We start from the raw sequence: 72089 nt of genomic DNA on the forward strand, positions 1-72089 counted from the left end.
GGTAGAGGGCATATTTGTAAATTAATCTTTATTTTGGCTCATTCATGAGACCATGGATTTGTCTTTTAAGAAATCACTATTTTAATTTCTGCTCTAATAATACATACTTTAGGAGATATAAAATCTGTTTATTGATTTTTATATGCATACTTCAAGAAAATATGTGGACAATTCAATCCTAAAGCTCTTACCAATGCAGCATCTCGTACCAGAGAGATACAATAAATTTGTCTTATATCCATACCCTGACTCTATTGTTGTATAGTTGTTCAAAATCTTAAATGTGCCAGTGCTGGGGCATGTTATTAAGAGATCCAGAAGTCTTGGTTAGGAGAAAAAAAGAATGGCTACAAGCAAAACAGCTGAAGCATGACTGCTCAAGTGAATACATCAGTGTTGTGGGTTAACTCCAGGGAGTAGCTCAGCCCCACATAACCATTTGATCACTTTCCTGGAGAGAATTGGAAGTGCAAAAGCGAGAAAGCTTGTGGGTTAAAATTAAGACAGTTGAATATAAAAAAGCAGAAGCAGTGCACACAAGCAAAACAAAACAAGGAATTCATTCACCATTTCCCACGGGCAGGCAGGTGCTCAGCCATTTCTGGGAAAGGAGGTCTTCATTATGCCATAACCCCCAAACAGCCCTTATTCCTCCTTCTTTCCTCAGCTTTTGATGCTGAGCATGATGCCATATGGTACGTGATATCCCCCTAGTCAGCTGGCGTCAGCAGTCCTGGTTGTGTCCCTCCCCAGCCCTTGTGCCTCCCAGCCTCCTCACTGGCTGGGGAGTGTGAGAAGCAGAGGAGGCAATGGTTAAAGCATGAGTGTGTTATCACACTCTTTTGGCCACAAATCCAAAATGCAGCACCATACAAGCTACTATGAAGAAAATTAACTCTGTTCCAGCCAGAACCAGTACAATCAAGTATTCAGGAACATGTGAGTCTAGAATAAGGGACAGCATATTTATCTGTAGACTCCACTTAAAGTCTCCCCAAAAATATATTCTCATCTCCCCTGATAAAACTAGGTAAGTTTTTTTGTTATTTTATTTCAACAACACATATATAGCACAGAAAAAAACTAAACCCCAATCATCAGGCAAAGGTCTATTTCATGAAAGATGCCACAGAGCCAGTAGAAGGCCTATGTGCAAGGGCTGCCTTGGGGAGTGTTGCCATCACAGCTCTCACTTTAATCTGAACACCTCTGTGGGCTTCACTCTTCTGTAGAGTCTCAGATTTCTCTGTGCCTTGAACCAGCCCAGGTTGGGACCTCTCTCATGAGATATTGCCAAAGATCCAGGTGGAAAGATTGTATGTAGGAAAGGTGACATAACAGCCCTTTGGAAACCTCTCTGGGCTGAGACTCTTATTTTTCAGTGCCCTGAGTTCACTAACAGGTCTTAATTGTTCTGAGCAACTTCATCTGGATCCCCCACTACAGCACCCTCTTCCCATTAGCCTGGGAGCTGCATTGCAGATCAGACCCGAGGCTTGCCCCTTGCCTAAGCTGAATTATATCTATGTATCTGTCTGCACATGCTTTATTTTTAGCTATATATAAACTATAACACTTAACAAATAAAACCAATATCCTAAATTCTTGGTGCTACCAGACGGAAAGTCACTTAAATATATTATAAACCTATTCTTAACTTCACTTAATGACAGCACTAAATCTCAAAACCTAGAAGAGGTTGTTCTGAACCTTTGCAACATTTCAGAGTGACTTTTTGAAGCCTTTTTTTCATTTGAAGGGGAAAAAAAAGAAGAGATTGAATAGACTAAGCAAAGGAAGAATGGCTTATATAGTCCTTTAGATTTGCTAATACAAATAATGTTGCCATGGTAGTCTCCTTTCTTTGTACAGAGACTGCTGTGAAAACTAAAAGGGCAATCAAAGCGCAATTTTTGTTTTGTCGACAATTTTCTATTTTTTTTATTTCTCTTTTTCGTATTGGAAACAAAACTTTGTTTCACTGCATAACTTGATTTCAAAACCCATAATCATTGTTTTGAGACCACACAGAGCATGTTTCAAGAACTTTTTTACAGGAAGTTGGCTACCCAGGCAGAAAACTAGCCAGAAAGCCAGGTAATTGGAGCAGTCTGCCAGGTGGGAAGCAGGGTAGCTGGACAGACATGACAACCATGAAGTCCAGTGAGATGGGCAGGCTGGCCTTTCACCCACCATGATGCCAGTTGGCGTGAAAGAGGTAGAAGAGAAACCTCTCTGCCTGCCTGATTTCCATAAAAAAATGCAGAAGAACCAGTTTGTTTCCAAGGAAAATATAATTTTTGGTGAACCAGAACCCTCAGATGGGAAATTGTTTTGAAATTTGTTCAGCCAGGAGCCCAGGTAGGACCAGAGGAGGTGTGAGGGCTGGTCCGGGGTCCCTCTAGGAAGATCAGGGCAACGGGGCACAGGGCTGAGCAGAGGCACATCTATAGTGTAGCCCAACCCAGAAGTGGTTGTCCCCTCTAAGGCTTACAGAGAGCTCACAGGAAAAAAAAGAGAATGCATGAGTGGGGTTTCCAGGTAAGGCTGGAAATGGCAGCTAAAGCCAGTTAATGCACTCACAATCATTATATCCAGATAAAGGTTAATTGTCGTTTGTGAAATCACATATGAATTCCAGAATGGGGTGACTTGTTTGCATATTTTTATCATCTGTATCTATTATGCATTATACATCAAAGTCAGATAGGAAGAGAAAGGATTTAGAAAGCTAAAATATAATGTGGAGTTTGGTAAACCCAATAATAATAAACATATTATCTCTGCAACTAAAAATGCAGAGTGCACTGTTTGTGTACAACCCATATTTTCAATCCACAAAACAACGTTACATAATGGTGTACATTTCAGACTATAAACTGTAAAATTGAATTTTAAAATCCATAAAAAAAAGTCTATCTTTGAAGACAACTCGGTGCTGTAGCATATCTTTCTAATAGTGAACTAGTCTCTCTAAGAGAGTACTTACTTATATGCATAATATTAAGTTGCCAAAGATGATGAGTGTACTTAGGGCATTTTGTTGACTTCAGTTATTCTAAATACCATTAAGAATATGGGCTACATTTCCAAGTATTATAAACTGTCACGAAGAAGTATTATGTGAGTCACCAGACTTAACAATTCCAATGCAAACTAACTTCTTACTGAAGTCAGCAGGGTATAAATGGATGTTTACATTGACTTAACTTTACCTCCATCTGTTTCACTGAACAAGAACTAATATAAGTGTACGCTTGAAACCGGGTGTTTCATTGAATCAAAGGCTGGAAAGTTCCTTTGACTTCAGTGTGAATAACTGGAATTTTGATTTGCAGTGAAATTTGCTTCACAAAAAGTAGTTGTAAGCACCTTATTACAGAGATGCAGCAGGATTCTCTTCCTTCCCTCTGTCTCCTTCTATTTTTTTTTTTCCAAGCAAAGTTTAATTTTACTTTTTTAGATCTTTAGCCTGTTCTCATTTAAATCTGCCATCTATCTTGCGGAAGAAAAAATGTGGAAGCTCTACATATGCAAACTTTACCTTCACAGGTATGCAAGACTCAATTGGAATGTACTGCATTTCTTTCATCTATGTATTATTATTGACACCAGAGTAAAAAATGAAAGAATGCAGAAAGGCAATGTTAAGGGAGAAGACACAGCCTCCACATTATCACATAATTCAAGGAGTTGCACACACATCACTTAAGACTTTTAACTGCTGGTACTGGAGTCCCTTCCAATGAGCCAGCAGGATCCCCCTCTGACTCCATGCTCACACACACACACTCCTAGGTGTGCTTCCTCTTGATTCAGGCTCAAATCTAGGTTTCCTGCAGCAGAGTCTCTGGTGTCAGATTTTATAAAAACAAATAATTTAATAGTGTGGTACAGCAGTAGGTCATCTTGAGCTGAGTGTCTCCAGAGAGGGACCAAGAACAAAGAAATCCCTGGGTAAATATACCATTGCAATTTATCCACCCATTCTTCAAGTGCCCTTCATACACCTTCTGCTGACATTTGTAGCCTCCTTAACTTTGGTTTGCACTTCTTCTGCATCTGCTCCATGGCACAACATGGGAAACTAAAGAAGTTCTAGATTTGGAATAAACATTGCTTAGCAACAACTAAAGCATCAATGTGTTATCAACATCCTTCTCATACTAAAGACAAAACACAGCACTCTACCAGTTATTAGGAAAAATGCTAAGAAAATTTACTGTATTGCAGCTGAAAGCATATCTAGGTGAAAGTCCCCAGCTTATGGCCTAAGGTTTCAACAAATGTAGTTGCTCATACTAAGCAAGTAGAGCTAAGCAATCAGCATACTAAATCACACAATATTATAACAGTAAGTGACTCATTCTGTTTAAACCTTATTTATTTAAGGCAAACAACTAATATCTCTCAACAGGCAAAGCACTGGGAAATAGAGTTTTATTTAGTAAGGATTTTTAAACTGGCTATGTATATGTTTCCTATAATGACTGAGTAGAAATAGCTGTCTGTAAATGTCTGGCTGGTGGAATTCCCTCCACCATGATTATCTAGACAATGCAGTGCTTTTTATTGCATTGTATTTTTTATCCATGTCTTAAAGAACTTAGTGCCTGATTTACAGGGTTATGGAGGAACCTATAGATAGGAAATTTCCACATGCACCTATCTGGCTGATACCTTCTGATATCCCACTAACTGCTTATCTGAATCTCTTAGAATCTAAATACTGAGGAAAAAAATCTAACTGCTCCAGATCTGGGTAATCCTACAGTAATTTCCACTCTAAGCAGTGTGATAAGTGACAGACTTGCCAGGTCAGGTGGCAAGGTGGGATTCCTACAGCTATTAAGTTAGCTACAGTTACACATCAGTCCCATGAATGACACTCCTACAGATGGCCTTCCTACTGTCCCATTTCTGCTTCCTGGAAATCATCTCACTTCAGTGCTTGGTTAAACAGAATTACCGCTCTATTGGGTGTAGGTGGCAAAGGCTTTTGCAGAAGGGGGTCTGCTCTGTGAGAAGAAGGGGAGGGACTGCCAGTTCCCATCGGCTGCAGTGGGCCCACTACAGGACCATTTTCCCGTTTCTCTGGTAAAACATATTTATGAAAGGGCAAAAAATGCTGGACAGGTGAAGGGGGAAGGGGGGGGGGAGTGAGAAACTACAGTGTGAACACCCAAGTCAGAGAAGAAGGAGGAGGAGGTGCTCCAGGCACTGGAGCTGGTATTTCCCTGCAGGCTGTGAAGAGGACCATGGTAAAGCAGGTATTTCCTTGCAGCCCATGAAGGGACTCCACTCTGGAGCAGATGGATATTTCCTGAAGGAACTGCGGTGTGGGTAGAGCCCATTCTGGAAGAAATTTTTTTTTTCCTGAAGGACTTCAGCTGGTGGGAGAAACCACACTGGAAATAGGGAAAGTGTGAGAGGAAAGGAGTGTCAGAGAGAAAATATGTGTTAACTCACCCCCACACACATTCTCTGTGCTGTTCAGGGGCAGGGTAGAGGAGTTTGGAGTGAAAAACTGAAGTTGAGTTTTAAAACATTGTTTTAATGTTTGTCTTAGTTTCTCATAACTCAAATCCATTTTAATTGACAATAAATTAAAGTATTGTTTGGCCCACAACATAACTGCTAAGCAATCTTCCTGGTTTTGTTCCCTTGTCCCACTGAGAAGGGGGAGTGTGCAGCTGGGTAGATATTTGGCCCTTCACCAGAACTAACTCACCGTAACCAGGAAAATGACATTTAGTTCATGTCCTCTCTCTAGGAGAAGGAAAAAGGCTTCAACAGAGACTTGGTGGCATAATTTGGATCCTCTTTGTTTTCTGTGTTTGTAAATAGTGCCTCTTCGGATTTTAGTGTTGCAAAATTAAATACATCTTCCTACTTTTTAAGAAAGACCAAACCTTTGTACAGTAAATCACTTGGACTCCTACCTACAAAATTTTCCAAAAAATTTCACTTTCTACGAGTCTGATATAAAGACCACTCACACTTTATTTGGTAGGCCCTGAATAAAACTCCAAATTCCAGAACAGTTTTAAGAAAATGCAATTTCGAAATTTTCATTAGTAATGGATTATTTATAGAAACAACTTACTTGTGAATATAACTTTATATAAAAGATAATGCTCTATAGGGAAATCAATCACTTTTTCTCTGTCCTTAGTTAATGTTTTGTAAACAAAAAAAAAGTCTGAGTTTCTATCAATGAGAATGAATTATCATTTTGTAAGTCTTGAACTTCTTCTTGATTATTGGATGGATTTCAAAAACTCTGAAAATCCCTGGTTTCCATCAAAACTACAGGTTTCCATTGCCACTGGATGTATGTCCACATGAAAGATGTTACTCATTTATTACTTCACATTTTTCTGCCATATTTTATTTTTATGAAGAGGGTGAATAACAAAGCCTATACAAAAAGCAGAAGGGTAAGGTAGTTTTTCATTTGTGTACAAAGCTGTCAAAAAAAAGAGGAAATGCTAGTTTATCTCATAGTCTTTTCAATCTTATCTGACACATTGCCTCAGATGCTGTAGTTTTAAGATACAGTGAGAAAGAGTAAGAAATTAAACAATCCAAAGAAAAAGAGACACTGTTCTATTTAATGTGTAAATGGTGATGCATCATAGAGTGCAACAGGCACTTGAAAAAAATTAATAAAGCTGATATAAATAAGTGGTTAGTTTAATAAGTCTAAAGGTTAAATAATCCATGTATAAAGCAACCTGATTGAATTCATGCCACAGGGAGATCTTATTTCTCTGCTTTTTTGTAATTTTTGTAATTGATGCTTTTTCTAGATTTCCAGAGTTTTTTCATTATGAATATTCATAGTTCGCCACAAATGCATGCAAATACATTGTAGATGGTTTATCCTTAATGTCTACCCTAAGATTACATTAAGAGAAAAATTGTACCTCACCAACCTGTTTGTCCTCCCTGTTGATATGACAAGCTCTGTGAACAAGGAGCAAGCAGTGGATGTTGTTTCATCAAGGCCTTTGACATGCTAATCCAGAGTAACCTCAGAGTTAATAGAAATTGGTCAAATAGAAACTCAGTAAGTGAACAACTAAGTGGAAGTGAGTCAAAAATTGGCTTTCCCATTGGGATCAAAGGGTAATATCAGCATTACAAATTCCAACTGGCAGCTGGTTATTGGTGATATCTCTCAGAAATCAAAACTGTGACTTTTTAAAGTCTGGACAATAGGATCAGGCAGATTTGCAGGGCAGAGGTTGATATGTTGGAGGACAAGGCTGATATTAAGAGAGACATGACAAATGGGACTAGACAAATGGGTTGATGAGAGTATCAAGTAGTTCAGAAGAGGTAAATGCAATGTTATGCACCTGGGGAGAAATAACTTCATGTACCAGTACCTGCTGCAGACTGGCTGACTGGAAAGTAGCTTTGTGGAAAATGACCTAAGTCTTTTTCCACAGGGGTGGGGGTTCTGATGGGCAGACTGTGACACGGGGACATGTTTTACTCAAATATCAACTGCAGTCATAGAATCATAGAATATTCTGAGTTGCAAGGGACCCACAAGGTTCATTGAGTCCAAACCCTGGCCCTGCACAGGACAGCCCCAGAATCCCACCACATACCTGAGAGCATCATCCAAACCTTCTTGAACTCTGTCAGGCTTGGTGCTGTGACCACTTTCCTAGGGAGCCTGTTCCACTGCTCAACCACTCTTAGGGTGAAGAATCTTCTACAACTGGAAGTTGCTGATGGTTGGAGGAGTAGAGCAGGGTAGGACTCTTCTCAAAAGGGTACAGTGAAATGATGACAGGGAGCAGACAGAAGCTGAACATGGGATATTCCTAATTCAAAAGTAAGGAAAATGGTTTTCAGAGAGGTCTCCACCCTTTGAGGTAATCGAAAGGCTTGAGAAACCTGCTCAGTTTGGACCTGCTTTGAAGAGTGGGTTGGACTTAACAGCCTCTGGAGGACCTTTCTGGCCTGAATTACTCTGTGACTCTATATCTAGACATCTAGGAGTGCAACTGGCTGTTCAGAAGTCTGATCAGTGAGTGCCTAAATTACTGAATTTTTCTTTTCACTGTTACAATTGAGATCTGTGTTATTTCTACCTGAAGTCAAGGGAAACTAGTTAATTCGACATACAATACCAGGACTGAAAGTCTACAATACAAGAACTTAGATACATAAAGTGTACAAAACAAACACAAAGTAAATTTTACTAGACTAAAGTCCTAGTTTCACATAGGACTTTGCTTCATATGAGAATTGAGAAGCAGTAAAGATTCAGGTTGTAGAGTATACTTTTAATTCCTCATTTCTTTTGGACAGGAAAGAGCCAGTGGGATTTATTTTATATGCAACTGAGACTTCCAGGGGGTTACATGTATATTCATGCAGCCAAATGCAACCATTCTAGGATTCTATGATTTTTGGATAAAAGAAACTATAATTTGTGCCTTCTTCAAAACATTACTTGAGAATTTATTTACAAATGCTTAGAAAGTATAGTCCATTGTGGTTCACATATAAACTCAAAGGTGTTTGCATACCTCTTAGTTTTGAAAAACCAACAGTACTGCTGGAAGTCATTCATCCCAGGAGTGCACAAGACGACTTCAGAACATCTGTGTGAATAAGAAGGACTTCTGCTGCAATTGATTTGAAAAATTTCTCATATTGCCAAGAATCCAAACCGGTCACAAGCTAATCACTATGACTACATATTCATGTCTCTGGAAACTAAAATACAGAAGTCTGTTTTGCATTGGACTCTCCTGCATAGTCAGGCCACACACAGCAGTAACTCAGAGTAAAAAATTTGGGAGGGCTCCTGGGCCTAATGTTTACAGACTTGAATCGTTAAATAGCATCAGTCCGACAGCTGCATCGATAAAATACCAACTCATTTGCATATGTACAGAGTGCAATTTCAAAGTGCTTGATAAGCCAGTCAAATAATTAAAAAATAAAACTTTCTAGGCATTTGTCATCAATACGTATCAGTTTCACAATCATGCTGCCTCCTGGTGCCAACACCATTTGAAAAGAAAATGTTGCTGCAGCAATAAGTTTTAATTCATTGTCTCCTATTGAAAAGTATTGCTGAAGAAAACAGGATGCGAATCAAACAATTTTGATCTTTGCACGTTGGGCTGTTGTACTTTTTCCTCCACTTGTAGAAACACTGTCATCCTTTTACTCATATGAAATATTTTGATTCAATTGTTTTTCTTCTGAGTGAGAATTATTTTTGTACTTTACATGGAGAATACATGAGGTGGTGTCTTCACTTCACAAATTCATAGTAGCAGCAGCACTGCACCATCACAAACAGCAAGGAAATGATGCTGGTTTGTATCTTAAAAATAAAGTTTGAACAAAATTTAAAAACAAAGAAAAAGGAACAAATGATGACAGGAATCCCTGTCATAGAAAAAAAATCCCCAAAAAACAACCCACACAAAATACATCCTGATGTGACAATAAAAGAGACATTGTTTGAAAAAAATTTGTTGATGTTACAAATATATTCACTGTGAATGGATGGGTGTTAAAAGCAGAAGTATTAAGAATCTCTGAATTTTGCCTTTTCTCTTGAGTTTAATATTTCTTTTTAGAATCTCACCTTTTTAATGCTCTCCAAGAGAAATCATATGAGCAGGTCCCTACTGCCTTCAGATTTACTCAGACAGTTTATTATTTATAGCCATATTTTCTCCAGGAAGACTTTATGATCTGACATTTCTGCATGGACAAAATGTTAATTTCTATTTTCAAGGTTTCCCTGCTTTCTTTTGCCTAAATTTCTCTTCTTCCTACTTTATTCTTTCTAGTTTGACCTGATAAAAAACCCACTGGACAAAAATGTTTTTCCAATTTATTTATTTGATTCTGGTTCATGACTTTTTTTCCTTCAACCTCTTTACTCTTTCTTGTCTGATCTAATTTTCTCAAGGTCTCCATCCTTTTTTTTTCCTTTATCTGATAATCTTCCTCTTTTCTGTTATCCCTGTGATCTTAATATTTGTTTCCTTCATCTCATGATTTCATTACCTTTCATTACCTTACATCACCTTTCATCACCTTTCATTACCTTTCATTACCTTTCATTACCTTTCATCTGATCTTCACCACTGTTTCAAACTTCAACGACACTTTAAAACCTGTCTTCTTCTGAGCATGCTGTTCTTCTGCTCCTTTCCTCTTTTCCTTATTTGATCCCTCATTCATCTTCAAACAAATAATTGTGAAATTCTGCCATTTACATAAATGAATGAGGCAAGAATTTTTTGTAGGATGGCTCTTCAGCTGGAGGTTTGCTATCTGGACCCATCACAGAGTTGTTGACACTGGGAAAATCTCTTCAGCTCCTGGTGCCTCTGCCCATTTTCTTCTGCTCACTGCCAGGAATAACAGTTCCTGTCTTTTTAATATGACTTCAATGGGAATAGAAGATGTAGAATTATAACACAGTCAGACACCACAGTAATAGGGTTATGTAGAAATCTTAGATTGATGAGATGTTTGTGTCATTTTAGGCACATTTTGTATAGTTTCAGGTCAACAAAGTGACACACTACGGAGCAAAAGACTGCAAAGGACATACTGCTGCATTCCAGGGCGTGCAAACAATGGCTGCTCATTCCTCTTCACCTTTTCCAGGTTATTAATAATACCAAAGATTTATTTCCAACTCGTAAAGGACCTCAGCACAATCATTAATTATCCCAACCATGTTAGATGTGGAGATGACCCTACAAAAAGATTTACTTTAAGATAGGCTACAGCTTGTTCTTCCATCTGTATTTCACAGGAATTAGAGATTAAGATTCATTATAGCTCAAGAAACAAGAGCAGTTTTACCTTTTGTTTTAAATTACTGAGACAAACCAATTATACCTGTGTATTATTTTTGGTTTTGTTCACCATCCTCTTCATAGTGCAAAGAAGGAAAAGTTTTGAAAACTTTGAAATTTGATTCTGCGACTTTATGAAGCTCCAACCCCAAAGATATCAGTCTCATTTCAGGCAACATACTTCTATAATAACAATCTATAATGTGTTTAAGACATCTTTTTCTCTTCTCCAATATATTTCTGTTGTTTCCTCTCTTATTTCATCACATCACATTGTAGAAACCTTTTTTTTCCAACTGATTTAATTTTCATTTCACAAATAAAATTTGATAGTCCTAGAAGATGAAGAAAAAGAAAGAGGAAAAAGGAAAGCAGTAATTAAACACTTCTTCAGTAATTAAACATTTCCTCAGTGTTACTCATAGAGGTGGTTGAATTATTATTTTCTGCTTTGTTTTGTTCTAAAAATCTAAACAAACTTCGGAAATTTACCTGCAACTTTTCCTGAGGGAAATCTGTCTTTTTTGCTCTTCATAGATGCTGACACAGTAAGTTTGATGTTTAATGAAGAGGTATTTTTAGCCACCTAGGAAGAAGAAAAAAAAGATAAGTCATCAAGATATAGGCAAGTTGTAGGTTATTAAACCTCGGGGAATCAGATAGTGCACCAGACTGCACAAAACTATTTGATAGGGAGTCATGGTTTTCAATGACACGGTCTCATACCTGCCAAGTTTGGAGTAAATGGTGAGGAAGAAAGAGGATGTAAGAGATTGCAGCACTGTTCTGGGGAGTTGGTGGTGGTGGTGTGGCTGTTTCCAAGAGTGAAGGAGTTTTCCCATCAAAGTCTGGGCAGTGCACTGAACTCTGTGCCCCTATAGGGAGCTAATCAGAGTAACAAAGGGAATGAAATGAACCCTTTGTAAGTACTTAGTGTGGAAAGATCATTAGAAACCACAGATAGTAAGAACAGGACAAGGAAATACTGAAACAATTAAAGGTTCATTGAATCTGATTTTTGTTTCTAAATACAGAGATCAACTGGAGAAAATCAGAACTTCTTTACAGCATCTCTTTAGCAATGCAGGTTATTATGAAGAAGGCAACTCTATGATACTTGCAAGTTCTGTAGCACTTTCTGTGGAATTTTTTCCCACTTGGTGCAGGTAGAGCTTGAAGTTGAAAGTGCATTTGGTAAAATGAAATTTAGTGCACACTAGATAAGTGCAACAACAGAGAGGTGCATTTTTAATCAAAGAGCCCCAAAAAAGTAATTAAACCTTAAGTAAGTAAGTAGACATGTGATAGTTGTGTTTCTAGTTCTGCAAGACACTTAAAAGGGAACCCTGTATTAGGTGAGATCTCCTTTAAGGGTGACAGTTCCATAGTTATTACAGAAAACTGTACTCATAAAAAGAACACATAAAATGGAAATGCTTTGTACTGTCTTCAAATGTAAATAAACAGTGAGAAAGCTATCAAGACATGTTACTTATATCAAAAGCACAGGCCAAATCTAATAGATGATTATGTATAAATATATGGTATAGACAGTTTAGACTCCCAGACTGGGATGTTTAACACAATCTGGAAAAGGGGACTTTATTCTTTATTTTTATTTTTACTCTGTCAGAAAGTACCTTATAGAAGATCTTTTAGGTTTGTAGCTTATTGTTATTGGATATCTTCTTCTAGCCATGTGTGCTCGTTTAAAGGTAAACCAGCAGGGGAAATGAACTCAACTCAAAAGAGAGATTATAAATCAGAATAACAATTTAATAAAATAATACAATAAGTACAATTATACAAACAATTGGTTTTAACCCACAAAACCCAAATATATAACCCAGCACCTTGGGGCAAGAACAGAGTGGTGTTCTTTGGGCCCCCTGAGTCCAAAGGAAAAGGAGAGGGGAAAACCTGTTGGTGAGAGTGCTGTTGCAGTCTGGTCAAGAGTGGTGATTGCAGTCTGGTTGAAAAGTGGTGATTGCAGTCCAGTCGAGAGTGGTGGTCTGAAGTCTGGTTGAGAGCGGTGATCTGCAGTCTTCCTCTGGATCCCATGAGTGGTTCCAAAAGGTCCCAAGACTCCAAGATTATATATCTTCCAGTTCAGGCAGGTACCTCCCTCAGGGTGGGGGGTTCCTTAATGGGTGTGAGGACAAGAGCAACTCCTATCTCGAAGGCCTCTTAGCACCTAGTTTATAGCCTGAGGAGTCAGGCTCTATGGGTAGATGGTGTAAATGGTTCATTGATAACAGTTTCTGGGAAATGGCATGGAAGGCTATAGAATACACAGTTTTGGGTTACCCCCATCCAGTGATGAACTGGCCTCAGCTGTCCTAACTAGGACACCATGATATAATCAATATAATAACATGTAAAATGAAACTTAGTTTATTCAGGATGTCTTTAAGTAGTTGCAAGTGAAATAAAGGTTTTACACATCGTCTTCTTTCCCAATTCAACACTTCAGTTAAAAATAAAGTTTTAAAGGTAGAATGCACAGAAGTACCTTCTGTGAAAGTGCAGAATGATTCCAGATAGGTATAGTTGTTAATTGTGAACATTTTCTTCAGTAGAAAAAATTTGTGAAAAAGTCTTCAAAGGAACTTTTCTATAGCAAAATATTAATGCCAAATACTGGATACCTGCAAAACCATTGAAGATAAAATAAGAATAAAATAATAACAATGTAATAGGTATCTGGTGATCATTGACACTTCCATTGAAAAAAGTGTATACCTTTGATGAAGAAAGAATGATAAATACATCTGCCTGTTATAGGAAGTAGTGTCATGGTGATTTGAAGTAATTTACCACAGAAAACAACAGAATACTAGAAGAAAGGAAATCAACTGTAATTGATTCTGTTATTCTTCAGACAGTTATAAAAAACCAACAGCCCTATAACTTGTGGTATAAAGTGAAATCGTTTTGACACAACAATAATGGAGAGAATCATCTAGCAGAGTCTCAAAAGTATTTGAACAATGACGGGAAAATTTAAATAGTGAAGTCACACACAATGATTGTATTTGTACATTAATAGAATCATAGAATCATAAAATGGTTTGTGTTGGAAGGCACCTTGTGTTGGTTTTGGCTGGTGTAGAGTTAATTTTCTTCATAGTGGTTGATATGGTGCTGTGATTTAGATTTTTCGTACAACACAGGGTTAATAATATAGAGTTGTTTTTGTTATTGTTGAGCAGGGCTTACACAGAGCCAAGGCCTTTTCTGCTTTTCACACTGCCATGCTGGTGAGGAAGCTGGGAGTGCACAGAAGGCTGAGAGGAAACACAGCTGGGATAAGTGACCCCAACTGACCAAAGGGATATTCTAGACAATATGATATCATGCTCACTATATAAAGTGGGGGGAATAAGGAGGAAGGGGGGGACATTTGGAGTGTTGGAATTTGTCTTCCCAAGTAACTATTACGTGTGATGGGGCCCTGCTTTCCTGGGAATGGCTGAACATCTACCTGCCCATGGGAAGCAGTGAATTAATTCCTTGTTTTGCTTGCTTGTGAGAGCAGCTTTTCTTTCCATATTAAACTGTTTTTATCTCAACCCATGACTTTTCTGGCCTTTACCCTTCCAATTCTCCCCCCAATCCCCTGCTGGGGGAGAGAGCAAGTGTCTGTGTGGTGCTTGGTTGCTGGCTGTGGTTGAACCACTACAGACCTTTAAAGATCATTTGGTCCAACCTCCCCTGCAACGAATGGAGTCATTGTCCACTAGATCAGGTTTCTCAGAGCCCTGTCCAGCCTAACCTGGAATGTTTCCAGGGGCAGGGCATGTACCACATATCTGGGCAATCTCTTCCAGTGTTTTGCCATTCTCATTGTAAAAAAACTTCTTCCTTATATCTAATCTAAATCTACCATCTTTCAGTATAAAACCATTACCCTTGTCCTACCATAACAGACCTTGTTAAAAAGTCTATCCTCATCTTTCTTATATGCTCCCTTTACATACTGGAAGGCTGAAACAAGATATCCCTGAAGCTCTCTCCTCTCCAGGCTGAACAGCCCAACTGTCTCAGCCTTTCATTGCTTGTAAGTATTTGGAATTTCACTCTATATATATTAAGAGTACATCATATATAAACAATATAAAATACTAATGGGGGACCTGTTGAGATGATTGGACAGTAGGAAATCCATCTGGTCCTCTCCTTCTAAAGATTTCTTCTTGTCACATGTTTTTGTTTGCTTTTACTTTAGTGGGATCCAGGTCTATTTGATTCATACTAAAATATGGTAGTGAAAATACCTCCCTACCCCTACCTCAGGAGTAAAATATGTTGAGCAAATTAATTACTTATTTTCAGATTGTGACTATCTAAGCCATAAATTCTAGCTACTTCATGAAACAATGTGTTTTGAATATAAAAAGACTTGTATAGCACAAGCCTAATAGTTGACAGTGATTTCTTTATGTTTGTTAATAAAGCTTTAAAATGTTCATAATAAAATGTAAAGGAGAAGGCAAATTTTAATTTTCCTACTTCATTTTCATCATCTTTTAGAGGAAAATCTACCATCCCTATAGAACAATTACAGATGGGGGTTTGGGATGGGGAGGGTATATGGTTTTTTTTCCCTTTCACCATGTAGGTTAACACTTATCAGCTCCACTAATTGCATAAAATGGATTTGGTCTCAGAGGAAACTTCACATTACATCTCAGCAGCAATGAGCTGTTTTCTAAGGCAGAGAGTTATCTTGACAAAACAGTTTTAGACACCTGGGAAAGATGGAGGAGGAAGTGCAAAAAACCTCCAGAGACTACCAATGTAATATTGAAATACTAATTTCTTCATTTTTCCTCACACCACTATTTTAGGATCCCTCCAGCAACAGAGGAGCCAGCTGCAATGTCATTGTGCCCTGCAATACTTCAATAACAGAAATATGATGCATATTAAAAGTGTAACACAGAAAGAGTGGTATCTAGGCTAATATAAAGGTTCAAAAAAGAGTGAGTGAAGTTTCAGACTTTATAATTCTTCAATCAGATGTATTTTTGTAGGTATAATTTCAATATCTGGAAACTATGGTGTCAGTTGAGGGAAAAATTTATGCAGAATTGTAAGTGGGATAGTTCAGTTTGTAAACTGAAGCATAGATATATGATTGGATTGAAACCTAAGATGTTTTGGTTTTGGTGTGTCCCAAGATTAGTTCTCTCTCTTTCATCACTCATATATACACACAGATGCAAAACCTCAAAAAAGAATTAGTTGTTTCATTCTCTGTCAGAACATGTTTGCAATGTTCTTACAAAAGATGATACACAAACTACATTTAAGTCCTAATAGCTGCATCAAAGGGCTGGAGTTTTCACATTATTGGTACAGTCAGTACCAAAGTGTTTTAAAACTATTTTCATAACTTGAAGTTATGGTAGAAGAAATCAGGAAGATTATACAAGTAATACAATCAGGAGATTATACAAAAAAGATTGTATAGATCTTCTATTAAGAGTAACATGGCTTAAACAGACAGTCATACCTTATCTGTGATAAATCCTGCAACAGAGGTTTTTATGAAAAATCAAGGCAGTGGGAAAAATGGAGGGATGTAAAGCTAGATCAGAAGTAAGGAAATTGTGAAAGAAAAATATTGTGATCTGTGCAATATCAAAGCATAAAAATTACTAAACTCTTAATAAAACTGGGGTACTATGTACACGAAGTTCTAGTGCAGTTAAGACCCAGTGTGTGATCACTACATAAACATCTAATAAGATGAAGGACTTAACCTTCTGCAAAGATGAAAAGGCCATGAGAAGATATTTAGGTAACCTAAATCTCCCCCTCTACAGTCTTGTCATTTGACATACACCACCTTTCATAATAATTAATTAGGCTAAGATGATGATGATCACATTTTTGGTCTTTGTATGTACACAAGTGACAGGATACCAACTACAGACAATCCTAATGAGTCTCCACATATACATATCTATATTTTTACACAAGATGAGCAATAATTGACTTCAGAACCCTGGGACAACTGATCAAGGGATCTGGAGCATAAATTGTGTTCTCTTCTATCCTGACAGTTGCAGGGAATGATGGGGTATCCTGGGCTGCATTAGGAAGAACATTGCAAGCAGGTTGAGGCAGGTGATCCTGCCCCTCTGCTGAACCCTAATGAGGCTGCATCTGGAGTGCTGTGTCCAGTTCTGGGCTCCTCAGTACGAGAGAGACATGGAACTCCTGGAGTGGGTGGTGAAGGGACTAGAGCACCTCTCTTACAAGGAAAGGCTGAGGGAGCTGGGCCTGTTCAGCCTCAAGAAGAGACAACTGAGAGGGGACCTCAACAGTGTATCTCCAGAGATTTATAGTAAAAGGCAAGTGAATTGAGTAAATATCTATTTAACTACTAAAGAAGTTCCAATCACATAAATACATGCAAAAGACGAATTACTGATTTTTGTCAACAAATTAACAATTAAGTGAAGGAACAATGAAATGGATATTAAAATAATTCTGGTTTCAGTAGAATGAGCACATATCCTATTACAGTGTTAAAATTACTCCTTCCATTAGTAATTTTTTAAAAAACACTTTTTAATAATAATAATAATTGAGTGCATTTCCTTATTCATCAGGAAAGTTCATCTTGAAAAATAATACAAATATTTTGATACATACAGAAATTTTGCATCTATGTTCCTTAGACCTACATTGGTCTGTAATAAAAGACCTAATGCCTGCGCTGCACACTCTTGATTGTCCCTGTTCTGAAATGAGAGATTATGTCTTACAAAATCATTGAACAGTGTTTGTTTAGTAAGGAGAGTTTATTGAGCTAAGATCACAAGGCGGTTGTTACAACTTTAAACCATACAGCTAAAACAACATTATTACTTCATAGTAGTCATTACTTTAGTTCTTGGCATCAGTTAAGTTTGAAATACTCATTAGGAACTGTTCATTGAGTTAGGCTTGTCTTTTTTTTATGAAGTGTTTACAAACCAGTAACTTCTTTCCAAATAAAGTTTATCCTCATCAATCTTCCGTTAATGGCAATTGTACACATATTGTATATTAGTTTACGGATTGTTAATCTCAAGAAAGTGAATACTTCCCCTGCTGGTCAATATTTGAAATCTGTTAATGGAACTCTGTGACAGATGACTTGCTATAGACATGGTTTCTGTACTCTGATTAGATAGAAAATTAGGATCAGTGCCTGGTGGTCAATATTTCAAGAGCAGCATGCAGGAGGTGTTACAATTTAAGACATAGAGAAAACTGAGCTTTGCAAACTGCATCATTCAGCAATATTTCTAGCCTTCCTTTGCACAAGTAGTGTTATGGCTACTTATGTATGATGTAGTGAAAAGGTATCTTTCAAGCCTATGTTTTTTCTGGTTTTTCTTTCTGGGCAGTAGGAACTCCGCAAATGGAAGGCAAGGACATCCTAAAAAAACACCTGGAGTATCTCTGGGCTCATTTATGCTCTTATGCATCCCCCTGAGAGCACACAACAAATTTTAAATCACATCAGTAGCAAGCCCAGGTTCAACCTTCATTAAAATTGGCTACATTCAAAAGAGGGTACTGGAGGATGTTCTGAGATGGACCCTTCACCCTTGTCTCAACTTCACAAAACACCAGTTATTTTCAGTCTTCTTTTTGTTTTGATTTCCACAAGAAGGGTCATGGTTTATGAGGGAAAAAAATCAGCCTATGGAAGAATTCAATCCTTTTACAAGATTCTTTAGTAAAAGATACAGAAGACAAGGAAAAAAAGAAAACAGAAAAACAAAAGCAAAAAACCCCAAACAAACAAAAACTGAAAACAAACACCAGAAAACAACCTCTAGCTTGAAATCTAAGCTATATGCACTAGACATCATGTAAAAATTATCTTTGTTTTGTAGATATCCTTTTAAATTAGCAAATCAAGTCTCTGTTCTCTTAGCTGTTTATATAGATTTTATTTTAAAAAAAACCAAAACAAGCTTCGTAAAACTTTTGTGATAGCCCAAGAGAGGGAACAGGCTTAGCTGAAATGATGAATTACCATTTTATCAGTTGGTGAAGGCAATCTAAGCTGCTTTACATCAATTTACACAGCCCTAAATTTTCAATTCTAACTCACCATTTTATATTACAAGAAAAGCCGTGATGAGGACATAAGAAATGTGCATGTTAGAGTACAGGTCTTGTCAGCTTCTTTGGTTCACCCTTCTTCCACAATTACTAAATTAGAGATGTCAGAGAGTAAATATTAGTCTATTCCTTTTATTCATTACATATGGAGCTGTGGACTATGCTTTTGCCTTTTTCAGTCTGCTGTTACTGCGCCTGCTTTCCACAACTGCCTTATAGCAGTAAGTTCTAGGAGTTCACTACCTGATCTGTAAATAATTCCTTTTAACTGCTTGAGTAGCAACTCTTACGGGTTTTATTGAATGTCTGCTATCTCTAATTTGGTGCGCATTTTTTTCTGGTTTCATCTGAATCACCATTTTCTTGATTTTTATAAGCCTCAATGACATTAATTCCAGTAATTTGGGAATCTCTATGTAATAAAGTTTCTTCACTCCTTGATCATCTTCATGACCCTCCTCTAATTTTTTTGCTACATTGCTTATCATTCAGACCAGAACTGCCTATAGAACTTGTGACATGGGTGCACAAGGCTTTTATAGAGCAACGAAATGACACTCTGTCTTAATCTCAAATCTTCCTGATGGGTCTTTCATCCATGTGTAAAATGTTTGTTGCTATTTCCAGAAGCTTCATGAGGATAATATAAACATGCTCTCTGACCTTCAAGAGAAAACAGTGTCATACAACACAGAAAGAAACAATAATTGTCTCTGGAAAAATACAGGTGTGGGGGCACAGAATAAACTTCCAAATCTGTCTATTAAACCAGTGTAATTGGTTTAATAATTAATGAACATACAGGAACTTTAATTTAAAGAAAACAAAATTAACAGTAACACCATCTCAAGGCAAGAGTAAACTGTTAAAAGATTTGTTCCTTGGAAATGTGCAACTGCCTTGTTATTGACAATATTGATCTTTCGTGGCAAAGTGATAAGGTTGGACAGTTAAAAAAAGTGCTCCTTACGTAAATGAAAATTCTAATGAGAATATCTTGTCATTTTTTAGTATATTTACACTATTTTCAGCAGCGTCATAGAAAAGAGCATGGATTCTGTCAAATAGTTTCATGTATTATTTTATTCTATTGTCATCATTTTAAGGGAAATAATAGCCACAAAAATATCTGAATCTTGAATGCAGGTAGTTTCTGCTCCTGTAGTTGTTTTGTAGAAGTCCTTTCAAAGCTCAGAGTAGAGGGACCAAGATGGTGTTACCCAGGATGGTGAAGAACCTAATGGTAGTGACACACTACAGCTTGTGCAGGTGGGAAGGGCAGCCTGATGTTGCTGGGAGCCAAGCACAACATGAAGATATATGAATCTGTTGCAGCTTACTCTGAGGGCTGTGCAGACCTTCCCTTCAGGAAGAAAAAGCTTAGCTATGTAACTAGGATTTAATATTTCCCTTTCAAACTTGAGCTTCAATAGTAATCTCTAATAGAAAGCACTTGTCTGGGCTAAAAATGGACTAGATGTTACAACAGAATATGATATATGGCTTTACATGGAAGTTAAACTTAAGCAGTAGTTCGCATCAAGAATATGGTAGCCCACATCCTTAAATTGCAAATGACCAGGACAGTAGTAGTTACCTCTTTTACATCTTGTATAGTATACTGGTAAAGCTCACCACACTGATAAAACACTTCAGCAATTACACCAACAATGTTCCACACTAGCTAATTTTACCAATATATTTTCTCAACAAGAGTATGACTACTGTTAAGCAAAAATAATTTCAGTGTGTAGAAGCAAGGATTCAGACTTCTACCATTTTTAAGGAAGTGGATAAAGAAAAGGGTTAGATAGTGGATAATTAGTATTAATTTCAATTCTTAAATATATTTCTTACAAATTTTTCTACAGCTGAACACATACAGCAGGCAAAGAACAGCTATTTAAAATTTTGAAGACTAGTTCTGGGCAGACTAATAATTGATACAGTAGATTCTTTGAGTGTGGTTTGAAAGAGTACAGCGGCTTTTAACAAACATGCTTTATGGGATTTCTAGGAAATTTTATGGAAGGAGACCGCAGTTAACGTTTTATTGGAGAAGCTCATAAATTTCCCCAACTGCAGCTTAGAGTACCTCAAAAAACTAAAATTTTACAGCAAAGACAGCAGATCTTGCTCAAGTGCTTAAAATCTCTTCTCAATAGCTAATCAAACCTTATTGAATTTTAAAAAGACAGATCTTACATAGCAAATTGCTGACTCTTTCTTCAGTTTTTGTAAATTTTAATCTACAAAATTTATAAATATATTCCTGGGAATATAACTGAAATCCAACAGGCATATCATTGCAGATTAATGTTTATCCATTACAGAAAACAATTAAAATCTGAGCAAAAAATTAGGGCTTCCTTGTGAAACTGTAGGATTTATATGAATTGTAGATTATAGTCAAGAATAACCTGAAAGATCCTGAATTGTGAAAATAGCAGCACACTCTACAGTATTTCTATTATTTGAGTTGGAACATAAGGACATTACTGCTGGAATATAGACACGTTATTCCTCTGCAGCTTTCAAGCACAGTGTGACCTGCATGGATGGATCTTTTCAAAGTGTTGCTGAGCAAGCATTCACACACAAAGTTTCTCACAAATTGCCTGCCTCTCTACTCAAGGTCATGCTCTATTAAGACGTTGATACTAAAACAAGCTTCCCAGGAGGTTTGCCCTGAACTGTTAACTGCAGGTAGCCAGGCTGCTGTAACATCAGCCTGTGTCCTGACAGATTCCTTACAGAGGAATTTAGCATTACAGAGTGTGGTATGGATCTGTTGTAAGCACTATTATTAAGCCAGGACTTGTTAAGATTGCACGGTGGTCTCTTTCACCTAATGGATTAGAGAACTAGAATGTGATATGACCTCATATAATCTCAAGTTTCTGCTAATTTTACTCAGCAATGTGCTGTTTTATTACCAGTATATATTTTGCATCGTACCACATGTCAGTATTGGACTGATTTACAATTGCTTTAAAAAAAAAACATGTTTACAATAAATTGACAACTCCCTTCCAAAATATTGCTGGTTTTGGCTAAAGTTATTTGTATAATTTTTGCCTGATAGTTAGAATATTTTCAAGCCATAAGTATTTGGGTTTGGGTTGGTTTTGGTTTTTTCATTTTCAAATTACTGACTTGTGTCAGATTTTCCAGCATAGGGAATAAAAAATACTCAATGCTCTCGCTTCTTGATCAATTACAATTGTTTAACATGTTCTGCTAGTGTTCTGATAAGAACTTCACATTGCCACCTTGCGCAATCCTTCTGAAATATTGAACCTACTACTTGGTCAGAACTTGTTATAACAGAAGTCAGTGGCTGAACTGTCTTAAAAAACACCTTTTCACTTTCTTATAAATGATGTCCACAAGGTTGCAGTTCATATTGGAAAGATAGAGTTTGAAGAACTGCATAACTGCTGCCTTTATACTCTTTTGTGAAAGTCCATATAGATCTTCTTTCTCTGAATTCACACTGGCAGTTTCCATAAATTTTCTCGATAAGTTTTAGACTAATTCTTCCTTTAAACGTTTTTTTTTTTTTTGTGCCTGTGGTTATTTTATGTTACTTATTTTATTTCATTTGGTTTGCTTTGCTTTTATTTTTTAAGCCCTACCTTGCTGAGTTGGACTGTTTAAAATAAACTTTAAAAGGATGTAGCTATGAGTAAGCCACTCTCATACATTCTCTGCTAGGAAATGATCTGCTGTATTTAAGTTTGAAATAATTCATATTATGTTCATATCATAAATTTCTGATTTTTTAAAACAAGAATACCTTGCATTTTAGGAGTTGTTTATAGAGCATTTGCATTATTAGTGTCCCATCTGTCACATAGCTAAAAGAGGAGGAAGAAGAATGTGTGCAAATAGCAAATAAACCCAGCATATTCATTTTCTATAACCAAGTCTTGTTAATAATTAATCTTGCTGAATTCCTAACCTATTATGGCTTAAATAGAGTGCAGATTGGACTCTTAATTGAGAGGAGAGAATGGATTAGGAAGAGGCTTACAGAAATTGAAAAAAAAAAAAGAAGGTGGTAATATCTTAAATTCAGCAGTGATTCTTTACTAGGAGGGATGAACAGACAAATATGATTATGCATCACAGAAAGGGATATTTTTAAAGAAGAGCGAAAGAGAATATATTGAAGAATAATAAGTCAAATAAATTGCTGCCCATCACAACTGGCTTCCTGGCCCTCAAACCAAGAGCACATTTGGTGCTATATCATTATCTACTTCAAAGGTTCTACCTGTCACTTAAAGGCATAGGATGTGTGCTGAAAGAAGTATGATTTGCTGAATATGTATCAAGTGATCTGCTGCTGAGGTTTCTAGCCACCTCACATGGCAGTAATGAGGTCATCACTCAGGCATAATTGAGGTCAGTAGATTATTGCTCAAATCAACAATATATTGTGACAAGTAAAAGAACAGATTTAGTTAAATTCCTTGTCAGCACAGATATTGCTTTTTGTCTGTTTAAGGTAGGACAGGAAAATCTTTACAGTAAAAATGTAAGACTGAATGAGGATGTAAGAGCATCCATTTCTGTGTTATGCAAGCCCTGTCATTAATTTACCAATCATCATATTTTACCTTCTGATATACAGAATGTTGCAATATAGTCACAATTACCTAGAGAACTTTTTTTCACAATCATCTGGATGTAGCAGCAGAAAAACATTACTGATGCTTAATGGATATTTAAATAAGTAAGCAGTATACTTACTGCTGCTGTTTAGCTCATATGAAGCTAAGAGAAATATTTTCCCTGTCTGTGATCTATTTTCAGTTAGTAACCTACCCAAATTCTGGCACACCTATAGAAACGATGCATACTTTCAATATTGAAGAGGGAAATTTAGAGGTTGTTTTTAATTTTCCCCCTCTTTTTTACTTGGAGTGCAATTCTTTCTGCTCTACAAATTCAGTCCATTATGTAAATAAAATACTCGTACCAAGCACAACCTGAGAACCACTTTAGATGACAATTTAAACAAGTTGATGAGTGTCAAGAAACTCTTGAAGAAATTACAGGAATATTGTGGTCAGAGCTAAGTTGCATTGAGAATCAGTCTGAAAGAGCTGAAGAAGATCAAGATCATGAAGCCTTCTTTAAAGATAATCTAAAACTAATCAGCACCAGTCCAGATGCAATCTAAACCAGTTACCTTTTCCAACATATTGACAGGAAATCCTCAGACTCTAAATCCCCATTATTTTTAAAAGCACTTCTTCACTGCTAAGGTCTGTGTACCTATTTCACTTTGGCAACATTTCACTTTCCTACTGTTATAGATAAAAATACATTATTCAGGAATACTGTTCCTATGTGACTGCATTCCAGGCCAGAGTGAATCCTACTAGCAGAGGTTAACTAAAAAATCATTAGGCTCTTCATGCATTGAATTTGCCTCAAAGGGAAAAGATTACTTGTGGCTCAACTTTAACAGGCAAAGAAAACAATAAAGTATGCAGTACAAAAACTGTCAAAACTTCAAATTTTTTTTAGCAATCTATTTTAAAAGGATTTAGTTGTACTACTGCAAGTTGCACACTTGCTATTAAATCAAACTGGCTATATCTTTTCAGTAGAAGATAATTTAAGAGGAAACACTCAGAAAGGTCTCTAAGACTTTGTTATTCACAGAATCACCAAATGAGTAAGGTTGGAAGGGACCACAGTTAGTCCCACCTCCCTGCTCAGGCAAGGTCATCTGAAAACAAAAGGCACAAGATTGTGTCCAGATGGTCCTTGAATGTCTCTGATGAGGGAGACTTCACACCCTCTCTGGGCATTCCCGTCTAGTGCATGGTCACACACAATAAAGTTCTTCCTCATATTCAAGTGGAACTTACTGTGTTCCAGTTTCTGCTCCTTGCCTCTTGTCCTATTGCTTAGCACCACCGAGAAGAGCCTGGTTAGTCCTCCTGGCACCCTGGAAATTTTCAAGAACTTTCTGGACACAAGCCTGTGCCGTGTGCTCTCAGATGACTCTGCTTGAACAGGGAGGTTGGACCAGATGACCTACTGTAGTCCCTCACAATGGGACCTATTCTGTGATTCTCTGATAGGAAACAGCACAGATTTTGAGGGTGTCCATGTTAGGCCACAGAAGCACAAGAGTGTTTATGTCCCAGAGCATGATGAGAGCAAAAAGAGGGACACAGTGCTGGAGAAGCTACAGTGGAAGAGTCCAAAAGTGTTGAGAAACCTGAGGGCAGCAGGCTGATGAATGGACTGAGGAGGCAGGAGACTTTACAACAATTTGTGTTCAGAGTGGTTGGAGGCAAAGAGACATTTCTTACCATGTCTTACCTCTGGGATGAAGTCGAAAAAGCTTTCACTCATAGAAAGGGCAGAAGCCTCTAATACCAGATGACTTACAAGGCTTTCATTATGCACCTGAAACTACGTCTTTGAACTAACCTAAGTTATGCAAGACAAAGTGAGTTACAAGAAAAAACTCTGTATCCACTGTTTAGTCAGAGTTGTAATCTGCCCATTAAATCATATTCTCATTATTTTTTTAATGCCTATCCTGTAAGTCTGAAGACCACAATGACAAATTTTGTACGCTTATTTTATGTCATGGGAGATCAAAGTTAAGATTTAAATGAACTTATAATGCCTCTATTCAGTATTTTCTTCTAGAGAACACAGTGTCAAATAAGTTATCGATGATGTGACATGAATAATACAATGCAAGAAACAAGCTCACGAATGGTCCTTAATTCATTTTTATACATTCAGACAGATGCAAAACAGATTGTGTCTGTGTTAAAAATAAGAAAAAAACCCTATATTTTGGGGGTCATCATTAATGAATAATTCAACATGTCTTAAAGAAAACTGAATAGCAAAATTTAATTTGAAATAGATTCTTTTCAAGAGAGACAGGTATTTTATTGTGATATGTCTTCTGTTGCAAGAAACAACTTTTTAATTTACAAGTATGTTTGCTATGACTCCATGTTGAATAGCATTTAGAAGAGTGATGAAACTTCACCAACTTTATCAGTGGATAAACTCTGAATTTGTTAGTGCAGTGGAAAAGGCAGGATATAAACTCTTGCTGCAAATTTAAAGTTTCAAATTTGTACCATTCCTGAACTTACTACTAATTACTACTTACTACTAGGACTAGCTTTTGAGTATATGTATTTATGAGATATATGCATTATTTTAAAGCCTCTAGAATATATTTTGGTGACGGAAATTGCATGAAGAATAGAAAAAATTTGAAAAAAAATGCTTACAAATAACTTGCTTAGGTCCTTTTCCACCTCAGAAAATTTACAAAACTGACTATTTTATGTTCAGCAAAATTTTTCTTTAAAAAAAGTAAGAATTAACCATTTGATTTGATGCAATTTTGTAGCAATTTTGCAATTATTATTAGCATGATTGAATATCCATTTTGCGAACCTAAGTCCCAGTTGTAAATGAGAGAAATAATTAAAACTGATAGCGTCATTTTGTCATATAATGGAAATAAGTCTTATCATTCAGACTAATGAGTGTGGTGAATATATTCAGCCCCACATGGCCTGTGAAACTGGCACAACTGTACATGAAGGGGGAGTTAACAGTACAAACAAATCTACCCACGCTGTCAGTATAGCTGATACAGAATTAGCATCAGTGGTAGATCTAACAGAGAAGGAAAGGCAAAGACTTTGGGAATAAACCAAGAAAACCCATGTAACATTTTCCTCTGTCCTTGGACTGTATTTTTCGGCATTAGGAACCATTTCCAGCAATGTAGGTTTAAGATGGAGCACTGAATCAGCAGCAAGAGAACTTTTCTTCTCCCATCTACTGCATTCTTTCCCATATGCAAGGGAAATAATTAAGGAATAATTTCAGTAGCTTTCACAATTTAATTGCTCTAGCTTGAAATAAGATAAATAGATCGTGTTAGTGAAAAGAGATATAAATAAGAAACCTAGACTGTCTCATTTGAAATGAAATTCATTTTAGAATGGAAAAAATATAAACTTTGTATATGAGGAGGAAATATTCTTGGGTCTGCCTATGTTACATTATACGTTTCTTATTTTGGGGGAATCCAGTAGGTAAAGTAAGTTTCATCTTAGGAACTTATTTTTATTCAGAATTGGCTTTACATTTTTGAGGCATATATTTACAGATGAATGCAATGTCTCATTAGTCAGCATACTAAAACCAGGAAGGTCAAAGAGTAGATATTGAACAAAATTACTATCTGCAAAAATGGATGGAAGTCATGTCAAAAATCAGAATATCACCTGAGGAAACACTCAGAAAGTGTCCTATTATAGGGCTTCACTAAATTAAACCGATACAAAGCTCAAAACTTGTCTGACTTTAGTTCCCACTCACACTGTTAGATCATTATTATTCCTCACATATTTCTGGGAAAGAATGAAAGTCATGTGCTGATATTTTTTTCTTAAGTTCTCTTCTTCATAACAGAGCAATTCTGACACCATTAACTTCTTCCTATGCTGTTATCATCCCTCTTGCCTTTCCAGCATGTGCATCTGCAGAAGAAAAATATAATTTTTTGGCTTAAACTCTTAAACTGTTGAGGAAAACTATATCAGTGTTCATCATTTAGAGCTTTCTTTGACTTTTTATGAACTATGAACAATAATAATTTGACAAATATTGCAACAAAATTGTGTAGCAGCAAATGATATGACTTAGTGGCAGGTCTAAGCTGATTCTTGGTGGGATTTATCAAATATCTGAATGAAGTCACTCTAAACATTGTGAATACTCTCATCCCTTTAAATCTTTCCAGAAACAAAATCTAAAATACAAAGAAATACCAGGAGAACAGCGAACTACAACAAAAGAACATTTCCTTCCCCATAATTGGTAGATCTTTCATATAGTTGTCTCATAGTGTACAATAAGGAACATTACCCGTGTCAATAGGCAGCGTTCAAACAAATTCTTCTGTGTTATCTAAGTGATGCCAAATTAAAAGCAAATACAGCAGTGGCATTAACCATTGATACAACATTATTATATAGAGGAAATATGACTGTCCAATTGAAAACCACATATATACTGAAGCAGGACAAGATGGTATCAGGAAACACAGGACACCCTAGAAATCAAGTACAGGTAGACACTTGAGATTGCCAGATATACATAAAAGCAAAAGGAGAAAGAGGTTTTTATATATAGCTTATAGTAGGGTGGGGCTCTAATTCTCTGATTGATAAATTTCTGGTTTCCATTGAGAAATATTTAACAGAAATGTTACTTGAGTTGTGAATACCATAGAGTTACACATAGAGAAATGCTGAGTAACTCCCATCCAGAGAAGGGATTTGAAAAAGAAATCATACATACTTTCATAAAAACTTGTCTTTTCCATGATTAAGGATAAAATTCTAAGACAAAAAGACCTCAAAAGAGGGCAATGTAATGGCCCTCTTTAAAAAATTAACAAACACAACTTTTTTAATGTGTTTCCAAGCTAATTTCAGAATAATTCATGAAGAAAATTTTGTCAGTATTTATCTCAATAATTACCACCTGGAGTATAAACTGTAATCAAGTACAAATGTACTCTTAAATCCTTTCATTAAACTAAAAAAGAAAAATCTTGGTATCCTTCTCTGGCACATTCTAAACAGAGTCAAATGCTGAAATTGTTGTTAAACAGGAGTGTTCTCTGTCCAACCATGTTGTCATATTCCAACATACAGCCTTGCCACTGACTGTCATTGGCAAATATTAAAGCCTGTCTTGAGTCCAAACACCTTCTGCTCCGTGACCAATGATGCCTACAAAGCCCAAAGCCTATTGAACAGTTTCATAGCTGTCACTCCATTTTCAAGGAAGAGGTTGTTAATAAGGTATGCATGCAGGTAGCTAATCCTGACCTATGGCTCCACCAACAAGATAACTACATGAGAAAAGTCAGAGTGCTACAGATAACAAAAGGAGAGTAATGAATGTACTTGTATATATCCTGAACAATGGTATCACTAACAAGACAGAGATATAAAAACAGGACATGGTCAGTGAACAAAAGTGAACAATAACTAATATTTTTTTTCATCTAAGATAGCTAATATTTTTTTTCATCTAAGATAGCTGAACTAGGTTTAGATGATCTTTCTTCACAGGATCTCTTTTTACTATAACAGCAGCTGAGACACTGTGGCTGCACCTGCATTAGCAAACCATGCTGAACAGAAAGAATGGACCTGCAGACCTGGAAAACTGGTGCCGAGGACCTGATGCTCACACTATATACAGTAGCTTTTCATTTGTATCACTTCTAAGCTAGTCCCATAAAGCGAACATATTTGCAACTGGAGTATCTCTAGGTGAGTCCCTGGAATTTTCATTTTTGGTTTCCAGATATTGGAACACAGAGCTGTATCATACCCTGGGTTCAACTCACTTCCCTTGAAATAAGCAATATGACACCCCCCCAGATTTTTTGGAGGACTACCTGGCCTCCAGCTGCCATTGCAAAACATCCCAGGCTTCCTGTATTATCTGTGTGTCCTTCGTCAGAACTCATGAGGTTCTTTCATGTACCCTCAGGTGTCTCACAATGATACTGAAAACTTTCATAGGAATAACTGAATAAAGACATGGGTCTCTGTAAGTCGAATGGGGAAATAAGGTGGAGAACAATTGAGCCTAGCTCACTCCTTTAACAATTTGTTGCTTTCTAATATTTTATTGCCCTGGATGCATGGCAGTGAATTATTCCTCTAGGGCAGTTCTACCTCTGACTACAATAATCCATAATTTTTACTAGCTGTGAAGAAAAAACTACATAGACTCCTGAGAAAATACTGTGAAGTGATTCAGAAAATGGAAGTGTTTATTGAGAAATTTTAAAAAGTTAAAGTCTCCATACTCTAAGCGTAGTCTGTTTTCCTATTTGGAGGCACATATTCAGATATTAATGAAGGTCTGGCAAAAGCTTTAGCATATGCCTGAATGACAGGGAAAAACTACATATTTCATTACTGAGAAATCTAAGCCTAAATGCAAAACTGCCCCTCCCCTCCTTCACCCTCAAAAAGCTGCCTACATATTTAATAATATGGTCATCATGAATTCAGTACTAAACACATCCCAGCAAATATATATTTAAATTAGTTAATTTTTGTTTAATTATTACCCAGATACGGTTTTCAATTTAATATATTGATGAACATAAACAGCATTAAAAAAATTAGAACCAGTTTTTCATAGTCAAGAATGGAATGTATATTGTATCTAAGGAGTCACGAACCAATTAAACAAAGAGAGAAGAAAACAAATAAGGATTCCATGTAACAAAGGACAGAAATAAAATCTCAATCAGGATAAAATAATGAGCAGAATCACAATTTACTTATACTCATCTCTACCAAGTAAAAGAAAGTTGCCTACTGAGAATATAAATAAGACAAATCAAATACCTCAGGATGTAGCTGCAGAAATTTTATTCTTATCAGATAATGAACTTGGGTTTTGTGATGAAAATGCTAATGAATTCATTTGTAATGTAGATAGAAAAAACAAAGATAAAGCTACTCTGTTGGAAAGAGGGATCCCATTCTTTGTTAATCACAAATTAAAGTGACAGAAAAAAATATAATGAAAAGTCAGATACCTGACAATAACAGAAATCTACAACTTTGAAAACAAATGTTGATAATATCAATACTGATATGCTAAGAGACAAATATAAGGAGTTAACTATTCGAACTTAAACTTAGTTCTCCAACTTAAAAGTAAAGGAATGCATTTAGAATACGATCCTGAAAAATTTTGCAAGAGTAACTTTCTGCACAAATACATATTCGACCTCCTGTGTTTTTTGGTACAAGACAATTTACATAACTACTGCTTCTGTCCAAAATCTCTGCTTGTTCCTCTGAAACCTATCATGGATAACTAGTCATCAGATAAAACTCAGTCAGACTAAAAAGTAGATCTTAGCCTTGTGTTATGAAACCCTCAGTTGCCTTCTGTATCACTGCTGACAGCATCATCAGATTTACAATCAGAGTCATATTTGACCGATTTTCTAACTTGTCACATTGATTCTCTCCCCATTTAATACATCTAAGATACAGCCTTTTCTAACTGTCTATATAATTATAAATGTTATAAAGTTCATATAATTTTACTTTTCACTATGGCAGCATCTTCCATTATGGTCCACATAAGCTGTTGTCATTTTGACAGCTATTCAGAATACTGCAATATAATAATTTTTATAGGTCAAAATAACATTATTTCTCCTGTGGCTGTCTTCCTAATGAGTGGTCTTCTCCATCACATAAACAACTTTGTTGGGCTAGCCTTGTCTAAGGGTCAAAATGTCACCAGATGCTCTTTTACTCACCCTTCTCAACAGGAGAGGGGAAGAAAATGTGATGAGAAAGCTGTTGGCTGAGATAAAGACAGATCACTTTCCTGTTGCCTTCATGGGTGAAAAATACTCATCTTGGGGGAAATTAATTAATTAATTAATTAATTAATTAATTGCAAATTAAAATAGATTTAGATGGTAAGGATGGTAAGGAACAGAGACAAAGTTTAAAACAATACATTTCCCCATCCCTCCTTACCCTTTACTCTTTCACTCCCAATTCCTCTACATTCCTCCTCCTCCTGTGCAGCACAAAGGGAATGAGGAATGGGGGGGTTATGGTAGACCATAACAATTCCTCTCCTTCTCATGCTTTTCCTCTGCTGCAGCATGTGTCCTTCCCACGAGCTGCAATCCTTCATGATGCACCTCATCCAGCATTGGCTCTCCCCTCGGGCTGCAGGGAAAACTCTTCTCCAGCACCTGTGTGTACAGTGGTTTATGACCTTTCTTAAATATGTTTTTGCAGATGTGCCACTGAGTTGGCTGATGGGCTCAGCCCATGTGACCTGTTGGGAGTCTGTTCATGGACACTTTTGTCTGGCACAGGGCAGCCCACGACTTCTCCTCACAGGCCAACCCTTCCTCACTCCCACTATCAACACCTTCAGACCTACAGCCAGTGCAAATGTATCACTTCCCCTTCAAAAACCTTCTCAGCCTATTCTTTGCCCGCTTGGGCTCTTTCACTCAGGGATAGAAGTTTAATTCTCAGTAACATTTTGTTTATATAATGAACTTCCATTTCTAACTGGGTAAATTTTTCATGCATTTTTAGCCTCTTTTGGATAGATAACTTAGGAGAGACCATAGGTTTTTTTAGCTGTAAAATGGCAGCTGCCTGAGATCAAGGAATAGTATTGCTCTCAGTGTAGGACAGTCCTACAGTGTAGGACAAAAAAGTAATCAAAATATATAAAATTTAGGATAACAACAGCAAAAAAAAAAGCATAAAAAGTCTTGTATCTAGTGCACTGGGATGTAAAAAAATAGTTAAATATATTTTGTTTAGCTTTAATATATTCAGTTATATTAACAAATTATACATGTCCTGTTAAACGACAATTAACTGTTCAACCTATGAAAAAAGTTGTAAGAAAATACAGCTGTGCCAACTCACTTGATATTATTTGTAACAAAACCCCTAATATATAATCTTTATTCTTGATATTGGTAGGAGCCTAAATTGTTCTATTTTGTCACAGTAATGTTGCTTAGTATTTTTTGAAGGAACATATTTAGTAATTTCTTTTTTATGGGCAATTTTTTTAGTTTATTGTATTCACAGTCTTTAAAGTCAACTAAGATAAAATGAGTGTCTTCAAAAGTGCTCATTAAGCAAGGACAAGGAATTATTCCTGGTCTAGATCATGAGTGTACTCAGCAAAAAGCACTGTTGTGTAACAACCCAAGGGAAGGGAAAGGGAAAGAGAAAGCAGGGAAAACTCTCCAGGTCACTGGCCAACAAAATAACTGATGCAGATTGCCCCAGTTCATCCTCATCTGTACATACTCTCCATTGCAGAAGTTGTTCCTCTGATAATTTTTTACACCATAACAGTATGGTTTCATCAGGACTGTTTCATTACAGTGATAGTGCTTATGAGGCTGTACTTTTATCAGGCACAGATGTTGAACACATCGATTGGCTGTTTAGCTTTCTACATGTGCATTATCAGCAAATGTTTATTAGCTACCTATAACACTATTTTCTACTGGAATTATCAAGATTTAGGTGTTTCATAGCAAAAGATTATCAACCAAAAACTATGAAGCAAGGGCTGGAAAGGGAAAATTCACATTTCGGTGGCAATCACTTCCTAAACACCCCAGCTTTGCAGATGAGATAATATTTCTTGAATTCTCCAGTGTGAGGCTGTGAGGATAGGAGCACTTTGGAATAAAAAAGTAAAAGGTCCTACCACAGCAGTCTTGAGTTGTGTAAGTGTCAGCTTGCATACAAAATAAAAGGCAGACTGTAGCGTTACAATTGAAAGAAAGCAGACTTAAAAATGTGACCTTTATATAGGCCAAAATGCTGTGTAACATCAAGAATGGTGTGTGCTGGGTACAAAAGTCCCCCTCACTTTCCCTCAAAGCCCACTGCTCTAGTCCTGCACATAACAAGACAGAGTCCAGAAGCCAATCCTTTCATCAGATCCCAGAAAAGGGATCTCAAATACTTTTGCAACAAACCACAACCCACAGTCATAGCTTTCCCTGGAGCTAAATCACTTACTCAAATGTGCCAGTTCATTTGCAGCACAAACAGATAACTTCAAATGTCTCATGGATTAATTTACAGATACAGAAGACAAACGGGCTGCGTGTTGCTGGTTGTCTAGAGAGGAATTAATTTTCTTCCTTATAGTATTGCTGATGACTTCCTTGATACACCTCTGAATGGGATTCTTTAGGTACATAATTGTTAGGCATAAAAATTCATTCAAGTAAGCACATATCTAAAGTAATTTAGCTCAGAATTAACCCTAGAATTAATATAGCCCTGAAATGAATGTAACCCAAGTATGAATGTATTTGATAACTTTTGTTGTTCCTGAATATGGTTATTATGCAGACAGTGGGAATTTTCACAGAATCACAGGATATGTTGAGTTGGAAGAGACCCGCAAGGATCACCGAGTTCAACCCTTAGCCCCACACAGGACCACCCCCAAGAGTCACACGATGTGCTTGAGGGCATCATCCAAATGCTTCTTGAACTCTGTCAGGCTTGGTGCTGTGACCACTTCCCTGGGGATCCTGTTCCAATGCCCAACCACCCTCTGAAGGAAGAACCTTTTTCTAATATCCAACCCAAACCTCCCCTGACACAACTTTATGCCATTTCCTTGCTTTCTGTCACTGGTCATCACAGAGAAGAGATCCGTGCCTGCCCCTCCTCTTCCTCTCACGAGGAATTGTAACTGCAGTGAGGTCCCCCTTCAGTTTCCTCTTCTCCAGGCTGAACAGACCAAGTGCCCTCAGCTGCTCCTCATATGGCTTCCCCCACGGCCTTTCTCTCCATTACCTTGAAGATTTGATGATTAGTTATTATTATTCCAAAGGCGTTTTTTATGTTGCTTCTCTGCTTAGGCACAATTACAGGAATTTTGACCTAGTGCTTAGGAAATATTTGTGTCAGCTGAATTCAGTTCCAATTATTTTCAGAAACTACACATAGAAGTGGTAGCTAAGGGTAAAGTTCATATTCATGAAAATCTCTGATATGTCCTCATGAAGGAATTCTTGAGTATTGAGTACCCACAATTGAGGGTAATTGAGTACCCACAGTTTTACCAATCATTTTTCTTATATTCTTGGCAAATTTAAAGCAGCATTTTAAGTTCACAATCATATGCTTCCTTTTTTAAAAAGAAATATAAAAAAAATTGTTCTTTTTCACCTGTTCACAAATGTTTCTTCAGGCCTTTGAATGTAGTGGCAGATACTTTATTTAAGGAGGATATTTATAGTTATGCAGTCACTTTAAGGAGTGAATAATTATGCATAAAGGGCTTAATTCAAGACAAAGTCTATCATCCTCAAAATAAGTCTGTATTTGCCAAAGTGAAATAAATTGAATGTTCTTGAGTTATTAATCTCAATATAGTCTGGTCTGTTTAGAGTAGCCACAATGCATCCTGATACCTCAACTGGTGATCTATTCCTATGCTTTACTCTCTTATACAGGATTTTATTTTTTTTGTGTGTGTTATTTATTTAGCTGTTTGTATTCTATATGGCTGAGTCCCTCTCATTTGTTCCTAGTGCATACTGGGAGTGCTGGTGTGTCTTTTGCAGGTACCTAGGGGAAACTGTGAAAAGTCCTGGAGAGATGAACTACATTTAAATAGACACATAGCAAAAAGAGAACTTCCAGAGAAGTTTTTAGAAATCTCAAAGTTGCTGTGATAAACAGTGGATAGTAAGGCACTAAAACACAAGTCAGAAACCAAAATGCCTTTGTAGGTTTTGTTGTTAAAAGCTGATAGATTATATTATTTTTAGTTCTTTCTTATAAACACCACAAGAAAGACAAGAATTTCTGAAGTTGATGAGACTAAAATGAAGTGAAATAACTGAGTTTTACTGTAAATTAATTTTACAATAAAAGATTTTGTTCATATTAGATACTGCTTTACCTAATAATATTTCATCTTACATAATACTAATAAAATTTTAAAAACAATAATATATAGTCTTAAGATGTAATAAGTAGGTATAAAGTAACCTAATAATAATGTAATATAATCTTTACATTTTTATAAGTATGTATAAGGCTTCCATAAATCTAGGTCTGCACCTGCTTTAGGTTTTTCTTTTGATTGCTTATAAATGTGAAATAAAACAAAATAATCAAAAGAATTATGTGATTCTCTGCAGTTCAACAAAGGGGAGTCCACATGATGGGGAACCTTGTCCCCTACTTTCAGTGCAGCAGGGGCTACTTCATGCATTCATGCCTTATTTTCTTACCACTGCAATGAAATCTGCTGCCTTGTAAAGGTCATCCCTACTACTGGCAGAGACAAAACCTGAGAAGAACTGGATACAATTATATAAGTTCTGACTACAGCTGGCAAAGGCACATCAGCTGTGGGGGCAGCTGCTTTCAGCACAAGGGCAGAGTTCCTATACTGTTTCTCCCATGAGAGCTGAAAAAAAATATAAAATTATTTAGCTAGAGGAGTGACAGGTTGAAATAATCAATTTTAAACATAATGATGATTATGCATCAAGTGAGCCAGACAGTGTGCTTTGATATCACAACTGTATTCATGCTTTTGACAGAGGAAGACAACAGTTCAGGTCATCTCATATAAGAATGCCATGCCTTATGTATCCACCCCTTCCTTCTTTGCAGTGACATGCTACTGGAACTTGTTCCTTCCTTAGCACAGCCTGGCCTGTGATCAACAAACCGTGGTAATACACATGTTCATGGGTTGGTACTGATTGAGACTAATTAATGGTTCTTCTTACATAGATGTCTGGAATTATAACAAAAGGCTCAAAACCTACAATTAACAGTAGCAAGTAACCTATAATTTTTTCCAACTGCTCTACTAATTCTGATTATTATCCACCGCACATTTAATTTCTTGCCATATTCTTTGACCTCTTCACAGCAGAGATGAAAATTTTATTGTTGAGGTAAGAGAAATATGTGGTTTCTTTAGCACTGGGGACATACCACATTAACTTCTCACAGTCAGTTTGTGGGTACTGCCCCACCAAGACATAGGCTATTAATCATACTTCTTCACCAATTGTGTTGCACAAAATGTGTTTAAATTTAGTGGCCCTAATATTCATAGCTGTCAAATGAAAAATGTATTTTAATCTCAAAGCTAGGACTGCAGAATTCAGCTTAAGACTGGTGTATAACTTCACTTTCAATGTCTATATGAACCATTCTGAAAAAAATTAGTAAGCAGAAAATTTTTTATGTTTCATTTGCAATTATTGTCTCTGTGGACAGCATCCTGCTTTTTCCTGCAAGCATACACAGGGATAAAATCTCCTAAAATTTGAACTAGAGATCTCTAAGTTAAATCTGAACCATGACTGGTTTTGGAAGCTTGGGACTGGCAACCAGACTGGTGTACTGGATTCACTGTCTCATTTCAGGACCGCTTTCTGGTGTTTGAACTCCTGAGACAATTTAAATAGCTTTTTTAAAGCAAAAGACTCCTCTGCTAGATTCCTTAAATATTGCTGTAACAATAACAATAATAGAAGGATGATAAGGGGGAGGAAGCTGAGAGCTGCTGAAGGGAAGGAGCAGAAGTGTTATTTCCATAGCTGACACTTTAAATATGACAGTGCTAATGCACAATATTTCTTGACAAAAAAGTATCACTCAAGGCATTTAAGAAGGCATTTAACGCACAAGTGTGAGGAGCAGTGCTAGAAGGTTCAGCAGATCTTTGCCAATCACTCTGTGAACTATTAGGACTTTATGTTGCCCTTTTTCTGGAATAATGTCCAAGCAGTGAGGGAAGTTCTTTCTCACCCCTAACCACCCCCTTCAGTGCATGTGGCAAGACAAGTCAGGATTCTCCTGTTAATATTTGAAATCTGCAAAATATTCAGAGGACATTGAAAAAATAAACTTACATCTAGTTAAAACAGAAGTAAAAGGGATCAAAGGACCCTTTCAATTTTATGTAGTCAGATAATCTGCATGTCACTCTTCAAAATGTATTACACAAAAAAATAGAAGGTTACACTAGTTCTTCTCACCTGTGAAGGGAGATGAAACAATACCTGACAGTGACATTTGTCCACTAAAGCCCATTCAGTCTTTTAAAATCTTTTCAATAAGGATCAGGGAGTAAGAATTCCTTCCTGTCAATCACAAAATAAAAGTATCCTCTTGCACTGTACCAGAAAGTGCTCCCAGGAGGTTAACTCTAGAGCTCAAAGAAGATATGCAAAGTGTCATCTGAAGACTATGTCCTTATACATCTCAAAATTCTGTCTGTGGTCCTGAGCTTGCCAGAAATCCACAGAAACACACATATAAACTAAATTATAACAGCATAGTACTTTAGTCCTTAGCTAAAGTCTGTAGTCTGCATCACTAAATATTGATCCAGGGAACTATCTCACATATTTTAGACACACAACACAATGGATCCCAGAGTAAAGATCCTCAGACTCTTCCAGTGAAAGAGAAATCTCTTAGATCCAACTGCTGTATTCCTTCCTAACCCAAGGAGCAATGTTGACGAATGAAACCCCTTGCTTGGTATGGTAGTTCGGAGTGTGTCCCCTGGGAGTCTCTTCTTCACCTCCCTGTGTGACTTTGAGCCACTCAGCTTGACCTCATGATGAGCTGGAATCCTGAGCCACAATATAACCCACGCCCTTGGTATGCAGGTTAAATCGTGTACCATATGCAGAATCATTGATGCAGCTCTCAAGAGTGTACTGTGATTTGTCCACAGATTGCCACAAACGTAGGCACTCAGGAGCCAGTAGATTATTTCAGGCTGCCCATATGCATGAAGGAAGTTATCGACAATATGTTACTCAGGCATTACAGACAGGAGACCTTCGTCTTTATATAGTAATGAAATATGAATCATTCTGATTCAGAAATATGGAATCAGAGTCATTCGCCCAAGAAAAATGTCTTTGAATACTTGTGAAAACAACCATTATAATTAGAACTTTAAAAATTGCAGGTGTAATTTTTTTTAATAAAGATGAATATTTCCTTATCCAAATGATTAACTGCCTATACATGTCCTAAATTAAGCACACAAACACTGTTATATCAGCCATATGGTACCTCTTCACACATAATCCTTCCTATCTCTGAGACAACTTTGTGTACATTTCTTTGGAAGCCCAATAAGAATTCAGTTTTTTCCAGTTTATGTAGGAAGAACAACTAAAACTAGAGTTCATTGATGTTAAATGCATCCGTTATGTTAATTGCAGACAATTTTGAATCTGCTGACATGCCTGTCTTTCCTAGTGATTCTTAAATAAGACATGTTCTCCAGCGTGCCACATGAACGCACAGAATAGATCCATTGATGTCAACGGAGATGTACTGAAAGGTGTATGAACAAATGGTTTTGTGATGCAGGCATAATACAGGCAGTTCTGTCTAAAACAACCTAATTTTGAAAAAGAAAGCAAAAACACTTGTGTGAATTACTCAGATTATTCCTTCTCATATACATCTTCTACTCCGTTTCAAATTCTTCACAGTGTTCTGTCACTAACTCAAACACTTGTACATGTCATGAAGATTGTCAGCCTTCTGTCAATATTTGCCAGTTTAAAGAAGATAATCTATCTTTGCTTTGTATTTTGTCTCTTCCTTGGTTTCATGGCTGTAGTTTTCTTCTCCATTTCCTAAGTTTGTTTAATAAACTCACTGGAGGTATTGATAGGACTTTGTGAATGTTCAAGTAAATTATATTAGCTAATTTCTGGTGGTTGTTTTTTTACACAATCATAGTATTTTAACACATTTGACAAGATTTTGCTTAGAAAAAATGTATTTTATATTATCGTTTCAAATTTTCCATTGCTAATGTAAGGTCTGTAAGTTATTGCAACACCAAAATGGCCTTTTTGCAAGTATATATGCCACTCCCAGCTGCTTTTTCAGTATGTATTTTAGCTAGATTGTTTTTCTGTTCTTTGTTAAATTCATGAATCCTGAGAATTCTTTCCTTTTTCTGCATTTGAATTCATTTCACTTAAGAAACCACTCAGGATTGGAGTCTGAAGTACCAGTTTTGCACTACATTTCATCTCACATAAATACCTTCCTCCATATACATACAGATCCTGCCACACTTGCATAAAACCTAAATATTTCAATCCATATCTTAGGACACAAGGGCAATTTAGATATAAAAGGTAAATTCAGTCTGTGAAACACAATACTCTCTCCACTGTATCACCACCTCCAGAAATCAGCTTTCCATTTCCTTGCTGATCCAGAAGATATTTAGACTTTCTATGCAAAGTGAAACAACTTCGACAGGACACTGGAGTCTGGCTGGAGCTGGAGGATTTGGGTGGCCTTTAAATTCTCAACCAGGACACGGATCTGGTGCTGGCAAATGCTCGGGTGACAAAGGGGCCAGTAAGGGTCTGAGTACCAGTAGGTTGAGCACTGATTAGGCTTTCAGGGAAGATGGTCCAAGCAACTATGGGAGGGGTAGGTGAGGGTGTAGATCCTGATAGGAACAGGGCATAGCACATAGTGCACTATCAGGAATGAGACAGACGTTTCTTGGGTCCTGTTAAGCATGAAGGAATTTTATTGGTGAAAATTGTGACACACATAAGATTTTTGGTCATCTGCAATGTTAGATGGTACCTAAAAAAAGGGAGTTGAATACAATTTTAAGAGACATAAACTTAAATAGGAAACAAGTGGTTTTTAACTTTTTAAAATACAAATGGTAATGTGGCCTCAAGTCTCTCTTCTTCTGGTACACAATAGATCAGTAAAACTCATATAGATCAGTAAAACTCATATTTCCAACTTCTGACACTCTTAAAGGATTTCTTGGGTGTTTCACCTGGCCTAATTTCAATCTTACATTTTACTTGACTTTGTGGAAGTGGTAATTTTTGATACCGTTGTCCTTTAAAAGTTTACACATTTCTGGGAAAATTATTATAAATTATAACTAAAGTTATAAAAAACATGAGTGTAATATAAAAAATTTGAAATGAATACACATAAATTATATTCATGTTTTAAGGAGGTTGGAAGCCAGACTATACCATTTCAAAAGGTGTTATATGTTATGGAAATTTTTAAAACTAACCTATTGTACTTAGCAATACTGTGAATGAATATAATGAACTCTCTGATATGCTATGAAAGATATTTGTATGCTCTTGGATAAAGTCGGATATTCAGTAATATGCTACTAACAGTCACTGGTGATATGGTGGATTTATAAAATCTGAGGAGCAAAGATGAGATAGCACTAAAGTAGGCTGTAATTTATACACTACATAAAATCATTAAACAAAGCAGAAATAAGCTTGACAAGATGGAGAAAGTAATCTGTTTGTTTTCTTTGGGAGTTCCAGAACTTTATTCATTTCTTGGTAACAAGCATGTGCACTAGAAAAATAATAGAATACTTTCTATTTCAAATTGTCTTCAAACACTATCAATCACTTGGTCTTTCAGAGAAAAGACAGTAAAGTAGAGAAGACAAAATGTTTTCTTCTGCTGTCAGACTTTACCTTGAATCACAAGCATACACTGCAGAATCTGACGTCTTGTCCACAGTATTAGTGTTCTAGCCCATCACAATGTGTATATATGTAGATTATACATGCATGAATTCTAGAGGCAACTTAACTTGCAATTCAAAAGCATTAACTTCAAATCTGTTAAATAACTGCCTAGCATTTTAAAGAAGTCTGAATAAACTGAGTAGGCTAGAGAAGTCATTTTGAATAAATTATTTTGAATAATTTATCTCTATGGTTTGTCAGTAGCTAAACATTAAGAAAGTTTTAAGACCTGCACCATAGTCTATATATCCTGTGAGTAGAGTGTAATTCCTGTAATATAACATGGTACCAACTTGAAGCAACCCCTGTAAGCAATACTTTGATAATGATTTTTTATAATAATTTTATTATACATTACTAAAAGGACAAAAATTATTAATTCTGCAACTGACCAAAATTAGAAAACTGATAGATATGATCATTGCTATTAAATGACTTTACAACTTGAAACCTGGGTTTTGCCAACAGAACATATTGGAGACAAAATATGTTGTAACTGATAACAAAAGAATATAGAATAGATACTATGCTATAAGAAGCAACAAGAATTATTAGCCGAACTCAGGCTAGCACTGTAATAGTGAAATCAAACATTAGCTTTAGCCATGGGTAGAATACATAATGTGTGAGTAAGTGGAACTATGATATCTCCATATCTTGTATTGATAAACAGAACCAAGGCTACCAAAACACTTCACAACCGTGTTTATTGGCCATAATTCATTAAACATTATTTTATAAAAGTTATGCAATATCGATTAAAGTATTTAAAAGCATTCTACTGCAGTAAAATTCTCTAAAATTTGTCTCTTTATCAAAGATTATTTAATTACGCAAAATATGTAGTATTTTCATCAACAAATTAACTTATATATTAATTTAAAGGAAAATATAAAAATTATATCATTGAGGAACTGGAAGAATAAACTAGAAAATTTCAAGCAAAATTTATTTCTTTTAGCAAAAATTATATTTAACCATTTCATCTCTGAGACTGAAAATTCTTTGCAAAGTTTAAAACAATTTTTTTCCTCCTTAAAATGACTCATATTATCAAAAACTAGTTAAAATATAAAATCATCAAGAGTATTATCACTAGGAGATTATCTTCATTGCCACAGTGATAGCTCTTGGACTACCTATGGGTAGCCATGCTGTCCTCATCTATGGTCATTTCTTTCAGTTTTCTGTGAATATTGCTAAAGAATGCATAGAACTGAGGCTCAACAAAATTCTGTAATGACAATTACATTGTTTTTTCAGGCAATCCGAGCTTATTTTCCAATTCCTTGCTTAAAAAAATTCCTTACAAAAATCAATGTACTCAAGAAATGCATATCATCATGAAAAACTTATCTTCAACATCTCTGGAGATTTAGACACTTTCTTATGTTTCTAATGAACATGCTTCTCTTCTATCCTTCTATTACAAACACCAAACCTCTGTCTTTCAGAAAATTTCTAAGCTGAACTTGTCTTAAATTAGGTTGGAAACACAAATGTAGAAACAATCTTCTCACTACGATTACCTGCCTTAACAAATTTTAAATGCTTGATCCAAGAAGCACACTGACGTGAACATTAAGAGTTTTTCCCAGACTTTCCACATTCTACTCTGTGCATTTCTGCATCAAGGGATGACAGTCCTAAACTACTATAAGAATCCTTTAGAATCAAGCAGTTTAGCAATCTGCAGGCTCACAGAGTGCATATATTTGTTACACATCTTCAGAAATATACAAATTCTTGTAAGAATTCAGTGCCCTATTCAGGCCTCAGGTTCTAGGTATGTTCTCATAGAGAACATATTTTAGCAATTTATAATTGTATTTATGTGTCCTAGAAACAGAAGCAAATTAGGCAGGCAAATGAGTACCCTAGAATTATATATTTTATGTCTACATTATCAAATAGTGGAGAATACCAGTTGCAGATTTGTAGGGCAAAACAACTGATGACCTGCTCTGTTTCCTCTACAGTCCTTTGAAAACTTGTACTTCATATGACTTCTTCTTTGATATGATTGACTGAGGTCACTTTAGTTGTTGGAACAACTATTTAGGTTTCATTCTACACTAGATGAATCGAGTTTGGGTGCTCTGATACTGATCGGTGATATGAAAAAATTACAATAAATGTAATGGATCAAAGTTGAGGATTTTTTGAAAGTGCATTCCTTTTCCACATCGACATGTTGATGTAGAAGTAATCATAGATTCACATTGGTATAAATAGACATATTTTCACTTCTTCAAACACTGGACAATGAACTTGTCTGCTAAAACGTACATAAATATGACAAAAGAGATCAAAGCAATACTTCAGACCGTTAAGAAAAAAATTATAGACTGCATTTTGAAAGAAATACATCTTCAAGGAGATGTTTACATGCTCTAGTTTTTTTCCACAAAAGCAGATGGAGTTTCAAAAGATAAATTTTTTCTTGAGCTAACGCAAGATATATACATACCTGTTGCTAGCTGAAAGTGGGAGGGAATTGCTTTAGCATTACTCTGCAAATAAGTGATCAGCTAAAAGGATTTTTTTAAGTGTAGGCATAAAAATTAGTCATTAATAGTCAGTTGTACATGAGAGAAGTGAATGCAAATAGATAGGATAGGATGTTTTCAATCAGAAACATTATGTAAAAACAGGAAGACATGCAAGACAAAGATTTTTTAGCAAATCCTTCTGAAACAATCCAGCCACAATATTATGCTAGTCACTGAAAAAAACAAACAAGTAAAACCCACCAAACACTAGAGGAAAACTACTTGAGTTAGAAAAGACTCTTGTTACCCATGAGACCAAACAAGAGTCTGAAGTTTTCATCTCTGACCCCAAAACACTGTATACAGAGTTTTTAGTGGATCCTCAGCCTCACCTGTTTCACTCAGTCCATTCATTCCTTTTGGTCTATACTGCATCCTAATGCAGATACAACTTTTCTCTTCCTTCCCTCTTCCCCTTCCTTCTGAAAAAAAAAAAAAAAAAAAAAAACAGGAAAAGAATCTGCCTGAAAAAGAGGTTTCTCCCTATGGAGGTAACAGCAGCTTTAAGGAAGACAGATATGTATTCAAGTTTGTTTATTTAAGATACATTTCCTTAGAAAACAATTTGAATTGTTTTATTTTAAAGAGCCTGACTGGACAGTGGCAGTTTTATCTTCCTCACCAACCTTAGCAAAGCTTTGTTGTGCAGTGGATGTGTGTTGTGTTACTCTGCAGCTCTTCTTCCATGGGGTGGGTAGAACGAGAGCTGCTGCATTGGTCCTTGTCAGACTTTTCAAAACCTTCCTACTCCTCCTGCTTCTCCCAGTAATTTTGTTCAGGAGCTGGAAATATCTCAGATCTCAACATAATTGGTGACACACAGATAAAAAGAGAAATCACTCAAACAGAAGAATATAAGCGATACTAAATGTCTCAGAAAGCATGTGGTATCTGACAAAGTCAGTGTGGAATTACTACACTTACCAAAAACACACAGGAGACTGAGGAGTTTTCTGCCTAGTTTTACATAGAGATTGTTGTTTGCATGTTTGGGCAGTTTTGCTCTGTGGTTGTACGTATAAATTTGCCTAGGAAAGAGATTTCTGTATTGTTTTATTTAGCCTGATTGCTACAAGTCATGATAACCTTAAATATCTTACCATACTCTCTCGCTTGACTGAGCACAAATCACACTTGTACAAATTTATGGAGTGGAACTTGATTTAACTTCTCTGTGTTCATTAGGTTTGAATAATATGAGGATATTTTATGCCCTGCAAATATACAGAGGTAACTTTCATATTAAAGTGTGCCATTTAATCTTTAGATAAATCACATGAAGATAAACTCTACTGTTTTGAGGAAAAGCAACAACCTCTCCAACTTCGCAATAAAATGTAAAATTTGAGGACAAGACTTATTTTCATATGTGTGAACTTCACTGTAATTTTGAATCTTTATTGGAACAAACACATACACCTGAATTTCTTCTGTGGAGACTCTCCCCAGATCTCACTTCTCTCTGCCCTGTTACCATGACCTCTTGCATTCTCCTCCACCTTCTTCACAGAACTTAGGGTCCATTTATACTACAACTTTCAAGATATACCTACCTGCATCTGCGCTACTACTTCATACACTCATTGTATTTAGGACTATTAATGGTGAACAAAAAAAAGACATCATAATACCATGTCTCTTCACACATAATAAAATAGCTTTTTATAATTATTAGTACTATATGTCTGTTGACCAGATTTTTTAATTCAAGATAAAATTCACATCAGAAACTGTTCTGTGTTCAGCAAAATGCAGCCTAGTGAGTCTCTAGCCTGTCTGTGTAACTTAGTGCACTTTAATAAACATTTCTCTGCACAGAAACAAATTCAGTTTGGATTGTCCAAGCAGTAGTGGGTGCAGTAAAATACATTTACAAGGCAGAATTGTTATTTAAACTATGCATCTGTGATTCAGAGTGTGTGTTTAGTAAATCATTTCAGTAAAGAGGTGTTATCTTTGGATGGCACTCTAGAGTTCTGTTGCACTGAACATCACATAATAACAATATGCATACTATTCTTTTTCCTTTTCCCCCTACTCTACAACAAATGTTATTCTTCAGCTCACTGTCATCTGCCTCCAGTCCTTGAAAAAAATCTGTAGCTTCACACAAGTAAAAAAATGAAAGGTGGGTGAAGTTGGACACATGATTTTACATTGCTATCTCTTTTAAAAAAAATTTCATTAATAAATCAAGACTGGATTATCAAGGTATTATTATGTCATTTTTTGTTATGTTTTGTTTTTGTCATGCGTTTCAGAGGAATAATTCCTAATAAACAAACAAGTGATATTTTCTCGAAAGCTATTATTTCCCTTTTCTTCACTAAGCTCATTAAAAAGAGAAGCAGGCCTGTAGAAGTATCTGAAAAGATGCCTTGATGCCCTCATTCAGCAGGTCAGTGCAACAACTTTAAAAGAAATCTTGTTATGTAGCTGCTGTAGTTACAAGACTTTGAGTGGAGATGTTTTTGAAGTTTAGATATTTTAAAAAGAAAGAAAATCATATTCAAGGCTTCCCAAAATGTTGAAGTGTTTCTATGACTTTGCAATGGACTTTGCAAATCCTAAGAAATTAACCTTAAAATAGTCTTTTGCTATTACCCGTAATACTCAATATTTTTTATATATCTACTAAAGATCATTTTGGTTTGAGGTCCAACTCATATAGTGTCTATGTTTGTTTTTATTAAATTTATAATACTATCTCAGAATGGCAATGCACTGCTACATATGTACTTCAAATAAAACGCTTCAAAGAAAAACTTAATCTATTTCTTACCACTGACAAAAATGGAAATCCATCTAGCTGGCTCCAATATAAAATGACTACATTCAGTCAGATGAATAATATTTCAGCTGTTCAGACATGGACTTTTGATGTCACATGGCATGTGTTGTAGGTCAGGATCCTGGGATCTGACACACCAGCTTCTGCTGCCTGACAACCCTCTTTACAAAAAATAGTAGCTGGTATGGATTCACCTTACTCAAACAGAGAAAATAAAAGCATGTAGTAAATCCATGTGTATATTATTAATCTTTTGCAAGTACATGATAAATGCTGTCATGTCATAAAAAAAAGGAACACATCTATCACCTTTAGCTGTTGGTTCTTCAAATAACTGCTGTTAGCAGACTGCTACTGACTTCAGAGGCTGATGATTATGCAGCAAATCTCAGCTGAGGGAAGGAGGGTAGTTGAGGTGTGAGCAATTAGTAAATGTTTTCACAGTCACCAAAGAGGGTGAGAGAAGTTTCTGAAGTTTATACTGCATTATATTACGTTACATTGATGTTTAAATGAGTGCTACCAGTGTTGTTCTTCCAGTGTTATTGTAATTTTTTTCTGGGGGTGTTTTTGAGGGTTTTTTTTAGCAGCCAGTAAAATGTTAACTCTGATTGCCTTTTGGCAAAGTCACAGGTAGATGCGATAAAAGCTGCTTTTCAGCTCTCTGCTAACATTTGATAAATAAGTTAAACCAAACATAAATAACTTAAAACAAGCATAGGCAATTCCTGATCTGAAAGGTTATCATAGAATTCAAAATTTGAGAAATGCCAAAGCATAGATTCAGGATGTTGCCAAATAGATTCTTTTTACACAGACAGGATTTAAACACTGGATTTGACAGTGTTCAAAAAACTGGACATAGCACGTTGTAAACATAAGATTATACCAAACAAGTGCTTCAGCTCTTCTCACTTGAGCATCCCTTGACTGGAAACCCAGGGAAAGTGCTCCTGCTATTATTCCCACCATCAGCCTGAAAGCAAATATTTATTCAAGTGTCCAACTAAGTTACTGTTTTCTAACATATTGTCATCATATAGTAACTTATATTACAGTTTTATGATATATATGTTTTATTCTATGCTTCAGGAAATCCCAGGTGTCTTTGCCCTCAGTCCTCTTCCTCTGAAGAGCAACTGCCAAAGCTTTGAGTTTTGAGTGCTCAAGCATTTTCTTAATTCAGGTCCATTGAAGTGGAAGCAAACTGTGAACACAGAATGATAAGAGGTGTCAGGAATAAAGCAAAAACTGGAATACAAATAGAGAATTTATTGGTTTTTCAGGAAAAATACTGAAAGAAAAAAATCAGCAAGGAGAAGTGCCCACATTGAAAATAGTTCGCCAGAAACAAACAGTCTGGACACCTTAAAAGCAGGAACTTAGAGAGAGCTTGATGTACTGCCTGGGAGGTCAGGAAACAAAGGATGGAGTGGCACAGAGAGGTTGTGGTCATGTTCTATTTAAATCAGTGCAGGCAATGGGAACAAAGTCAAAGGAATGACCCACCCGGTGACCAAAAGCTGAGCTGTGATTCATTACCTTGAAAATACATTTGACTTTTCATGCTCCTGGGTATGCTAATGAAGCAAAACCTGTACATGCTTTACCTGTATGACTAAGGCACTCAATCTCCACCTAATCATGAAATGACATCCACCAAAACTTTATCTTCTCCCCACTCTCAAAGAAAACATTATGAATGTAACTTGAGAGAGGAGGGAGGTCATAGGAGACTCCACCTCTATATCCTGGGATGGTCAACAGGCTATACCCAACTCCTTTCCCATAGGGACACTTATTGGGTAAACTTTCGTGTGCAGTAATACTATTGCTTATGCTTTCCAATATCAGTATATTTGTCAACAGCAACTTCTGAATCTAATTCTGTTGCAAAAATCAATAAGTTGCACTATTTGGAATCTTAAGGAATGTGCCCAGACTTATAGTGTCGACATCACCCTATTTGTGCATTTGTGATTGTGAGAGTTATGACGTGACCAAACTTTGAGTGCCAAATTGATTAAATTATTATCTGTGAAAGTCTCCTGGGTACTTGTCCAGACAGATAATACACCAACTAAGAAGGAGAAGGCCTAGCCTTCCCTGGACCTGCTATGTCTGCAGTTAACAAGGAAAGCAAGAGGGTCTACCTTTCCTAAATTTGATGAGACAGAGGGGCAGGCTGTGCTAACAGTGTAGTTCAACAACTGAATTTTCTCCACATGAGCAATAACGTATTCAGCAGGTTCCTATCCAGTTAAAATGGTTTTGCTAGAACAACTCCAGACATGCTCTTTTTTCAGAAGCTTTTTGTATGTTAGGAAAATTTCCTATTCTACTAATTCTGTCTGAATGCAGTTCCATTTGCTGTTGAAATATTTTCAATGGAAAAACTTCTGAATTAGAACTCTCCTTTTTCCATCACTGTGGATACCTTCAGACTCCAATTCTCCAAAGGCAGAGCAGAACAGAAGACCTTGTGGCCTCAGCAAGTAGAGAAAAATAAAAGAAAATGTAGAGAAATTGATCACGAGTAAGGAGTTTCAGGATAAATTTGCATTTTAGGGAAAATGAACGTTATTTTCTTAAATAAATGCAGTTCAAATGCAACATCCATAGGAGAAATATGGGAGATAATGAGGGAGTAAAAGAAATCTTGCATCTTTTTTTTTTTTTTTTGCTGCTGTGTCTTATGATAAAAACTGTTGAACAGGAAATGCAGAGATGCATAATCTGGTTTGGAGACAGTACTTTAAATGAAAGGAGTGTAGGGTTTATTTCCAATGCCATCAGGTTACAAAGCTGATTTCAAGAAACATGATTTTTATAGCCAGTTTTGAAACAATGAAAGTCTCAATGTTTAATGAAAGTGTTTCAATAATGTGGTTCAGTATAAATTTGCTGTACAAAATTAAAGGCAGAACAATCAATTAATACTGAATATCATAGGAGGTGTGATTCTAATGTGAACATGTTCTCCAAAAAAAAGACAAAATGCAAATTCAAGGAATAATTGATTCTTTCTTTCCAGTTAGTCTTGACTTTGTAAACTAATGTTTACTGCATGGCTGTGTAGCAAGACCCTTTTCACTCTCTTTTTTCTGGAAAGGAAACATTAAGTCAGTGTAGATTTGTGCAAAGACATTTCCTTTAAGACTGTCTTTGGCTTCAATCACAGAATCACAGAATGGTTGAGAGGAGAAGGTATCTCTGGAGATCATCTGGTCTAACTACCCTGCTCAGGAAGGGTCACCATGAGCCACTTGCCTCATACCCTCTTGAGCCAGTCTTTGAATATCCCCAAGGATGGGGACAACATCCCTGGGAAACCTGTGTCAGTGTCCTGTAACCCACACAGTGCAAAAGTGTTTCCTGATGTTCAGAAAGAGCCTCGTGTGTTTCATTTTGTTCCTATTGTCTCTTTTATACCTCTTTTAAAGGTTTAAATATAATACTTTGGGATGCGATCAAAGGAAGAAAAATTCCTCAGAATTACAGTAGCTCACAAAGTCTCCGTTTTCAAACAAATATTAATTAATTATTTTTTTATATATCATATTTCTGCCTTTGTTGCCATCTCTTAAAGTTTTTCAGTTCCATGTTATCTATTGAAATGAAATTTTAAATCCTGCCAGACTAGATAATCTTTGCATGAATTTAAATTTTAGAGTTAGCTGGTATCAAAAAGGCATTGACTTCCAAGCATTTTTCAAGCATATTTCCTGGTACTTGATGAGATAAACAGGTTTAAGCATGTCCCTAATGTGACTCCAGTGATGTCAACAGAGATACAGAAAGGATCAGTTTAATCCACTTAATAACATTACTTAAATTAAAACAGAAATTAACCAAAAAAAGATTTACATTAGCAACTCATAAAAGCTCTATGCAAAGTAGACATTTAAAAGCCTGAAATTAATGCATATCTGATAAATCTGAACTTTTGCTTAAATCTTTCTCTAACATTCATGTCAAGAGTACTAGAGCATTAGATGAAACAAGCACTAGTAAAACCAGATGTAGACGACTTTTTCTGGGATTTGAGATGAATTGGGAATGAAGTGTACTCTCTAAGGAGGCTACATTTGCCGCTGTGCTTGCATTTGATCAGTGAAGCAATATTAAAAACTGTTATTTACGTGAGTTCCTCAAGCCCACCATTTTGAGTGTATACATTTTCAAGAGAACATGTCTAATGTAATATTTTTATTCCCAGGATTACTCAAGGGAAAAGCTGATGGGAAGCTCCTGACAATCATGCATCCTCTCAGCTGGCTCCAGAAGTTAGGCAACATTGTTTTCACAGTTTGTAGATGTCAGTAAAGAAATCTGAGCTATCTTTCTAAATTGATTTTTTTCCTAGAGATTTCAGCAAAAAATAGCAAGCACTCACCTGAGCGAGGAGGGAGAGAAGAGAAAGGAATCTGAGAAGAAAAAAAAGTCAGTTAATCTTTTTTAATGCCTCATTGAATTGCACAGCTCCTGTGGTGATACCTCATTTGCAAATATTTATTGATACTACAGTAAATATAAGAGGAATATCTCTATCAGTGTAACAGTAACAAGTTTTCCAAATGATTTACATATATATTGAAATGTATGTGTGAATTTGCATTTATTATTTTACTGCAAATTAACTTTCTTTGTTAAAAAAATGCAGAATATTCTTGGGTTCCAATTCAATGACAAACAGGAAAGATAAAATGTCTGTGAGAGTCCACTTCCCACCTCTTGGAGACAACCACAAAATACAGCACAAAAAAAATTAAAGTGAAAACATTACAAACATTTAAAACAGTGTCTTGCTTGTGGATTTTACATCAAATTAGAAGCTCTCTCTTTCACTGCCCCTAAAACACTTAGTCTTAATGAGTATTCAGAATGTTTATCATAGATAACATGATCATGACAGGCAGTCAAAGTCCTGCCCTCAGATAAATGAGTACACTTTATTTGGCAGAGGCTGAGACTGGAAGCTGCATGAAGTTCCTGTGTTCCCTGCAGTGCTATGAGTGCCACAAGCATTGTAACAGGAAAGAGTGCATGTGTCTCTAGCAATTACACTAGAAGTACCTGATCTCCTTCTAGGTCCCTCAATAAACCTGCTGCATGTACATTTTACCCTTTACCTTTGCTATATTTTACCCTTCCTCCTTTTTTTTCCCCTGAAAAAATGAAAATAAATCCATATTTATTTTCATCCTTTTTTTCCCTTTCCCCCTCGTTAAATAGGATAGAAATATTAATCATATTCTTCAAGTAGGATAACTGAGTTCTCCTGAGGCAGAGCACAGAGCCCACAGCACATCAGAGAGGTTAATCAGTGCCAGTCAGGAACAGAGCTGAGCCTTGCAGCACTTGTGGAGCAGTGCTCTACCATTTCCTTGCACAGTATACTAGACAGCAGTCACTAGCTACCTAGACCAAATCATTCCTGCAATCACACATAATGTTTTAAACACCTACTCCTTCATCAGAATTGTAAATACCTTCCCTCTTTTTAATTCTCTCCTGGCATTTAGCACTACTAGAAAACAGCAAGCAAGAAAGCACTTCTTTTTCGCTGAAAAAGGTAACTTGCTTTTAACAGAACTTTTCCAAACTTTCAGACAACAAGACTTGTTTCTCCTGTGTTTTATATATCACCACCTTCTATGGGATGAAATAATATTTATTTCATTTCTGCTTCTAATCACTTTGTCTCCCTCAGTATTTTCCTGTGCTTTTTTGACTAAGGAGACAGAAAGATTTACACATACTTTGGATAGAAGTCAAAAATAAGAGGAAACATTTATAGCTGAAAACACCCAAGAATTTCATCAAATCCTACACAGAGTATAGAACTTTCCAAGAAGGTTAGAGACAGTTTTTCCAAATCTAGCAAATGCAGTGCCATTTTCAGGATCCATATGAACAAGTATCCCAAGATTCCTCCAAAAGAACCTAATGAAATCTTCTACTACCCTCATTACCCCATTCTGATGAATGTTCTCGTTCAATGTGGTCAGTGGGAGCACACACTGGAGGGAGCATCCTGAAGAAGGACCAGGGAGGAATGGGAGATACATTCCTTACAGTCTCTTCAAAGTACGGTGCGTGTAGAGGAGTCCTTCCTTAAGGAAGGAATAGGAAACTTGCCTTTCACAATAAACTGCTGTGCCACACTGCAGGATTATGTTAACTATAGGAGGAATGAGGTTGCACATCAGCAAGAGCTGTAAATTTGTTTGTCATCCATAGGGATCAGTCCTATATCTGCTCTGGTATTGTATAAATTGCTGGTAAGCACCAGAGACTGGTTAATCATGTGTCCTTGTAATGGTTGTGTCTCCAGGGTCCTTCTAGAATTAAATGAGTAGGCACTCCGCAGCCGAAATCCTTACACGACCTTTGATTTCAGAGTTGAACATAAAATTCATGAGTCTGAGTTCACAACTATAAGAGGCTGCAGTTTCCATGAAGATACATCTTCCCCAGAGAAATCCGCCTTCATGGTCATATAATTGGATGTTTTATTTTTCTGGGAAAACTAAAATCTTTGGTTTATAAGAAGGCTCTGAAGAACTTTCACTTTTCAAGCAAGTATACTGACTGACAGAGAAATTGTATCAGTTCCTTAAGATCACATGAGTAGTGTCTTTATGTGACTTTAAATGTAATACAAATTTCAGGTTCCTTACCGCAATCCTGTCAATATACTTTCATAAGAAAAGAGTTAGACTTTGCTAAGCAAGCATGCTAAAAGAGCTTCTTTGGGTGATGCTGCTTTGTGTGCTTTGAGTAAGAAACATATGTCGTCGCGTTTAATAGCTTTGTCTGTTTGATCCACCTGATACATACACGTAAATCTCCTCGGGTTTTCTGTCAAGTAAGACCATTATTTTTAACTCTTATGGCTCAGTTTTTAAATTGAGCCATTTAGAGGAAGTTGGCTGCAAAAGAAGCTGAGGACTGTGTCTGGTCAGGAAATGAAAGGTTTCAGCCTGTGAGAGAACAAAATTATTTCTTTCCTGTAAAATATATAACACATGTCCCACAGCAGTTTGTGATGTCAATAACTTATCTTACCGGCTATCCATTAAAACAAGTTTAGTCCTTTTAAGTTGACTATTTTTAGTTAAAAGTGTGTATGTAATTGAAGAGTATTATAAAGTATTCACACATACAAAAATCTGCTGAATAATTCACTGTGTAGCTTTAATAAAAAGTGGCCTAGACATTTGAAAACAGGGAAATACGGGCTCATGGATTTTACAGGTACTAGAGTGCTCAAGGGAAGCACTGACGTTCAGGTCATCAAGGCATTTCAAAATGAAATGTCTTATGTCAAATGAATAACATAGCACCAATATTGATTCACATAAAGAACCGTCTCTGGTGCAGCTTTACACAGTCTCCCCAGGCTCTCAATGATCTAAAAAGTGGTTCACTTTGTGCTCACAGACAGGCTGAAAAGAAGTATTGTGTTGAAGAAGCCCACAATAAAAATGTTGATGGTATGACACAGCAGTTTATTTACATTACTGATATTACTGCTCTCATCTTTGTGAGAGCTCAGGAAAACTATTCTGGATGAAGCATAGTTCACAATGGTCCATTTGGGGTTCTAATGATTTTTTAATGATAGTTCGAAATTCTGCTGCACAGTCTAAAGTGATACCTACTACCAAAACAAATGAGAACACTGGCCACTCTGCTGCTGGGGTGCCAGCCTGTAGTGGTGACAAATGGTAGAAATGACCTGTGCTGTGCTGTCATGACAAGGCACTGTATCATCCCTGAATTATTTTGTTAACTTTGGAGAGGTAGCCTGCTGTCTTTCAACCATAATTGATCTGTGTGATACTAAAGAATGTTCCTGTTGACAACAAAATGCAATACCACAAAAAAAAGCGCCCCAGGTAAGTAATGAAGATCCAGATTCTGCAACACAAAACTGCTTGAAGTTCTGGAAGAGGGAGGCTGTAGGACAGTAATATTTGGTCATTATAGTCATAGAAAGAGGATGAATTTCAACAGTCGCTAGCCAGGATGTTTCCTGTGATATTTTTTATCTTGATTCTATCTGTAACGTTAAAGGGCTAAATCCCACTCTGTTTCTGTGTAGTTTGAACAGTCAAAGCAAAAAAAATACAATCTTCTTGTGACTTCCCTAATTTTAACAAAGCAGGCTTTCAAGTCTTGGTAACCTTATCCTCAAACTAGTTTTCTGGTGTATTTAGACTTCATAATAGGCTCTCTGCAAAGTCTGTTTCAAATTAAACCTTTCAAATGTTATAAATAGAGAAGGTATGCTAAGGTCTTAAGCAAGGAATGTACTAATTAGAGTACAAAATAGAAACATGTTCTGAGAAACTTTAAGGAAGAGGAGAGAAAAAATTATTTGAGCATTGTTTCACTGTGCAATGTTCCACAGTCCAAGAACAAGCAACTAGAAAATAAGTCTTTTAAAAGGAAAACAAATTATGCTTATTCAGCCTTAAAATAGAAAAGAACTCTAGATAGATTTAATGATAGAGGAATACACTTCAGAAACAGTTTTCTTTCTTATAGATAATATATTCAATTATTTTCCACTTACACGTTTGAGATCATAAACCTAACTAAATATTCTGACACATAAACTCCGTACCACACCTCTAGGCACAGTAAAATCCTTTTTCAATGGCAAATTCCTTGAATGTCTGTCACTGTAAAGGTGGTTGAGCTTTCAAGAATATACAGAATAATCTACCACTAAATGCAGATCCTACATTGTACATAAGTTGTCAAGTTATGGAAGGATATATTTCTTGTCAAGGGAGTTGCCAAGTGTCTTTGGCAAGGAGTGTGGTATTAAGCAGGAAGTAGCTGGCATTCTGCACTAAAGGTATCACTGAACTTTCAGAGGTTGAGAAAAGGTGAGTGTTTTTTCTCTGCCTTATGTAGACACACCTGATCATCTAACAGAACGCTCATTAGCGTGGATGAGGCTTATTTTCAGGTCGGTACTCCACTTAGGGAGAATTTAGGTCATTTGAATTTTGGGAGATCACCACCACCACCATTACTCTCCTGGTTATTCTGTCCTTTAAGCTGAGGGATGTTCTCTCTCATTTTGACCAAGATATTCCATTATCGTGGTAAAATCCCAGTCAGCAGAGCTGCCATATTCTTGCAAACATACAAAACAGTGGGAAAAAACAAGCACCATTTATAGGTACCCAAAAAAATGCCTTAATGAAAATATCTGATCTCTTCTCATGGGGGCTGCTACCTTCCTTTTCTCTCAGTGTCTTGGTTTTTCTTTGGAGGAGAGTGATTCTATGACTTTGGTTAGAACCCATGTTTTCCACTCCAATTTAAATTAATTACAACAAGAATAAGGCTATTTTCCTGCCCTCAAATCAAACTGTGTTATGGTGAGCATGCAGTAAAGGAGAAGCAGACTGTTCCTTCCACTCTCTGTGTAATACAAAAATTTTCCCAGCTTTCTAAGACGATGAAATAAGTCAACAAGACAGAGGAAAATGTTGTGATGGAAAGTAAAAATGAAAATATTATTCATTCAGGACAACATAGCCAGGATTGCTGGTGCTCAGATGGAAAGAATAGCTAACTGCAGCAAAACAGCTGAGGCTAGAAAACAGAAATAACTCACAGAACTGGAGAAGAACAAGGGGCTGGCGAAAGCCATCCGAAGGTGAGAAGTAACCACAACAGAATGAACCACAGCCTAGCTCTCTAGAGCAGTCAGCACTTCTACCTCAAAAGGTAATAATAATAAAAAATGCTAAATAGATCAATACCATAGTTCCATGAATCAGCTTCCCATCTAACTCTCCTACACCAAACAAACTCATCATCACCACAGTGCTTTCTCCCTGCTCACAACACATTACTGAACAGTTGCATAATCACAGGAGTGCTGGCTCAGCCCACGGACCTGGTAAAACCTTGCTGAGGACACCTAAATCATATGTTACATTCCCCAGGCTGTGCTTCTGCATCCCAAAGTCATTGAATGCGTTATCAAAGAGGCTCAGGCTGCAATTCCATTTCATTTTTTGTATTGATGGAGTTCCAGCTCAGATACCTATATTTCATTCAGGTAGGCAGCATAATATTAGAAAATGGAATTTCCTCTTCTATGTCCCCTATTTTAGAAGTAAACACCTCAACCCTTCCAAGAAACAAAAAAACAAACAAAGACAAATCAGACAGAGATCCCTGAATTGGCAACAATTTTATCTGCATAAGGCAGGGTCTTACTGATTTCCACAAGGATATAAATGGGGTGTTTGGGTAGTTTAAGTCAACAGAATCATTTTTGTCAGTGTAGATTCATAAATTCATACTAAACTTCCTAAATGCATGACTGCTGAACATAATCTTAGCAGCTGTTTCAATTGTGTCTGTTTCTATAGGCTGTATTGCTGACAGTATTCATGTTGTGTTTCAGGGATAATTTTGCATTAGACCTCCTTTTCATTAAATAAACCCACTGGTTCTGATGGTTAGGTCAGTATCCATGTTTGGTGTCCCTGGAAAGACCTGTTGTCATAGAGAGAAACAGCATTGCCTTCTCTTTCCACAGATCAATAAAAATTCTAAATGAAAAACAATAGCCACATTTCTTCCATAAGTGCTTGCTGTTATATTTCGATTGGGGGGGAAAGAAAATATTTGAATTTTTTTAATGTGCCAATTATGCATTGCTTTTAGTTTATTCACTTCACTAGATAAATATAGATTATGCAGCTATGTCTATCAAGAAGCTGAGGGCAGTCGAATCTTCATTCTCAATCTCATTTTTCCCATGCAAGGTTTTATTTTGTTTATCTTTTGAATAACGCACACAAAAAAGCATGAATGAATGTACATGTGTATGTGTAGATGCTTTCTGTCCTGTTTGGATATGTTAAAACAAAATCTGGAGTTGCTTATATTTAAGCAACTACTCTGTAGCAAATGCACACTAACTTTCTCCCATAGTTCTCTTGTAGCTGTTGTGTACAGACCTCATAACTTTCATCAGAGCAATCTTAATTTTTTTTAAAAATAATTTCCCCAGAGTTAGCTGTATTTCACTGAGACTTTCCCTCTGAACTTGAAGCATGTACGTTTTAAAATAAAAAAAAATGCATTGAATAAATGTGCAATTTACCCCATACTTTCTGTATGATAAAATATCCAGTAATTTTTTAACTGAATAAAAATAAACCTCTAACTATTAAGTCTGGTTTTCCTCTTAAGGTAAATCAAAATGCCTCATATTTAGGAGAACTGAAATGATTCTATTTTTTCCCTGTAAGTCTTCTCTCCAAATCCCAAATCAACATGACATACATTAGGGCTTTACCAGATGCCAAAAGTGAAGAAATGTGTGTGCGTGTGTGTGTGCAGCTGGTGAGTAACAATTAATAATGATCATGATGATTACAGTGCTTGGTATTTTGGGGATTCTCACCTCCCTCTCAGATCTAGAATAGATAATAAGTGAAGTACACAGCTGCACACTGCAATTTAGATGTCTTCTGCCTGCAGTTCTGTGATCTGATTATCAAAGGCAGTTGTCTCTAAGTCCTGCCGACTTCTTTGGGAAATTTTCATGTTCAGAAAATATTTTACATGTCAGATTTCTCTTTCTGTGCTTTTCCCACATTGGATATTTACACTACTGTTTGTTTACAAATATGAATAATTATAGATTATGATTTGATTAGACAAATTATGTAGGGCAGGGTTAAATAGACCTGCTAAAATTGTCTGCAGTTTTACAGCTGTTACACACAGGCAAAAGTGCTCTGACTGCTGTGATGGCTGAAAATGTCAGATGAAAAAATGAGCTCAGATTCCTTCAGGTAAATGAGAAAGCTAAACCTATCTCCCATGCCCGTTACCTAGTAGATAAAAAATAGCTGCAACTTCTTTCTCTAGAGCAATTTTGAGTTATTTCCTAAACAGAAAATTCTGTAAAAACCCTATTGAGCTAAATTATTTACCAAGTGTTATGTGAAAATTGTTCCAGGATAACGGAAGAGAGGAGAAATAACTGCTTTTCCCCAAAGTTGTCATTACTAAAAATTTATTTAGTAGATCTGAGTTTCAAAGACCTGACATCTCAGGGTCGGCCATACCTTGTATTAGATGAAACAATGGTCATCTGAGGACAGACTGCTCTCCACTAAAGTCACTCCTGCAGAAGTGGGTTGAAGTAACCAACTCATCTTCAGTCTCTCTTCTCTGGTAGTTCAAAGCATTTTAGTCTTCCTCTATATGAACAAAGCACACACACACATACACAGAAGCAAAAGGCAAAGTGAGGGCTTTGAGTCCTTTGTCACAGTTCAGTTATAAAGATAATGACTTATTCTCTTTCTTCTGATACATGCTTTCATTTATTTTTTTTCCATCAATTTATTTCAGCTGTAGCAGATATAAGGAAATCTGCAAGCTGACTTTCCAACAGTTAATATTTGGAGATACGTTTTCTGGGTATTTTTTACATAAAATGTATTTTATATATATTTGCTCTGTTGTCCTGGAGCAGTCTAGAGCTAATCCTGACTTCCAGAAAGCTTTCCCACACTCAGCAAAACCTGGGAGCCCAGGTCTCGGAAACCACTAATCCTCAAAGACTGGCACCCACTATGAGAACAAAGAGAGGGCAGAGTCTGCTATCTGCCTTAGCTCCCATCTAATGGCAGAGGGAAAGCCTACTATTTAGCACTTTAGTGATTAAAACCTAACAAACAGTGAACTTTCTCACCAGCCTGTAACAGCAGCTCTGGAAGATCAGCATCACCATCTCCTTTAAGAGCTCGGTGTGAGAATGAATGAAACCCCTCAGACGAGGTGTTCATTAACCATCTGCACATCATTATCTTGATTCTGCAAAGTCTGTCACTGATTGCTGAAAGGCACGTTGGGTATGCTTGTGGGTAACTGCCATGTACCTGTTGCTACAATGGATAAAATTGCTGTTTCATGATTAATTTTGATATGGTGAAAGATAAACCTCTTCAAACACTTTAAAATACTTCAGCTTACATTATAATATAATGAAGAAAGGATAAGCTTTTAATATCAAGAACATTATTTTTCTTATTGCATCCATTACGTACCCCTATTTCTTTGGAAAAAAACTAAATTAATTTTAAAGATTAGTAAATCTCAGTGTTACACAGTTTTGGTGATTCCCACAAAAATTAATGTGACATAGAAAATAAATAAAAATATAGATCTTTAATTCTAATTTCATCAAATTTTCTGTAGAACACTATAAAGCTGCTGCACAGTATATCAATTTCCTTCACCTTTTATTTTACGTGTAAGACACCTTTGCAACATAGGTTATAAGCTTTCAAGGGATCACAGATCCTTGGATTTAGTATTGATAGTCTTTTCTTAGACTCCTTTAGTCAACAAGTTATATCTTCAGGTTTAAAAGAAATGTTCTCACTTTGTTAACAGGCTGCACTGGCTGGTTGGAACAACAGAAATAAAGTGTCCTGTAATAGCTTACATGAAATATAATTTGCTCATTCATAGAGACAGAGATTCCAGAGAATGAAGAATCATTAATATTCAGAAGATTAAAAATTAATTAAATTGATGTTTTATTGTTATATGTGAATGTGTTCTTTGACTAAAATGAAAAATAATGGGAGAACAATATATAATTTTCAGGAAGGAAGTCATAAGAATAAAAGCCTGGTTTTCTAGCAAGCTATGTTAAACAGAATGATTAAGAGCCTACAGGCTACAGGAATGCAGGAGAAAAAGATAGGCAAAATGCCCATACTCAGAGAGAAAAAACAAGTTTCAGGTTTCCTTGTAGCTCTTATTTCACCTTAAGTAGGAGAAAATATTCTGTTATTCATAGACATAGGAGCTTGCCTTGGAATGACTAAAACTTTGAAATACAATTTGCACCTTTTCTTCTTCCTTATATATGTAAAAGTGATAATACCCTTAAGAATTTATTTCTGCTTTTAGACATTTACATTATTCAAAATCATATCCCTTCCACCTAGTGTATCTCATGGAAATGTTGAATATTACAGCTGCACACTATTGTGAAATAATATGACACATTTACCCATTTACTGTAGGAAAATGACTCTACTCCGAACAGATGAAACTTAGCATTGCAGCATATACATCCACAATAAAAAGAAAAAAAATATTCTAAATTATCTGCAGATCCTTGTAAAGCAATAAATCCTTCAGAGAGGCTCTAGGTACTGTAGGAATTCTAAGGATGAGCGTTCCCTTAGAAAAAGTATTGGAGAAATGGCAAATGCAACTAAAAAAGTAATAAAGGGGGAAATTAAGAAAAAGAAGATTATGATAGAGTTTATATCTAATATTTACAGAGAAAATCCAACAAGTTAAAGCCAGAAGATCTTATTCCCTCCACAGTGTTTTCAGTGTGATATTTGTTCTGAGTAACGATCAATTATTAAAGGCATAAGCTATGAATAAATTCCCTGTTATGAACATACGGGCCTTACTTATCAGCATATTGTATCAGTTTTTCTCTAATTCCACTCCTTCCAGTGGAATCACATTGATGTACAAGTGCTGTATCACAGTAGGATATCAGTAAGCTTAGCAATTCTCCTAAATTAGAGCATGATGAATTATTTCTCCTTTCCCAAAACAGACTAAATTTTGAATGTCCGTTTATTATTTTTACTTATTTCATCAACTACTTGCATAGAGAGAAATATGTGGGTGGGGATGAGGTGGATCTGATTATTCTCTTATTTCTATTGATTCCAGTCTACCTTTACAGAATCACAGAACAACTGAGGTAGGAAGGGACCTTTGGTGATCATCGGGTCCAACTCCCCCTGTTCAAGCAGTTTCACCTAGAGCTCTTTTTCCAGGGCTATGGCCAGGTAACATTTGAATAACTCCAAGGATGGAGACTCCACAACCTCCCTGAGCACTTTGTTCCAGGTCACTCTGAAAGATACGAACAAACATCACATTGAACATGTGGGCAACCTGTATCTTTTATCATCTCTAATGTTTCTGATTGAGTTTTGGTTTGGTTTTTTTGACCTGCTGGCAGATTGAAAAAAAAAAAAAGATCATTCAATCTTTTCAGAAGGAACCTATGTAACTCATTAGGCAAAGCTAATCAAACCACATTAATTTCTATGGTCAGGGCACTAACTAACTGTGAAATGCCTGGTTCTAACTCCACAAATTACTTGACTGCTCTTAACTTGGACGTAAATTCAGATCAAGACTCTCACGTACAGGAGGCCATTACTGGGCTCCTGAAAAATGAATTCTTCCAGTTGCAAACTCAGCTTGCCTATTTATCCATTGGAATAATTGACACTGATCAGTTCTGATGGATAATCACCTCTGGTAGACTACATTATTTGAGACAAAGTGAATATTGATTTGTGAGACTCCTGAATGTTTGGGAAGGGGCAGGGCACCTTCCCTCCTGCACATGGCCTGCTAGGTGTATTTTATAGGTTAGTTGTCAGGTTAATTCCCAGACAGCAAGGATCCTGTTATCAGACAATAGGTATTAAGGATATCTTGTTTAGACCGAATCAAACAGCTGGGAAAAGGCCTTGAAGTGTACAATGGCCTCTTTATGTCTACTCCAGTATTCCTACTTTTTCATTTATGTCTACTTGAATGAATCTTTTATCTTTATATTATTATTTTCTGAATAACGTTACTGTTATCTAGAAGAGTGATAAGTATTTTTAGTGCCTGGAATAGAGAAGGAGAGGCTGGGGGCTCTTCACTGCTTTGGAGCTGAATTTAGCAAGAGGTGTGAGCCAGCAGCAGATGCCTTTCTACAGAAGAAGGATCTTTTTGCTGTTGGGAGAGACAGGAGCTCAGTTCACCCTTCCTTCTCAGTTCTGAGCATTATGGAAGCTGAGCATTATAGGTGGCTAATGGGGCATGGGTGTCCCAGCTCTGATACTGCCCAGGGGGTTTCCTTCTCATAGTTTACCAGGATATCAATGGGGTTAGGACATACCTATAACTCTAGCTATCAGTTAGTCTCTGCCTTTCACAAAGGCTAAAACCTTTATATTCTGGGTAAAGGAATCATTTTGCTTATTCTTGGCAGAACAGGTGCCAAAAAGCAGCAGGCAGAGACTATTTGAAGAGGCCAAGAGGGGAGTGGTGGGGCCATGGGACAGGGTGGTGCAAGGGCCTCACCCCAGAGACCCTGAGGTGAACAGAAGGGCCAGACCAGTGCCAAGAGTCTGTCAGGATGAGGCAGGTCCAGGTACAAGCTAAAAAGGTAAAGTTGGTAGGTGTGAGGTGACACTTCTGGAGCTGTGAGCTCAGGCATGGCACTGCTATAACACAGCTCAGGCAGGGAACAAGGACAAGAGCTGAAGTTCCACAGCCTCTCCTAAGTAAAGAGAGTATCTGCTGAGGATTCTTCAGAATTTTTCTGAAAGGACCCCAATGTCAGGGAAGCCTTATCAAACAGACCACTCTTATCAGAGGGCTGCCCTGAGCACAGGAACATTCCCCTTCCTAGATGGGAAGGGGAAGATGCTCTGGGACCCGAAATCCCAAGTAGAGATCTTAGAGGTGGTATCTTTTATCTCCAACATATTTGAGTAACAGCACCTTACACAGCACCTTACAAATCTTCCTGAACTCAGAAACTCAGGGAGAGCTGACTTGAGCTGCCACTGCAAATCATTTTCACCGAGATCATCAGGAGTTTCTAAGGGGCCTTCTGAGAAGGTCTAATCCCAGGAATGTCCCAAGCAGAAAGTTCTCTCCAAACTGTATCCAGAAGAAAAAAATTATAATCTTTGCCAATTTGAATTCTAAATGAACACCTGTACATATTTTATTTTCTTTTCATTCTCTCTCATACAGGTGTGTAGAGCACTTTTATGAAGATTTGAGCCTTTTTGGATTTGTCCTCCTATAAGAAAAAAGGTTCATGTTCTAAAGGTTACTTTAAAAATTATAAAGCAAAATAATGTTGCTAATTTGTGAAATTCATTGTGAAACTTAAAGTAAAGTGTTATAAAGTTTTAGATTTAAGGCATTTCTGTCGAAAAGGAAAACCTTGGACACTAAGAAATGCTGTAAAAGATTTTTTCTTCCTTTGTATTGAACTGAAATTTTGAAGTTGTTGTTGAAATTAAACCTTATCACACTGAAATTCTGCACACATTATACTAAAAGAATAATCCTCAGACTTTTTTTATTTTTTTTATTTTTTTTTTTTCACAAAAAAGCTACCACAGCTTGATGTTGGGGATAAGGGTCTTTTTAGAATGACTCTCTTCATTTTAAATTTCTTCTCCCCATGCAGTAACTTTTTAACCATTTTTTTTTGTTCTAGAGTATAAATTAATTACTCCTTCCCATTAAGACTTATTTAACTGTTGTTTAGTTTTGGATTCTTTTAATTGTTATTTTGCTGCAAAACCTGAGCTGGATATTTCAGTGACTCCAAAAAAAATCATGTATTGTAGATAAATATAACAAACCAAACATAATGAAAATTTTCCTCTCTGTTTTTCAGCCCTTTAAACATCTGTAACAATACAGTTTAATAACATAGCCTTTAAAACAACTACAAACACACATATAAACATAATTTTTTTTCTTCTTTAGGGATTGTATTTGATGTCTGGAAAAACAAAATAAAAAGAAAAGCAGGCTTACAATCCTCTGAAATAAATAGAATGTTACTTAACAAATCTTTAAAATTTTCTAGCAGGGAAACCATGGGCACTGCTGACTCATACCCAGCCAGTTGTCAACCAGCACCCACAAGTCCCTTTCTGCTGAGCAGCTCTCAAGCCACTCTTCCCCAAATCTGTAGCAATACGTGGAATTGTTGCGACCCAAGTGCAGGACCTGGCACTTGGCCTTATTGAACCTCATACAGTTGTCCTCAGCCCATCAATCCAGTCTGTCAAGATCTCTCTGCAGAGGCTTCCTAGCTCTAAGCAGGTCAACACTCTCCCCTAACTCAGTGTCGTCTGTGAACTTCGTGAGGGTGCATTCAATCCCCTTGTCCAAATCATCAATAAAGATGTTAAGCAGGACTGGTCCAAAGACTGAGCCCTGGGGAACACCACTTGTGACCGGTCACAAGCTGGATATAACTCCATTCCCCACCACTCTCTGGGCACAACCTTCCAGCCAGTTTTTCACTGAGTACACCTGCTCAAACTGTGAGCAGCCAGTTTCTCCAAGAGAATGCTGTGGGAGACAGTGTCAAAAGCATTACTGAAGTTTAGATAGAAAACATCCATGGCCTTTTCCTCATCTACTAAGTGAATCACCTAGTCATAGAAGGAGATCAGGTTGGTTGAACAGGACCTGCCTCTCATAAACTCATGTTGGCTGGCCTGATCCTCTCCCTGGTTGTCCTGCACTTGCTGTGTGATGGCACTCAGGACGACCTGCTCCATGACCTTCCCTGGTACCAAGATCAGGCTGACAGGCCTGTATTTCCCCACATTGTCCTTCCAACCCTTCTTGCAGATGAATATTACATTTACTAATTTCCAGTCAACTGGGACTTCCGTGGTTAACCAGAACTGGTGGTAAAGGATTAAAAGTGACTTGGCAAGCTCTACTGCCAACTCCCTCATTACTCTGGGGTGCATCCCATCTGGGCCAATAGACTGGTGTGTGTGTGTCTAATTGGCATAGCAGGTTACTAACCATTTCCTTCTGGATGATGGGGCTTCACTTAGTTTCCCATCACTAACTTCCAGCTCCCAGAGCTAAGGGATGCAAAGAGATGTATTATTTGGCAGAAGTGTTGGAGTCAAATACCCCCTGGTCAGATTTCTCAGATGTTTCCCGTATTGAGGGTTCAATGTTTAATACCAAATTTACATACTTGAAGTTATTTGACATTGCATGGGATTTATACAAGTGATACATCAATCACAATACAAGTATGGCACTTACAATACAAATGCAGCACTCAAAGCATTGCAACTACAATATGCCATTGACTCACAAAACAGATGTGATTCTCATTACTAGCTTTTGTGATATGCTTACTGTCATGATGCCAGGCATTCCCAGCAGCAGAGAAGGAATACATGTGTTCAAATCAACTCAGGACAGATGCCTGGCGTTCTTACTGCAGATTTTTTTTTGGGGGGGGGGACAGGGCTTGCTCTCTCTATCATGGCTGAGCCACAATACACTCCCCATATGTACTGTTCTGTTATAACAGATATACTGTAAACGGATGTAGTGTTCTGGATAACCCAGGAAGATATATACTTGTATATTTTTTTAATTATCACAGTGTTGTGTTGGGTGGTATCCAAATCCACTGGTCTTTGGATCCCAGACAACTCTACTCCCTACAGTAATCTCTAGGGACTGAGTTCCACCCAGCCTGGCCCAGCCAACAGTAGCAGCTGACTCCTGGTCTGATACCAGTTGCTGACACTCAGATCTCTGTATACAAAAACACACACAAAATAGAGCCCCATGCCTGGGAGAACAGTTGGCCATAGAGTTTCACAAGGAGATAAGGTAGACTGCTGTGATCAGGTCCAGACAAGTGCAATGATCTACCCCTATTTACTAGCAACTGTCGCATTTTATCCCCTCTTCCTCTATTTTCCTATGCTTATTCCTTCCCAAATCACCTGGACCCCTCCCTTTCCCCACCTTCAGTTCCTCCCCTAAACATGCCATAATAAGGCTGGCACAAACCCAAAGTGTTCATCCCCTTCATCCTATCTGTCCAAACTCCTGAACAGGAACCCTCCTCCCTCTAAAAGGTGCTCAATGTTGACTTATGGTGATGGATTTCACAGCTGGACACTGGGGCTGAGGGTCTGCTGGGGCAGCCCGGGGAGGGACCCAAAGAAGGAGCCCCTTGTGTCTGTAATTTGGATTTTCCTTGCCTACCATTGCTCTCCTCTGAGCCTCAGATGGGCTGATGGCTCCTGGGATGGGTCTGGCAGTAGCTGGACAGAGTATTATTTAGGCACCTCCTCAAAACTTCTCTGAGTAACATTTCAGTCCCTTCACAAGAAAAACACCTTTTTTTTTTCAAGCATCAAACCAGCGTATTTCTGCTTAAAATTATTCCTACGAAAGATGGAAAGTTTTACCTGTTGTTCTCTTTTGTTTTTTCTCCTCATGTAAATATAAACAAGAAAATTTCAGCAAAACTAATTAAGATTTGGTAAGGATAGAAGCACATGAAAGCAAATGGGGTCAAGCCATTAAAATAGTCAACGTTTTTAGCTTTCCTTTCTATTACTTTGGGATGTCAACTCTCAAACTATTAAAAACCATTATGTTCTTAAATAAAAGTAGTCTTGGATAACATGATTATGGACAGCTTTTTTCCACAGCCCAAATGGTAACATATGGTAAACATATTTAATTTCCTGTATCACTTACAGTTTCTTTTAGTCAGATGACTAACACCTATTATTACAGTTCATTGCAAGTTTATCTGTGAGCAGCAGGAAGACAAATAGCATTTAGGAGAAGTTGAGGTAACAAAATATATAAAAAGATACAGATTTCTTTCATATTTCATGTGAATACACATGAATATTGAGTCTTACTATAGTATCTGCAAAATATACTCCACTTTAGGAGCTGCTGTTTGCTGTATGATAAATTTGTCTAAATTTTCTAAATGATATCTCTATCACTTTCTAGAAAAGGACTGAAGAGACTGTCATGTGAATGAACTGGGAAAGTATTTCATGAGCAGGAACGCCAAATGCTATCCAGAGCATCATTTATGATGATGTTACAAGACAGGCCAATATCAGTTCCCTCCCATTTGGAAACTTTTTAAAATATTGACTGTTGGCAGTAAGGTTTCTTATCCATGCATGGAAAGTTATACATGTCTTTCCTATAGAATATTGTTGCCAAACATGGGCATCTTAAAGGCTTATGTCTGGTATGCTTTATATGGCAAAGGGCTGGTACCAGAGATGCACCTCGTGACGGAGGATTGAAGATGGAATCATTAATTTAATGGTATATAAATCATATTATGTGAAAAAGTCTGAAATGGTGTAGCAAAAACATGAGACTGGTGCAGCAGAAGCATTCCAATCATCACCATTTTCAAATATAGCTCATTTATACATACTTTTTAATTTGGTCATCAAACCTAAGTATTTGAACTAAAAACAAACAAATAAAAAAAAAGACAAAATCCAAATACCAAACCACCACTGAGGATAACTGAGTATTGGTACAAGATAGTTTGTACAGTCTTTCTTTAGCAGTTTTCAAGACCCTACTGGATACAGCCTTGGGCAATTTGATCAGACCTCTCGGCTCAACTTCTTTGATCAGGAGGCTGAACTAAAGATCTCCCAAGGTCCTTTTCAACCTGAATTACTTGGAAAGTTTATGTGTGGAAAATTTAAGACTATGAGTGAAATAATTTCAGAGGTTCAATGAAAGAAAATCTACTGCTTTGGGTTTTTTATACATATGAAAAAAATGTTTTTGACATGGAGGAATTCTGAAAAATAATGTGTGAAATAAATGTGCTGAAAATGGGCTTTTTTTTTTTTTTTTATATTGTCCACCAAATAAGGTGAAAAAAGTACTATGAAGGTACTATTCTGGTGTTAGAGAATAAGAAAAGAATCTTGACCTGAGATTCTGATTGACAACATTTTCTGATGGAGGCTTCCTATTTATTTAATATTTTTTTGTATATTCATGCTTAAAGATTCAGATCAAAATATAATCAGACTTCAAAGACACTTATTGAGCCTAGGAAAAAGTTAAAAATTATATGTTAGCAAAAAACTCAGAAAAATTACTTTACGGTTTGGAATTTTAGGGCTGAAGCATAATTTATGAAGCATTGCAGTTTATTGCTATTTCAGGAAGGTAAGCAAAATGGTAAATTTTAATTTTAATGAATAGAAGCAGTTGAATATTTTCTGCTTACTGAGTTAAGACCACAAAAGGAAAATATTAACAGTTAATACACTGGAAAGTGTGAGTGAAATAGCCCTTTCTGAACTAGTAGTAACACAGTTTAAATGACTGTAAATACCACAGCATACACAGGAAATGCAGGAGCATGAAATGTTTATTCTTTCTGTTCTGAAGCATAATTATCTAAGATGATGTTATTGAATTACTAAGTAGAGTTTTTGATATCACAAAATTACAACAGCACCTAATTTTTATTCTACTCAGAACCTACCTTATATTTGGCTGGGAGAATAATGAGATTTGAGCTCCTATAATAACATTCAGGAACAACCTCTTCAAGTTCTTTCAGGCAGCACTAGCAAATAGAAGTTGTTCAAGTGTGTCACAAAGCTGTAAGCGTATGAGTCTGGCTCTGAGGATGCTTTCAGAAGTTGCGTGGTATGTGTGCAGGATATTTTGAGACCTGATTCAGCTTTAAATAAAGTAGCTAGAAAACTTCCCTCTGAGTTCAATGAAAGATGACTGCTTTTATAACATTCCACTTGTTGTGGATGAAAATAAACAGTCTTAGGTTTCAGGTTTGATTAAAAAAAACATGTTGAATGTTGTTAGTCTTCAGCAAGATGAATCTTAAGGCAGAGCTCCTTCAGCTGTGTAAATCTACTCTAATAAGCTTACTACCAGTTTCTGTGCAAACAGAGTTGACAGGAGTGTTTTGGAAGTGAGTTCCTACTTCATAACTGAAGGATTTTCAAGACATGGTTACAAATGCAGCAGTGAAATAAATAAAGAAAATGATGATCCAGAGCACATAAGTGACAGAAATCAGATCAAACACTAACTGCTTAATAAAATTCTATTTATATGGAAAAAAATTAAAGATATTAGATATTTGTCATTGAAGTATGGATCTGAATTCTAATGACAAAAATATTAAAAACAAAGTATCAAAGCAAACAATTATTTAGTCTGGTGGATCATAAATATGGATAGTCCTGCTGCTGGATGTCATTATGTTTCTGGAATTAACTAAGCTCCTAATTGACATTCCTTGTATACAAAGTAACTTAGGCATGTAATGATTTTAAAATGTGTCCAGAAACTCCATTGACTTCAGTGGTATTTAGGGATATGTGTAATGTTAAACACACACTGAGCTTCTTTCCACAACACGCATGCTTTCTAGTAATGAAGTCTAAGAGATTTTAATAACCTTGGTTTTATGGATTTAATGGAAAATGACTATAAATTTAGCTGTTCATTAATAGCATCTGGGCTATAAAAGAAACCATAAATTTAAGGCACCATGAAGAAGTACTTAAACAAAAAAACCCCAACCACAAGCCCTTTCAAAACTGACTTGTACCCAGGGAAATCTTTCTACTGTTTTTAATAAGAATTGGCTTGTATTTTCTTGGATAATTAAAAGTCAAAAGAATTCTATACAATTCACTCGAACAACATCAAAAGACTTTAATTCTGAAAAGGAAGCTGGGAAGTTCTAGGAAGAATGATGAGAAAAATAAAGTGTGTGTTTTTCAATGTTTCCAAAAAAACCCATTTAATTACAGTAAGTGACAAGGTATATATGTTGTTACATTGTCTCTTTCCCTTTGAATCTGTTTGTGTGTGCATTCACTATGTTTTTAATAGTGACCTAGAGAAACTTTATAATTACATTAAAACTATAGCAAAGTTATACCAAGCCAGAAAATTCTGAGAATTTTAGCTTTCTCTTGTTCATTTTTATGCAGACATTAGTGTTGTTTCCTACAGATCAAAACATCTGTTCAGATATGCTAGTGCAGATATGTATTGAGAAGTACTCAATATTCTATATTTATCTGAGAAATGTCTCTACATCCAATTTTAATCATCTAGATGAGATTTAGAAACCATTGACTTGATTTAGGTGACCTGTGCCATATATAAAATGAAAAGATTTCGGAGTGGTTCATTATAGGAAGCAAATTTGTGAAATATTATTAACTAGAAAAAACAATCAATGCATTCATAAAAGCAAATCTTTATGATGGATGATCTTAATAGAAATAAAATATTTATAAATTATTTTTAATCAGGATCACTTCATTGTTTTGATTTACAAGGTAGCTTACCTCAACCCTTATATCAACAAAGTAGGGTAGGTAATAAAATTTAATAATGGAATGGAAATGACATGCCAATGATGATTACTTCTTCAATCAATTTTGTACTGAGGAAAAGATGAATAACACTGTATCATGAAGAAACATTCAAATATTTGTTAACTTGTAATTCTTGAACTAAAATAACTTGTATTTCCCAAGAACAGTTGAGTATCTCACGGTTTTATACATTGGTTTTTTGTGGTAGAAAAAGGAAAGTAGGTATAAAATTATTTTAGCAGTTTTGATTCTTAACCGGTTTGAAATTACCACCTTAATTTGAAGTAAGAAAACAAATGACTGATTCCAGTCTTAATAGGTATCATCAGAAGTTCAAATATATAGTATTTGAAGTATCCTGAAGTATCCCATTTTACGTCTTGTTCTGACTGAAAAGTTTCTTGTTGGTTGTGTTTTCCCATTGTTGCCTACAATTCTAAGTTTCATAAATTATCAAAAACCAAGTTTTGATTAGTTGACTTGCGCTGAACTGTCAGAGGAAGGAGCAGGGTAAGAGCCCCGTAATTTAGATCATTCATGGGGAAGATACTGCTTCATGTCATTTGACTGTAGGGTTTGACTAGTACAAGACTTGTGCATCTTTCTCCACTGGGTATGGCTAAATACGCCAAGTTTAGGTTGTTTCACAGCTCATTGACTCCTCTTCCTGGCATCTGGCAGACACTGGATGGAGCACCTGTTATTTGTCTCAAAGGATTAAAAGCACAAGAGACAACTCAGTCCCAGTAATCTTTGGGTTACTTTGCTTACATTTTCCTCTTTGCAATGCATACAAAGTGACAGAATATGCTGTTATTCTTGGTAATTATATGATTCTTTAACCTTTACCATGATGCCATTCTTCTTTTAAAAATTACAGGCATGTAACTAATATATTATTACTTTTGTGTAAAAATATTAAACACAGAATTTTGGGGTTCAGAGATGTTGTCAGTTATTTCTAATGATGTGTAATGAAAAGGAGCTGAATAACCAAAGTACATGTAGTGTAATCAGGGATGTGACAACAGCTTAAACTGGGTTTAAGATAAACTGAGGGTTTGTGACTGTTAAACAGTTACAAACAATGAAGATTTGAAAGTTGTGTTCCAGTTCTTTCCATTTTTAAAGGAAATCATGAAAGATGCTTTCCCAGACACTGAAATGGCATAACTTCTGAGACCTGAGGATACAGTTACAAGTTTTGTTATCCAATTTAATATGGAGAGATCATAATTAACAATTGTATGCCACATTTACTCCAATTTGCTTTGAAACACTAATTCTTTCATCTTGAATTTGCATTGCTGTTTTAGATGCAAATTTTCTAGAGCTGAAATTATTTTTGGCTCAATTAAAGTCCACTTGAAACTTGGACCAGGAACCAGTCAGGAGTTCTAGTCAGAAGTATCTGTGAAAATTTTTTTTCCATCTTCAAATGTAATTGAAACTTTTGAATTACTGTGAGAA

This window comes from Manacus vitellinus, unplaced genomic scaffold (genome assembly GCF_001715985.3).
Source record: "Manacus vitellinus isolate BGI_N305 unplaced genomic scaffold, ASM171598v3 scaffold_7_pilon, whole genome shotgun sequence".
NCBI classification, from domain to species: Eukaryota; Metazoa; Chordata; class Aves; order Passeriformes; family Pipridae; genus Manacus; species Manacus vitellinus.